Source organism: Populus trichocarpa, chromosome 18 (genome assembly GCF_000002775.5).
Source record: "Populus trichocarpa isolate Nisqually-1 chromosome 18, P.trichocarpa_v4.1, whole genome shotgun sequence".
Classification (NCBI taxonomy): domain Eukaryota; kingdom Viridiplantae; phylum Streptophyta; class Magnoliopsida; order Malpighiales; family Salicaceae; genus Populus; species Populus trichocarpa.
Genome location: NC_037302.2, coordinates 8,682,452 through 8,745,010, shown reverse-complemented (window position 1 = coordinate 8,745,010; position 62,559 = coordinate 8,682,452). Strand labels below are relative to the sequence as shown.

At 30.9% G+C, this 62,559-nt stretch overlaps 3 protein-coding genes across 3 annotated transcripts; 2 read left to right on the top strand and 1 right to left on the bottom strand.

Annotated features, from left to right (window-relative positions):
* Positions 1 to 2,039: 2,039 nt before the first annotated feature.
* On the top strand, positions 2,040 to 6,261 carry LOC18107643 (uncharacterized). The gene is made up of 6 exons (XM_024589648.2): positions 2,040 to 2,427; positions 2,530 to 2,615; positions 2,719 to 2,865; positions 4,878 to 5,001; positions 5,453 to 5,739; positions 5,864 to 6,261. Exons 1-6 carry the CDS (start codon positions 2,238 to 2,240, stop codon positions 5,954 to 5,956), a joined length of 927 nt encoding a protein of 308 aa, XP_024445416.2. The 5' UTR covers positions 2,040 to 2,237; the 3' UTR covers positions 5,957 to 6,261.
* Positions 6,262 to 8,518: 2,257 nt separating this feature from the next.
* LOC18107645 (potassium channel AKT1) lies at positions 8,519 to 14,684 on the bottom strand. Its single transcript, XM_006371877.3, has 11 exons — positions 14,344 to 14,684; positions 12,833 to 13,198; positions 12,633 to 12,690; positions 12,216 to 12,536; positions 11,857 to 12,102; positions 11,642 to 11,740; positions 11,437 to 11,469; positions 11,132 to 11,317; positions 10,696 to 10,890; positions 10,549 to 10,624; positions 8,519 to 9,697 (listed from the first exon to the last, which is right to left on the bottom strand). The coding sequence occupies exons 1-11, from the start codon at positions 14,532 to 14,534 to the stop codon at positions 8,835 to 8,837; spliced, it is 2,634 nt and encodes an 877-aa protein (XP_006371939.2). The 5' UTR covers positions 14,535 to 14,684; the 3' UTR covers positions 8,519 to 8,834.
* A 22,785-nt stretch (positions 14,685 to 37,469) lies between these two features.
* On the top strand, positions 37,470 to 41,770 carry LOC18107646 (protein arginine N-methyltransferase PRMT10). The gene is made up of 7 exons (XM_006371878.3): positions 37,470 to 37,838; positions 38,215 to 38,407; positions 38,551 to 38,656; positions 38,878 to 39,067; positions 39,587 to 39,772; positions 39,909 to 39,992; positions 41,383 to 41,770. Exons 1-7 carry the CDS (start codon positions 37,632 to 37,634, stop codon positions 41,557 to 41,559), a joined length of 1,143 nt encoding a protein of 380 aa, XP_006371940.1. The 5' UTR covers positions 37,470 to 37,631; the 3' UTR covers positions 41,560 to 41,770.
* Positions 41,771 to 62,559: the final 20,789 nt, after the last annotated feature.

Here is a 62,559-nt window from a genome sequence, read left to right as displayed (position 1 = left end):
TGACTGGGTGGCTAGAATTTATCACCACTAGTTATGATCATCATACGATGTTGTTTGATCCATATAATTGATATGTGTATGGCTTTGTATGAGGTACTAATATACCAATATGACTGTCTCTAGTTGGTGGTAATGACCCTATTGAAATTGATGAGAATATAATGCATTATATAGGGGCACTTTGGGTGTGTCCAAATGCAGTTTTGCATTATAGTGGTGAGTTAGACGATGAAAACCTATCTCTAAAAATGACTTTCATTGGTTGATCCACCAGAATCTAGGATGAGGATGGAAATTGGTATATCTTCATTACTTGTACTGACTATTTGTTTGGTATAGGATGAGTGAGTTTACTCTTATTTTTTTTAGAGATATATTTTAATGGCTTTTAAAATAAATTTGGAATCTTTATCCTATTGAGCATGTCAATATATTATGTAGCTAATTAAGTCTTAATTAGATTGAACTTATAACGAGGTGATAATTACCTCTAATAAAATGAAATGAAGACTTTAGACCTCTAAACTTTAGTAAAGACAATCTATTCTAAGATCACCTCTGTGTAAAGAAAAAATAGTTGTCTTAAAAGAGAAGGAGTTTGTAGGAATCTTAGAAGTAGGAAAAATAAATGAAGTTGTAAAGAAAGCAGTAAATAAAGTAAAAAAAGAAAAAAAAACCTTATGGAAGAAAAACAATTGCAGGAATTTGAATATATAGGGCTGACCATAATTTACATCACTATTTTACCTTATTTATATTGTTATAGAGTTTGAATCCTACTTACATAGATAATTATAATCCTATATACATATTGATATAAGATAGAAAGACTTATTCAATCTTAATGCAAGCTAAAATCATCTTTTATTGATACACTATTGAATCCTAGTTTAATCTCTTACTTTTGATTAGTTATTTTGTTGAGAACTCTTGCTCTAAATAAGACTATCTTTCTGATTATGCATGCATTTAAATTTGTTGATTGATCGTGACTTTTTGTTGCTTGGTCAACTGGTTGACTACTCCTTCAACACTCCTAGTCAATCAAAGACAATTCTAGCTCGGTCAATTCTTTTTATTCACGATTTCAAGTTTCTTCCTCTATTTGATATGAATAATCATTGTACTTTAGATGTATATTTAGTTTAGAGGTAAACATATGAACTAGACAACACACATTTTTTTTTGGAAAAAAAAGGAATGGACGAATCTTCATCCACTAAGGTAGATGATGTGTCATCTCTACAATAATTTCTAACTAACTCCGATGATCGAAAAATCAAGGTCAATGTTTGTGGACTTCAAAAACTCATATTTCAACATGTTTTCACTTAAAAACACAAAAGAAAACTCATCTTAATAACATTCATAACCTCGTTTTAACCTTAAAATACACTCTAATCAATTTAAAAATTCAAAATTAAATCAAATCAAAACAAACTTCTTAGATTATGTTTTACTTTTTTTAGCATGATTTAAAACACAAATCACCTTCAGTAAACTCTTTTTTTTAAGACAATCTATTTATCTCAAGCTCAACCTTTTTTTAGCTGAACTGCGACAAATCAAAAGCATTCTTTGTCTTCTTTCTTTTTTAGTGCTCTTTATTTTCTCTATTAACTTTCAGGGACTTAATTAGAGTAAAATAAAGTTTTGTGATTGGAATATAAACTTTAAAACATGTACTAAAACATATAATGATGTGACTCTTTAATAATAATAATAATAAAATGCAAGTGTTTGTGAGTATGTGAAGTTTACGTTAAAAGGCCTTGTTTGTTTTTGTATTTCAAAAGCGTTTTTATAAAATTTAAGTTTTTATTATTTTTTTTGTTTTAAATTAATATGTTTTTGGTGTTTTTAAATTATTTTAATATGTTAATATTAAAAATAATTTTTAAAAAATAATAAAAATATTATTTTAATATATTTTTTAAATAAAAATTATTTTAAAAAACAACGGAATTACATTTAGAACGTAAGCAGATTTCCTTTTACTTTTTAAACTTTTAATTTTAATAAAAGGAAAAGACGTAAAGAAAAGAATATTTTTTTTGTCGCCAGATTACCAGGTCTTCGTTGGGGTTCTGAAAACACCAAATAAGAAATAAGAAACTTTGTTTGAATAAATATAATTTCGTATATTTTATTTCGTCATTCCGATAGTTTCCATCGGCAAGTAGAGGATCTTGTTATTTTGTTTGGAAATTGTGAATTCTGTGTTAGGGTTTGAGTCAATGAAAGGGGTTGAAATGCAGCAGCAGCTAGAATTAGGGAGGAGCGGTGAGAGTCACAGTGATTCTGATCCTCTGCTACAGAATCAGGCTGATGCAAGTTCCACTCAAGAAATCACCGTCAACAATGATGATATTGAAAACGTTTCTGTTCCTTGTTGCCGTATTTGTCTCGAAACCGACTGCGAACCAGGCACGTTTCTTTCTTGTAAATTATTAATTATGAATTCATGACTTTTAAGAAAAGAAAAAAGGAAAAGGAATTCATGAATCATGTTTGTTTTTGATTTTATAGGTGATGAATTGATATCTCCATGCATGTGCAAAGGAACCCAGCAGTTTGTTCATCGTTCATGCCTTGATCATTGGCGCTCAGTTAAGGTCAAGTAATTCTGGTGCTATAACTACTACTCTTTTAATTTCTTTTTGGGGTTTTGGATTTAGTAGCTGATATATACTCGATGATGAATGACAATCTAAACAGGAAGGATTTGCTTTCTCTCATTGCACAACTTGTAAAGCTCAATTTCATCTTCGAGTTGCTTTGTCGGAGGACAACTCCTGGCGCAAAATGAAATTCAGACTTTTTGTTACAAGGGATATTGTCTTTGTATTCTTTGCTGTACAAATTGTGAGTGATCTTACTTCCCTCTTTACTTCCTTGTCATTCCTATTTATCTTCTGTATACTACTTTTATGCAATGGCAAGCCTATCTTCTTCATTCCTTTTGCTATTTTATGTTCGAAGCCCATGCATTTCCTAACCGGTAAATAATCCCAGTAGCCTCTTTTCGTCCATTTCATTAAGAAGAAAAGCGGCTGACCTTATTTTATTACAATTCCTGGATGATTATTTCCCTTGAGATAAACGGTGCGCACCGATTTTCAAGGGCCATTTCTTTCTGGTTGGCTCAAGCTTAACAATTTGATGTCCCATGTAAATAGACTTTGGACATTGCTGTACAGAAGCACTGATTACGTGTTTTTGGACTAACAAGTAACTTGAATTCTGTAATTGAACTATTTTATTTGCTACTCTTTATTTATTCCAACCCAGGAGTTGTAGAAAAGAAGAGCAAATAATGGAGTACCTCATAAACTTATTGATGCAGGACAAGTATAGGGGAAATTTGTAGTTGTATATTTATCAGGTTAGGTTGTAGAATCTGAAGTCTTGCGACTTTAATAATGAAAAAACAAATCTGAAAGCAAAGAAATTGAGGAAAAACAAAATAATCTTCTAGCCTCACGCTCAAAGGTTTAGGACTTGCTCCTAGATTGAGGGGCTCACTCTCTCCAAGAATTTAGCAAAAAGGTGCGCTTATTTATAGGTTTGGGTTATTCCTATTCCTAATCAGACTTGGATTCTTAAATAAGAAAAGAAAAATTTGCCTATTTGACTGGTAAAGAGAAACCTTGCAAGCTTCAAATTGTAGATTTTAGAATTTTGATTAGTTTGTAGCTTTTCCTACATTTTGCTCTAGTTTTTCTTGTTCTTGCACTGACCCACATAGTTGTTGATGTACCTTTGATGCTTGTAGGTTAGAGTCTTCTACTTGTTGAGTTGTTGTCTTTGCTTTTTTTGGATTTGGAACAAGTTGTAGGGGACAATTTGTAGGTTTTTTTGGACTTGCTGTTTACTCATATCAGGATGCATAATACTGTCTTTGTATCATTGCCTGTTGTTTTGATGGCTTCAGTGGCTGCCTCTCCTTTGCAGTGCAGAAATTTCCACATGAGTTGCTGGATCATCAATTAGCCATGCAATCTCACACAGTAACTCATCCTGCTTGTACCTGGTTAAGATTCTTCTATAGAATCTCATGTGAGAACATAGTGGAGTAACCAGCACCTGATGCCATTGATGTAGGGCAAGTCTAGGGGAATATTTGTAGTTGGTTGCTTATTAGGTTAGGTTGTAGAATATAAAGTTTTAAGGCTTTAAGAATTGAAAATAAAGAGATGGAAAATAATAATTTAAAAAAAAACATAAATAAACTTTGGGCCTCCCACTAAAGGGTTTAGGATTCCCTCCTGGATTGAAATCCTCATATACTTACATAATTTAGCAAAAACTTCACTTTATTCAACATAAATCTGTCATGCTGAAATCAAAACGCTTCAATTATATTTATATGCTTGATTTATTGCTGTTCCTAATTAGACTTGGATTCTTAAATAAGAAACACAAGTATTCCTATTTGACTAGTTAAGAGAAACCAAACTTTACAGTTTGGTAGAAAAATTTTCTAGGAAAGAAGAAAATGCATTTTCTAATTGAAAACTGTTTTCTTAAAAATGTGTGTTTTCTAATTCTCCAATTCTCTATAAAACTGGAAAGCATCAACATAAGTGTTATCCAAATCCTCCACTATAGAAACTAAGGGCCTTCTTTGGTTCACCTAGTTTTTTTATGGCCATTCCTTTTATTATTTTCAATTTAACCAAACAAGGCAAAGCAAACACTACCTAAATCTTCTAATTAAAGGTACACTGTATTCTTAGATAGCTAGCAAATATCCTCCTTGCAGGAAATTTCTTGAAATTACAAATCTGCCTTTCTCAATTTACTATGCTGCATCATCTAATTCACCAAATGAAACCTATATGTACGATTTTTATGTCAGAAAATCTTTCTTTCAGGTCATTGCTGCAATGGGTGGTTTTGCATACCTTATGGACAAAGATGGGACCTTTAGGAATTCGTTTAGTGATGGATGGGATCGTATACTGTCCAAGCATCCTATACCATTTTATTATTGCATAGGTAATGCTCGTGGTTTCACTGTTTTTTTCTTTTTCTTTTTCCTTTTGTTTTGCTATTTAACTTGTAATTAACTCCAACTACTTCAGGGGATGAAGTGTCATTCTGCTGACTTATTTCTAGGATCAAATTTTTAATCTGAATCTCCAGTGCTGACATGTGTTGATTTAAATGCTATTTAAGCAGCATCTTTCAATTTCAATAATTTTAAAGCATTTATATTTTATTTGATATCCAAGGTTATAAAAATGAAATATACATAGATTGCTGGGAGGACAGATTTTATGAGTAGAGATATACTCTTTAGTTAAGAATTCTGATTGCTCCTGCTGCTGAAGTTTGATTTTGGTTTTTTAAGTTTAGTGCTCTGAGTTTCATTTGCTGCATTGATATCCAGGGTATTGGCTCCTTCTAACGATTTTTGTCTGTGCTTTGTGTACATGAATTGTAACAGGAGTACTGGTCTTCTTTGTGCTTCTTGGGTTTTTTGGCCTCATATTACATTGTTCCTCCCTCAATAGTAATGATCCAAGGATGGCTGGCTGCCAGAACTGCTGTTATGGATGGGGAATTCTAGACTGTTTCCCTGCTTCCATGGAGGCATGCTTTGCATTGGTTGTGGTTTTTGTCATCCTCTTTGCCATTCTGGGAATCGCTTATGGCTTCCTTGCTGCCACAATGGCCATTCAAAAAATTTGGCAGAGGCATTACCACATCCTCATTAAGAGGGAGCTTACAAAGGTAAGCTCTGAATCCTTGCTGTTTGCTTCTGCTTCATTCCTGCCTGAATTGGTTGTCAGAATCAAGTGTGGTAAGATCTTAAAAGGGCTTAACTGTCTTCTTCAACTGCTCTAAAATTTTGTAGGAGTACATAGTGGAGGATCTACATGGCTCTTATTCTCCAGCGAAATTGGACTCTGAACATGAAGAACGTCTGAAAATGGTTAAGCTTTTATAATGACAAGGAGAGGAAATTTATAAAACATATGGAATGAATCTAATCAAACAGGAGTTACAAGCTACATTGTGTGTCTGGAAAGAAAAAAATAATAAAAAAGCTACCCTATAATATTTATTTGTTCCCTAAAACTTGAACAAAGCTAAGAAAGAGCATATAGTTGCAGCTCACTCCAAACGCTGAGAGTTGTGCAAAGCTGACTGGAGGTCACCCATCATTATATGCTTGTACATACATTTGTGCTTGTTCAGCCTTTGTCGAACAATTGAATGACATGAATTCCTCTTTTCTTTGTGTTATATAAATATGCATGGATTCCTGAAGGGATTAAACCCCTTTTCTTACTGAAATGACAGTTCTGTATATGTGGGTTCTGTGTGCTCGAACAAATGGCTGTGGTGGGGGGTTTGTCATCTTGAAGAAGTTATTACTTAATTCAGTGAACAGGCATGATCTGGATTCCCTATGGTTATCCGTCCGATGAGTGGAAAGTAATTAGAAAGAGATTTATTAGTATCGCAGGTTGGGATTCGCCGTAAACAACTACCCCAACGTTTTAGAATTTTTACCCCCGTCAGGACTAAACTCTGAAGGATTTTTGACAGAGTTGAAAGAGTACAAATTATGGGACAAAAGCAGAACAGAGCCGCTGGGCGGGCCGGAACTTTGAAATTGGCAAATCTGACGTGGTTGACGGAACTCCTTTTGAATTGGTTACCAGTACTGTCTGTTCCTACGACTATAATTTATACACAGCACAACAGCCATGTTTGTGAATACACGGAAATGCAAGGGTGTGTCCATGTGCAGTTCTATGGCGTAGTAGTGGTGAATTAGACAATGAAGACCTATCATGGTACACGTCTGCCATTGGTTGATATAAAACTTTGAATTTTATTTATACAAGTAATTCCAATCTTGTACATATATATTACATATATTGATATCAGTCTAAATATGTTTATTTGTTTATTAAATCATAATACAGGCTAGATTCATTTTTATTGATACAAGTAAATCCTAGGATAATCTTCAATTTATGATTAGGTATTTTATTGAAGACTCATGCTCCAAACAAGACTATACTATATGATGTGAACCTCGTGATCACGTGGTCATGCAACCCACAATCAAGATTGAGATCTGATCCAGGAAAGCCGAAAAAGGTCCAATAGGAGTGTGACACAATGTAAACCTGCCCCAAGACACCAATACTATTGGAATGAAGTAGAATGACGCCACGAAGTCAGTTAATCTTTGATAAGTCAGATTCAGTTCGTTTAAGAACTGAAGAATGCAAGAATCACTCACACGTTAAAATTGAAAAATTCAGAAGTAATATTCATCAATGGCTGCCGAAATTTTGGTTACACGAGTTTAAATAGTTCTTGAAAAATTAACCCTATTGGATCTATCCTTGTGGGCTGAATTGACCTACATACAAAACTGACTCAAAAACCCTCAACTGAAAAGCTCATAACTTGATCCAAACAAGTCTTGAATCTTAGCTCAAAAAAAGTTTTAATTAAGTCCAAATATGAAAGAAAATAATAAAAATAACTAATCTGTCATTAAATAGCATCAGCTCTTCTTTTCTTATGTAGCTAGGATGAATAAGGAATCCTTATAAGATAAGGATTCTAGAACATTAATGAATCGTTGCTACCCTTGAAAATCATGTTTCAGCTCATTAAAGATTCTTGTAGAACTAGGAAATTTCCAAAACAAGAAGCCACATCCTTTTAGAAAAATGATTCTTACCAAATAGGAAGTCCACAAGTCAAAAGGAAGTAAATAACAAAATTTGTACAGCCTGTTCTAACCTATAATGCAAGTCATTTCTGAACTCCGATTCACCTGAAAATTTACCCCTACATATACTAATACCTTCTGAATCTTATGGTAAAGTTTAAACTCGGTCCAACAGGTGGATTTGGAGTTATGCTCAATAGCGTAAAACTGAACAGTAAATAATTTTACGCCAAAATTTAAATCTGGTCTTGCTTTGATCGTATTACAAGACTGAATCATATCACTATATCATGGTTATACACAGGCTGATCAAATCATTTGTTTTGGATGATCATGACTTTTGGTCAACTACTCCTTCAAGTCGATTAGGGATTCTTTTAGCTTAATTGATTTTTTTTATACATGATTGATTTTAACTCTCTTTCCTTTTATTTTGTGGTGAATGATCAGTATTTTTTTTCACTTGAACATTTATTTCATTTGTGTTCAAATAACGTGGTTTTATTATAAAATTAAATTAAATTTAACAAACTATTTTGTGAAATTACTCATATAAAAGTGTTAATTATGAAATTTGGTAGGATAGATATATCACTGCAATCTTCCTCTTACAATAAAATGATTGATGTTGAAGAGTGCATTCTATTACAACATAACATATCAATTTAAATTACCGCATGTTGTTCGAAGTTTCATGATTATCTGAAAACTTACAATTACAATATAATCTGAAACTATTCGCAATGATTTTACAGAAAATGTATATATATTTGTAACAAATTATGAATAATAATGACATGGATCTTGAAATGATAGGATAAATTTTGCTATGCAGTGGATTAAAAAAAGACAAGAAATTTAAAGCACCCTCGATTCTTCGAAACATCCGGTTGAAACAAAGTCAACGAAGGTACTGATGCACGTACCTTGTACATAGACATAGCCTTTGATTCGGCTTTTGACAACGCAACTAACTATCTTTTGTTTTCTATCATTTCTCATGCTTAGTTTTCAGTCAAGAACAAGATCCATCTTTGGATCCACTGCAACTGCATGGGGTGCTGCTAAAATTTCCAGGAAAAAAAAAATAACGTGGAGAAGACACCTGCCGGTGCAAAAGTATACATTAGTTGCTAGTCTGTTGCCTTCCATCAGCGACAAACATAAGATGATCACCGTCTCTAATCAACTCAATGGCATCAATCTCAGCCCTATCCTTCCTCATTACTTTGGCAGGTGAGATCCTAAATTTCTTAGAACCCATCTCAAGCAATGCCCGAAAGCTATTTGGAAGTAGGACAAGCTTTCCTGCAACTTCCCCCTTTTCGGGGCAACTAATTGTCACTCTAGCATGACTAGTTCCATGATTATTATGACTGTTTTGGGACAGCAAGTCCTTCTCCCCCTTGTGGGCAGCTGACATCGTCCCAAAGAGGGAGTTGTGAAGATTATTAATTCTTCGCCTCGGACGGGTTTGGCTCAATGATCCATCTGTAGCTGGGAATGAACCTTCTTGGGACACTGGCCGAATTGCTGGCTCACTTGTAAGTCTCTCAAGAAATCGAGTTCCATGTGCCCGCTTCTCAGGAATGGCAACCAAGGTTTGCTTTTTGGCCTCTTTACGAGTTTGGAAAATCAATTTTATTTCTTCGTGCCCTTGTTGGTCAGCTAGATCCCTTGGAGTCCAACCATGGCCATCTGGTTTGTCAATATCAGCACCTTGATCCAAGAGGAATATGACTAATTCGGTGTTGTCTTCACTAACTGCTACGTGCAGTGCTGTGGTCCCATTGTCCCTGGGAATTGTCACATCTCCTCCATATTGAACAATTTCCTCGAGCAAGTTCAAGTTGTTTAGCTCTGCAGCAGTGCAAGCAAAATGGCCCACTTCTCCATGATGTATGCTGGCACCATTTTCTATCAGAAGTTTGGTCAGTGATTCATGACCTCCCAGCATTGCCTCCCACAATGGTACATTTCCTTCTGAGTCTGCATGCACCTCCAAATAATTACATCACTTGAAATTATTTGAATCAATCACTCTTCGATCACAAATCTTTCAGAGTGATTAACGTTTAATGAGGAATTCAAATTATGTAATAACAGATACCCTAATATAAACTTCTTTATTTGTCGGTCGTTTAATGCTCTGATGAGAAGATCCTTATCAGAAAGATAATGTTTTAGGAGTTATGTCAAAGTATTAAGCAAATTATTCGCCACATTCAAAAGGCAAGCTTCTGACATCAACTGAACAACTCCAACGACAGTTGACTAAAGAGGCCACGCTTAGAAAATTGCCCAGTTGTGTCTTAATTACATGGTAGTCGTCGACCCATGTAACGAGGTGACCTCATTTTGCAAGAAATTAATTTGAACAATATAACAAGAGAAGTCAACAAGTATACATGCACCACTAATTTATATCTTTTTTTTCCCCTTGAAAGAAGAATGAACAAGTCTGGATAATTGACTTGTTAACCTTCAATATATTTATCTACAACTAGCAGGCCGTCAGGTTTTTGCATTATTAATTTAAACTAAAGGAGAATGAGACGTCAACTAGCCAAATTCGGGCTTTGAGCTAAAAATGATTTATAAACAGTCGTGACAGGCGACTGGCAAGTGTGCCGTGTGCATGTGACTATGCGTCTACATGTATTGTTGCAAATTAACTAAACAACTATAAACAGGCATGGTGTCATAAACTACAGAGGATATAACTTCAATGTTTGCAGTTATAGATCAATAAAAATAGTCTACAAGTATAATGGTATGGCAAATGACTCCAACTAAAATTTCTCCAATCATGATGGTTACGGAAATAGAATAGACGATACCTCGGCAGTTAGGATCTACTCCATAATCCAGTAGAAGTAGCACACAGTTTTCACTTCCTTTGGACGCTGCTATATGCTAATGTACATAGATTAGAAGGAATAGCATCATTTGTGTTGTAGAGAGAAGCAAAGTTAAACTTTACATACCAGTGCTGACCTCCCATTGTGGTCTGCTTCGTTTGGATCCAGTCCCCGTTTCAACAACTGATGCAACAACAAATCATCTCCCCTTAGGGCTGCAATGCACAGACTGAGAGGTAGTTCCATTCTACCATGAGCTAGCATAGTGGTTGTTTCCACAAATACTCCCTCCATAACTGGGTCCTTCTGTTCTTTCAAATACTGCACCACAAAGAATAGAGAGCAACCTAATTATGCTTGATGTAAAATATTATTACAGATTTTATATTCAACACCTGGAAAAGATTTTGATTTTCTTGAAATCCTGTGTTGCAATTATGATAAAATTTTAAAATTTATAATTCAGGGAAAGTTTCTGATGCTAATACAAATTAATGCTACGGAGAGATCTATGTTGTGCAGATGTACAAACTGTCAGCAAGTTAAATGAGTTTACGCGAACCTGAAGGAAATTATTCATGATTATGGTCCCGTCTCCAACATTTGCCTGAACAATATTCAAGAATGAAGTACGGTTCATTCGTAGTAGTTGGCTCAATCTCTTGGTTCGCACTGTGAAGAGCTGTGGCCTGTAACAAAGTACTCCAATTTCACCGCAAATATCACCGGTTTTTGCCCCACCAACAACCTGAATCCATCCAGCATAATTTCAGCAATCATTTAATTGTATACCTAGAAAATTCTTGTCATGAGCATTTCGTTTTAAGTTACGCGTCATTCTATGTGTGTTTCAGGGATAAAACTTGCCTGTTCCCCTTCAGTTTTCATAGCAAGTACTTCCTGCAATAAAAATTAACTGAATTATTGAATCATATGTAGCAAATTTGACTGCATGAAAATGCTATTCGGTACATATGCTGATAAAATCAACAGACTGAGCCTCTTTTTAACTCCACAATCACAAACATAAAATATGGAACAATCCAGTCCAAGCAAAAGAGTTGATTTTTACCACAGCACCAGTAACAAGTATATAAAAGTCTGTTGGTGCTTCATTCTGCAAGATCACGTCTTCATTGGGAGGAAAATACTCTGCTTCCATCTCAGAGACCTTTAAAATTCAATGATAGAAACAAAAATCCTACATAAATATACAGATAAAGAAGAAAAGAAAGCAAATGGAGAAACAATCAAGAGTAAGAGGTTATGGATGCTATAGTGACTTACCAACTGGAAAAGCAAGTCATTTGAAACCCCCTGAAACAAGTAGACCTTTTCCACAAGAGAGTAGAATAGATAATGTGAAATGCTTGACCGAATGGCTTTTGGAAGGAAATCAAGAGTCTCTTGCTGCTGCAGTCCCTCTGAATCTGTCTTGAACTTCAAGCACAAATGTGCAAGCATCTGATCTTGTAGGCGAGGAGGCAGCTTGTTCCTCTGAGCAAAACTTGAAGCAGATTGTACGGTATCTCTCTGGGAGTTTGAATTTACAAGGTCGGTCGTGATTATAAATAATAAAAAGTCAGAATTTTTATATGTAAATCCATTACACTATTGAACTAAATCAACAAGTAATAATTACTCACAAATCTTCTAGTTCGACTAGTCCCATGCACAACCAAGTTCGTCATGTTTCCAATCAAATATGCTGTCAATCCAAGGTTGAAGAGCATGTAGAAGATGTCAAATATCATCTCCCTTGTGTTCACAGGATGCAAATCACCATAGCCCACAGTTGTTAGAGTAGTGATAGACCAGTAAATGGAAGTCACGTATCTTCTCCATATACCCTGCTCTAGGAAATTGTCTCCTAGGGCTGCTCCAATCCAGGTGTTATGTGGATCATGATAGCGTGCAGCAATAAGATAATAGAAGCATCCAGCAGAGTGTACTGCAAAAAGAGTGACCTACAGGGAGAATAGAAATCCTGATAAATCATAGCATTTTCTAGAAAGAATACATTTTCATTCATATCAATCTTAATCTTATCTTGGAACACTTACACATAAAAGTTTAGCACATCGAACCCCAAAATAGTTATAGTTCCTATCTTTCTCCAATCTATTGAAAGAAACATTTAAGGGAGTCATCAAAACAAACCGGACGTTTCATAGAGGAGCTAAATAAAAATATTGAGCCAAAAATATGATTTGTTTTCCTTTTTTTATTTATAAGGCTATTTAGCTGAGGAAAAACTATTTACCTAGAAAATAGGGCACTAACTCTTCGGAGACGCCAAAGGCGAAGCATGTTGAAGAAGCCATAGGACTGTAATGGTTTGGGGGAGATCTTCCGTGCTAGTTCCGTTGGGATTGTGGATATGATATCCAAAGCCAACCAAGAAGATGCATACTTCCAAGCAATCTTCTTGTGATCATCAATGAGTAGGTAGGTGGCTTTGTCAAGGTAAGCCACAAAGAAGGTTAGAACAATATCCACAGCAAAGAATCCATTGACAACGTTATCACAGATGGAGAGTGGGCTCTGTGGTTGTTTGAGAAAGCCAAATTCGAAAGGCGATACCCAAGCTGTATAGATGACCAGAAGAACGAGAAATGTCTCCCAAATTCTGCAAGATCAACCATTTTAAAGCTTAGGCTGATTGTTTAGCAATCAAATGAGTTGTTTTCTTTTTTTCTTTCTGCTGTTTGTAATGCTTTCTCAACATATATACTACTACCCCATACAACAACAACAACCGAGCCTCATCCCCAAACTAGTTGGGGTGAGCTATATGGATCCATTTGCGCCATTTTGCACGATCAATTGACAAATCCGCTTCAATATCAAGAGATTTAAACAAACTAAAAGGTCAAGTAACAAACCAAAACCTGGCAGCAAATTGTTGACTGTCTGTAGAGCTGAATACATTTAAAATGATAAGAAGTTTCTGATTTTCCTCTAACAATGGTGAATGCATTTAAATTAGCTTTCAAAATCCTCCTTCCATTTCCAGACATGAAAATGTAGAAGAATTCAAAGAACTTGAAAATTGGGTAAAGCAAAAAGTGGTTGCGAATGCTGTTCACTATACAAGTCAAACACTAAGATTTCCAAGGCCAGAACACCTTTAATTTAGTCTGACAATTCAACAGAAGAATTCTAATCTAATGCTATTTAATAGGATCTGCCACTTTTGGAATACAATTCCAAACCCAGGTCACCAATATCACAAAATCAACAACTAAAATGGAAGGGTGATCTTCTGTTTCCATACAGAACCAAGGGCAAGAAGGATACTTGGCCGCCAGGAACCTAAGCAAGAAACAGGCCCAAAAGCCTGGACTCGAGATTCTAAACAACAAGTTGTGGTAATTGGTAAAACAACAACATACATGAAAAGAAAATTAATTTACCGAAAAAAGTAGGAGTAAGAAAGGGAAACAAAAAAAAGAAGGCAAGAAAAGTCCCAAGAGGCCTGGGAGGAAGCGGGGAAGAAATCATTATAAAAAAGAGTGACAAACAAAAGCAAAAGAAACTTTAATTAAACCACTCCTCCCTAGCAGCAGTAGCCATTCACAAAATGTTACCAGACCAATCAACGGCGTTGTTTTCCACATCTCCTTGTATAAAAACAAATAAACTAGCAAGTTGGAGTAAAAACCAACCAAACATCATTGAAGTATATACATGGTTAACAAGAAGGAAGAAGAAAAAAACCAATCAAAGTCTTGGGACCAAGAAAGAAAACAAGATTTCAGGAGACATGATCACCTGTAACGACGGTCATAAGGCGATATAATGAACCTATTGAGCTTAACTCTTCGGTTACTCCTTGCACCGAGTGAAGGCAAAATCCCTGTCGAGAGACTGTAATGGCTACCGTCTCTTGACAGCTGCTCTAACTCCTCTTGCCCACATACTGAAACCCTGAAGACACCTCTGTTACGCAGCAGAGTGTCCATTCTTTGCTGCTACGATGCTGCACTCGTGAGAGAAAGAAAGAAAGAAGAAGAGAGAGAGAGATCTTTCTTTTTCTTGGTTTATGAAATTATTACGACATGTTGCGCTTTCCTCCTCCGTGAGCCTTCTTTCTTTATAACGCCCTTTGCCACCGTTAGTAATTTCTTCCTATTATCTTATTTTATGACGGATGGATTTGCATAGCAAGTTTATTAGTCAACTTTGTATTTTAAATCATTTGGATTTTTTTTTATTACCAAAGGTGAAATACTTCTTGTATTTTAACGTCAAAAGTAGCACTAAGAAACTCTCTCTCTCTCTCTCTCTCTCTCTCTCTGTATATATATATATATATATAGTATGGAATAGTATGTTTTTTTATACATTTATATTTAGGAAGGGCAAGATTTAAGAATAATTCCATCTCCACTTCACTAATCTACAGAATTCTAACAAAAAAACTCACTCTACACGAAACATCTTTTATAGTATATGTCGACCAACCCCTTGAAAAGCCAGCCATGGCGACGAAGAAAACCGTCTAATACTTCATCATTCTTCCGTTTTCGACAGTAGCCTCATTCCATTAACGCCATTTAGAGCATTGCTGGATAATTAGCCCGCGGATCTAATACTCTAATTTTCTGTAGCAGACTCATCATATATACTTCCCCACTTCACATGGAAGACTGGGAAATGACAGCACTAAGCGCAAGCAAGGTTAATCACAAGCTAGCCGTTGGGTTTCAAATCAAGAGCAAAAGCAACGAAAGAGCACGGCTGGCATTTCTTTGAACTACTCAAAAAATTTTGCCTTGCAAAGTTAAACTTTCTGGGTTGAATATTGTACAGAGACTGCAGTAAGAACAAAAGAAGGTCTAAGAAAACATTAAGTATTAATAAAGAAATCATGTTTTTACTCTAATACTTAAGTAAGCATGGCCTCAATATAGTCCCACTGAGGACAAAATTAAACACAGTACTAGACAATACTGTGAAACATACAGGATTTTAAGAAGATAGAAATTGAAGGTAACAATATTAGAGCTACACTTGTTCTCAGTTGAAAGACAGCATTACAGTTGTTATAGATCAATGATGGGGCATCCCTGTATAAAGATGTTAGGAACTCACGATGAAAGGTTCATTGATTTTCCAACTTAGAAGGTTCTACTCAGAAAACATTATGTTAGGCATTTTCATGGTGGAGGATGATTTTTGAATGAGAAAGTTCTACTCCAAGAACAATTTTAAACTCGAGTACGAGTTCCAAATCACCATCACACCCATTTCTGCCATGATTAACTTCATCAGTACCGGAAGAAAGGAGAGTTTTAAAAAATGAATAATTAGAGGTATTACCAGATGCCTTATCTTGTAAATTTGTCAAAGCCCAAACCGATTGAGCAAAAAGGCTTTCAAATAAAACATACATCAAAGTTTTAGACTAAAACCAGAGCGACCACAGGCCTTAGAAATGCCTCTGCGAGCAAAAGTTTTTCTACTGGCCAGAACGTTATGCATGACTTTTACGTAGGAAATGGCGCACGTTCGGAGGAACTTGAAGATACCCAATCTAGTTCCATGAAGTCAACTCTCGATCTCGAACCCCACTTGGTCAAAGAATATATGCAATCTGGATTTTCAAAGCCATGTGATAAGTACTACGAACAGTGAATTTCCCCGATTTAGAATAATGTCAAATAAGTTGATCTGAAGCATGTCTAAAGTTCCAAGGGATTTGAAGAATTTGTCGAGCTTCAAAAGGCTGAAAAATGGACTGAATAAGGGAAGAATTCCAGCCATTTCCATGAGGAAGTGAAAGAGAATCAACCGTAGCTGTATCTGGGAGTAATTCGGCGGCGTACATGCTTTGAAGCCATTCTGCTTTAGCAACAGGTTGTACTTACATGTATTAATTGATTTATCATCTCCAAATCGTCATCTGCATCCTTTCTCCAGCAAAGATCATCCTTGAAGAACACTTTTCCAGGTGTAGCTGACATTCCCAAGGTAATACTTAGCTTTCCGTAAGCTATAAATCAAAGATTTATTTCGAATGACCAGCTAACCTTGTTTTGCCAGCATTACAAGATAAAAACAATGGAAGTCTCTAAACCCCATACTCCAATCCGCTATGCTTGACATAATCTAAACCAGTTCATCCAGTTCATCCAAAGCAAATAGCTAGCAATGACAGCTTCAATTTCATGGAATAGAGGTTTTCAAACAGAAAACAACTCATTATGTATGTCTAAATGGATTGAGCCATCTCCTTGATCAAAATTTCATTTCCATCGATCGTGTCTTCTCTTTCCATCCTTTAACTTCTTGCAAACTTTATCCCGAATTGAAGGAGAAGACAAGCTTTTTTAACTAGCCAATAATAGCAGGAAGACCTAGTTACTTATTCTGACGCTTCACTACCTTAGCATCATCCTTCCTTAGATACAAGGAATTTTTTGTATGGGCAGGGAAATATTTTTCCTCCTTTTCTTCTTCTCTCCCTTGCTGGGTTTGGTTAGGTTATATGCCGGGTCTGGTTGGGCCATTTTCATATTTCTTTCCTTTTCTTATTTTATACTCCCCCTTATTGGGTTAGGCTAGGCCGGATATAATTTAAGAGTTATGAAGAATTATAAACTAGAATGGAAATTGAGGGAAAAAATATCTAAACATGGATGCCAACGAGCTCTAATGGTATCCTTTTTTGATGTTGTTGTAATTATCTTGACAAATTCTTTTTGATGATATGGAACGTGTACATAATGAAGTCACGGTGGTATTTTGGTGGCCTGTTTTTTTCTTTTTCTCTTTCCTTTTCTTTTCTTTCTCATCTCCTTGATTTCCGCATCTAAATTTCTTTCTCCCTTCTTGCATGCGCCAACCTTCTCTTCTCCTCTCTTTCCTTTTTTTTGGGCACAGTTGGGCCAAGAAATGGGCTTGGTTGAGCTTTTATATAGGCTCGGGTGAGCTTTTTTTAGGTTTGGTTGGGTTGTTTTTTTTGTTTTCCCCTTCTCTTCCTCTCATTCTTTATTTTGGGCCCAATTAGGCTTCCTTTATTAGTTGAACCATCGATATTTGAAAATGCTTGCATTTCAAAAACTCTTTGCCCATGAAGAATATTTTTAATAGAGATTTTTTACAAAGGTCATTTCTATGGAGAATTTTAAGGACAAAATGTTATGATGAATATAGTTTCGGGGAGATCATTGAATGAAGATGTGTAGATTTTGTATTGAGAATTCATAGATTTTTTTTGAAGGTTTGTAGATAAGTATTACCATGGTGAAGATCATATGGACAATAAAAATGATAATGTTGTTTTTTTCATTGAAAAAATCAAAAGATTTTCTTATGTAAATGGAGTTACAGTTCCCGTAAATTATATGATCTTGGGTAACGCATTGTGGGGTGTGATAACCTCTTTCCTTTTCTACTCAAGTTGTGTTTACTTCCTTAACTATTAGAGTTAATCCTTAGTTATTAATCTTTCTATCTTATTTTTTAAGGCATAACAATTCTCAGTATCATGCTTGTTATTGTGATGAATGAGACAAAATTCATTAAGATTTCATGTGTTCACATTGGTTTTCAAAAGAAAAGATATTACACAAATTCTTTTCCCTTGATGGAAGTCAATACCTCATTATGAGTGGTGGTTATGAGCACAAGAAATATTAGTCAATCGCTAATGGATCCTTTTGGGTTCCTTTTAGATGCTCTATGGTTGTAAGAGACTGATGGCATTAATAAGATTTTTCTCTCTATTATTTGAACTGTGAGTGTCATTGTCTGGCCATGCTTGTGTTTTTTACTTGAATGTAATTTTTCATTACTTGTTTCACTTTAAGAAGAGTTTGGTCAAGAAAATTATACAATCATTCCCATAGGCAATTGTTGTAAATCCCACTAATCAGGGTTTTAATAGCAATGAGATTATCTTTAGATATTTTTCATGGAGAATTGGAAAAGAAAAGGATTATTGCCAATTATAGAAACTTTGCACTTATCTTTTAGATTCCAAATCATGATTATGGTCCATATGAAATCCTTACCATTAAAATATCTTTTAATCCAAAGTCTCCCTATAAGGCATAATAATAAAATTTTCTTTTCTAAGTTTTTCGAGCCTTGAATGACCAACTCATCTCCATCTTAGCTAAACATCAATTGACTACTTGTCTATAATTTGATATCCATACTTTGCGTAAGAAGCCATCTTTTATGACAATAACAACCATATGAGATGAAACCACTTGGAAAGCCAATTTAGACATTTGATAACAAGACATAAATAAGCTGTAAAATATTACAAAAACCGTTTATTTCCCATGATGGTTCATCTTCCCCTTCCTCCAACCTCTTCTCCTTCTTACTCCAACCCACTTTCCCAGATCTAATTATCCCTTACCACCAAATTTTAACCTTTTCTTTTGTCCACTTGTCCCACTCTCATTTTACTTTGAGAGGTTTCCCCACAACTAGAAGACTTTTAACCTAAAAAGAGTGAAAAATAATTAGCAAAAAGCACCAAAATAATGTTTATTTAGAGAAACCTTTGGGGTTGTCTTTTTCCCTTATGTGGAAGAGTAATTGATAGAAAAAGTAGGGAAAATCACACCAAAACATCAAAAGCCTGAATTGTGAGGAAGAGAGAAATTTTGTTTTTTAGGTCACCAAACTAGTTCATTTCGACCAAAGAATTCCATAGGGTATATAGGAGCAAGAGAAGAAGAAAATGAAGAAGAAAGTATAGAAAAAGAGGCACTAACCAAGGAGAAAGAAGTAACCTTATTCTAGAGAGAAAAAACCATCATCATCCTCTCCTCTACTACTCATTCACCATAGGAGCCACCAGAAGCCTCCACAACACCTCAAACCATTCTTAAGGTAAGTCATTATCCTTTTTCCTTTTTTTTTTTGTTTGAGGTTTATGTTAAAAATAGTGTAAAATAGTGCTTTTTTATTTTAAAATCCATGAACACAAGTTAAAAATGGTGTTTTTATGCTTAGTTAGCCTTAATCTAGATATTGTATGATTTTTGTAATAGATATTAAAAGAAAAAAAATATGATGGTTAATTATGTGAAAAATGAATGCATAGAATTTAAAGGATGATATATTTTCAATAAGTGATGATCAGATCCTAATCAATTTAATCTATGTGCAAGAGGGGTCTGATCCATTAACAACATGGGCCTAATTATTTTTCAATGGTGAGTTAATTAATTTCAGAATTAGAGACAGTTTTGGGCTTGTTTTTCCTAACACACAGTTTACTCTAACAAACATAATTTGTTATTTAACCTTGGATCGAGCTGAAATTTTATCAAATATTTCTAAAGGTCTTCTTCTATATTGGTTTAAAATTTCAGGACAATCAGACTTTGAAAATGCCTTCTGATAAGGTTAGAAGCTACTATGAGGGAATCATATAATTAGTTTTCTAATTGATTTATATTTTTTTTTCTATTTTATTTAGAACTCATTTATTATTTTTTCAGTTTTTTTTACAAATTTTTACCTATTATAAATAGTGATATTTAATTTTTTTTTATAGACTTTGATTTCAAAAATTATTATTGTGTGTGAGGTTTTGCTCATGCTTTTTGTTTTTTCATTGAACTACTCTGACTTATGCAAAATGGAGTGAGATTAATAATGCTTATTTTTCTTACATGAATACGATTTTACTTATGTATAATAGGGTATATTTTTAACACTAATAACCTTGTTCATTGTTTTTCTAGTTTGTGTGTTTCTTTATTATAGGATTTTAAAGACATCTTTTCTAATGACATTCCTGGTAGGTTGCCACCTATTTAGGGAATTAAGCACCACATTAATCTTGTACCTAAAGAATTTATACTTAATCGGCTAGCCTATAAAAGTGATCCTGATGAGATAAAGAAACTTCAAAGGCAAGTGGGAGAATTAAATGATAAAAGGGTACATAAAAGAAAGCATGAATCCATGTGCAATTCCAATATTATTAGTACGAAAAAAGGATAAGACTTGGAGGACGTTATTGATTGGCGTGCTATCAATAATATTTAGGTAAAGTATAGACACTCAATTCCTATAATTGATGATATGTTAGATGAATTGCATGGATCTTGTATATTTTCTAATATTGATTTGAAAAGTGGATATCATTAAATAAGAATGAAAGAGAGAGATGAATGAAAAACTATCTTTAAAACCAAATATGGTTTGTATGAGTGGTTAGTTATGTTTTTTGGACTTATTAATGCACCTAGTACTTTCATGAGATTAATGAACCATGTTTTGTGTAATTTTATAAGTAAGCTTGTTGTGATTTATTTTGATGATATTTTAATTTTTAGAAAGAATTTAGAGGAACATGTTGAACATTCAAGGAATGTATTAGTTGTTTTGTGAAAAAAATATTTATATATTAATATGAAAAAGGTGTGATTTTTTCATGGAAAAAGATTGTATTTCTTGGATATGTTATTAGTGCAAAAAGTATTAAGATGGATGAGAAAAATATTAGGGTTATCCAAGAATAGCGTACACCTAAGCCAATCACTGAGGTAAGAAGCTTTCACGGTTTAGCTAGTTTTTGTAGGAGATTTGTTAAGGATTTTAGTACTCTAGACGCATCTTTAACCGAGATAATTGAAATCTTTGAGTTTTAAATGAACCAAAGAACAAGAGTATACTTTTAATTTATTGAAGGAAAAATTAATTTTGGCTCCATTGTTATCATTACCTGTTTTTACTAAAGCTTTTGAGATTGAATGTGATACCTCAGATATATGTATTGTAACTGTTTTAATGTAGGAAAAAAGACTAATAACTTATTTTAGCAAAAAGCTTAATGGTAAAATATTGAATTATTCTATTTATGTTAAAGAGCTTTACACTTTAATAAGAACTTTGAAGACTTGACAACATTACTTGTAGCTTATGAAGTTTAAGATACAAATCAATCATGAGTCATTAAAACATTTTAATTATTATATTTATAATTAAAAAACACTTTATACTTTGATAAAAACTTGGAGAATTCGTTATAACACTTGTAGCCTAGAGAGTTTGTTAAGTTATTGAAACATTTATTAAATTGTTACATTGTTACATTTATTACTTGTAACAAAATTATTAAAATTCACTTTTCTTATAAAACAAATGAATTTATTAAAATTCACCTCATCACGTGACATAATATGCTAGGTAAATGTTTGTTTCTTCACATAATATATTCTATCAATTGGGTTTTATGTGATGCAAAAGAGGGATGGATCTTATGGAATTTGATGATTTTATATAGGAAAGATAAATCATAGACTATTTAACATTTCTATTAATTTAAACTGACTAAAGAATTTGATTGGGAAAAAAATAGAAACTTTCATTTATTCCAACACCAAGTTTAACTCACATCATGTCACTGAAAGTGGTGAGAGTTTTGTTTTCTAGTTTTTTTAGATGGGATGGTGGCCGAGAGGTCAAATAAACATTGATAAGGGTAATTTAGGTATTTACAAAAATTCAGTGTGTGGCTATTACTTGACAGTGTGCCGATAGCATCACCTTTTATACATTTTTACAAGTATGCAAGCAGATCCTCCTTTTACAACCAAATAATAATAATAATAATAATAATAATAATAATGTACTTAATTCCCTAAGGTTAATGCTCCTCCTAGCTAAATAAACTAACCTTGAAGGTGACTATAGGAACTAAATGTGGTAGTGTATTTTGTAGGTATTAATGAAATAATCTTGGCTTCAAAAGCTATTGTTTATAGATTTTTTTTTTTTGTTTAAATTCTAGTATCTAAAAGTTTATTGAATTCTAACTAATTCAGTCGAGTCGAGTCGGTCCAGTAAGAAGTAAATTTTCTTCAATAATAATATATTTTATTCATAAAACTTAAATTTAAAATTTTATTTTAAAAAACAAGTATCGAATAGCTCGAACCAACATCAATTATTAGGCCCCGTTTGTTTGCTGAAAAGTAGTTTCCTTTTGAAAAGTGAATTCCGAGAAAGTGAATTCCGGGAAAGTATTTTTCGATATTTGGTAGTGTAATGAAAAATAAGTTGGAAAACACTTTCCAGTGTTTGGTTATGTCATGGAAAATGAGCTGGAAAATAACTTATTAATGTTTTATTTTTCTCAAGTTTATTAAATTAATGAGGAACAAATCTTACAAATTAAAAAGTTGAATGAGAATGAAATTGAAAAAAATATAATTTCATAAATTATCTCAAATAAAATAAATAATAATCAAAATAATAGAGATCAAATCTAAAAAATTAAAAAAAATGAAAGATGAAGAAATTAAAATAATAATAATAAACATTTCATAAATTATTTCAAATAAAATAAGTAACAATCAAAAGAATGAGGACCAAAATTGATAGATAAAAAATTTCAATAAAAAAACAATAAGGAAAAAGCAAATAGAAATTATAAAAATAAAGACCAAAATTAATATAAAAATTAAATTTTAAGAGATGAAATTGAAAAATAAATATTCAAAATAAATTATATATAGCAATCAAAAGTTTGAGGATCAAATTTGATATAATCAGCAAATAATGACATTTCTAAATTTTTCACAACTTCCGGAAAGTATTTTCCGCCCAAATTTTCCAGGAAAACACTTTCCTGAAAACCAAGCCAAATTTTCCTTTGACTGGAAAGTGTTTTCCGTTGACCAACTTTTCTAATAGCAAATAAACACATGAAAGTTTGGAAAGTGGTTTTCCGGAAACCACTTTCAGGAAAACAAACACAGCAAAAAAGAAAAACATTTTCCTGGAAACCAAACCAAATTTTATTCTTTGACTGGAAAGTGTTTTTCGTTGATCGGAAAGTATTTTCGTTGACTGGAAAGTGTTTTTCGTTGACCAATTTTTCTAATAACAAATAAATATAAAAAAATTTAAAAAATAATTTTTTAAAAACTACTTTACAAGAAATAAACATGTACTTATTGTTGATAGATGAACGGCTTGATTTTACATCAAAGGAAAAGCATGTACAGCAGGGTTGATTATGGCCTTTTCCATCTCTTTCTGTCTCCCTTTTTTTCAAAAAGCAACTCTAGTTTAACAAAATAAGTCTACATTAACTTTTTGTACCGATGGTTCAACTGGGGGAGGCTGAGCCGCAAATTACCCTTCTGTCCTTCCATTTACCTAGCCACAAGATAATCAGACTGCCCAGTGGATCTAGGGCTAGCTAGGCTTGTGCCCACTGCATGAGGTCCTTCCTGTAGTATTAAATGTGAGTGAAGACATGAGGCCAATAATTGTGATTTATATCGACCTCAATCACGGGTTTAAAGTATCCATTAAAAAAAATATAAGGACGCCATGTTTACACGCAAGTGCCCGCCTTTGATTCCACGAGAGTTTATTATGAACCTCGCGATACAAGGTTTACGGGGAAAAGCGCTGTAAATCATATTTTTTAAAATTTTAAATTTTAAATTTTTTTTGTTTGAAATGATTTTTTTATGTTTTTATATTATTTTAATATGTTGATATCAAAAATAATTTTTAAAAAATAAAAAATTTTATTTTGATGCATTTTTAAACAAAACATATTTGAATCACCACCGTTACCACAATCACAAACACATTCTAGTCGTGTTGTCAAAAGATTTATACGGTTTATTTTTTAAGTTTATTTTCTAAAATATATTATTTTTTTATTTTTTAAAATTATTTTTAATATTTGCACATTAAACCGATCTAAAATAATAAAAATATTAATTTCAAATAAAAAATTTAAATTTTAATTAAACACCATTTGTAAGTGTGTTACAAATATAACCTAAATATATATATTTATTTTTATGATTGAGATTGAGTTTTGTTTATAGAATTTACCTATAAAACTAAAACAAGAAAACCTAGATTTTAAAGTTGAGTTTTTTGCATAAATATTTCCCATGGCTGCATGCGGGGTTGTGGTCGGCAAGGCGTATTCAATGCATGTAAGATCATGCCAAAAAACAATTTTCTTTGTTTTGAGAATAATTGGCTTTTCACTGTAATGCCAACAATGCGCAAACAAAAGTTCAATTTTGTTTCTCTTGTGCTTTCCACTTTTTACATTTCAAAGCAATCATTTCATGCGCTCTTACCCCCTCGATGCCAATAAAACAAAAGCTTTGTCTTTGAGGAATCAGCTACCTCACGCGGAATATTTTAGTCAATATGATTGTGCTGGTGGCGCCACTTGTAACAAGTCAAGGAAGCAGCCAAGAGAGTTCCGCACAGAACTTCGTAAAATAGGATGGTCCAAGACTCCCAGGTGACTGTGACCACCGCCGGGGAGTGAAGGAGTTCCAGGGAATATCTTCTGCGTATCATTGTCGGAATGAAAGTTCATGTTATTTCCTGGAAACAGGACACATCTGAAACCTGGAAAATCGGTTTGAAGCTTTCTTTCTGTCTTTGTTACAAAGGAACACCGATGTGTGTTAGTAGAAGAGTTGGCAACGATGATTTTTAAGATGTTTGCAATCTACATTCCATCACAGAGGAATAGATATGACCTATGATTTAGTTTCTTCATTTTGCTGAATATGCTAATGCCTGACATCTGCCTACAGGTCATTTTTTTATTGAACCCTTGAGCCTTCGAAAACAACAAAAATTAAAAAAAACAGAATTATGTGGAATAGGGTATTACCATATAAAACATAGTCTACACTTCTAAAATGTTTACTATTCCTTAAATAAACTTCAAAAAAAAAAAAATCTAATCAAGATAGAAAACTAAGATTCATGATCAGAAAGAAAAAAAAAACATTAAAAGTTCTAAAAAACTAGAAAATCTAACAATAAGAAGAAAAATGATGGTGAATATGTCATATAGTCAATCAGTCTGTTACATGTAGCACTGATTTTATTCATGTAAAATATATTTATTATTAATAAAAGTTTTTTTATTTATAATAATTATTTATATTTAATTAATGAATCTAGAGTAATGAATCTAGAGTAAGGATAAAATTCATGGGACAAAAATATTTTGCAAAAAAAATATAAAGTTGTTATAATTATGAGCTTCATATTACATCAAAGCATTGTTCAAACACAAAAAAAAAAATCAGCACTTAAAGGTATAACAATCTCTCCATCCTAAAAAGGTTCAGGAGATTTCTCACTAGTAGTTCATGTGGATTACCAATAAAAGTCGGACACTTGGATGGCTTGTGGTTTATAACAACCTAGCCTTGAAGTAATTATTCAAAGTCAAAAGAACATTTGATCTTCAGGTAATCTTTATATAAATCTTAAACATTCTAGATCTGTCTAATAAGATTCTTGAAACTCCTATAAATTTAATATTTATTGTTTATACTGTATATATATATTTTGAGTAACTCGATAATGATATCAAAGTCATTATTGATTGCATGTTTTAGTTATTATTGATGTTAATTGTAAATTAAAATTATGTACAAAATTATTTTCTAAAAAAATATTATTATTGTTTTTTAATCTTGGTTATTATCCCGACCACCACATCTGGCCATATTTTTCAGTCTAGTCAGAATTTTAAAAAAAATTTAAGTGGCTACGCCTCCACTAACGGCGACCCCAGACTCTGGTGCAAGGCAATAGGGTTGATACCCTACCAGGAGCAACACCTAGTGCTGCTGCTAGCATCCATGCGCGAGGCAGCTGCCTCACATAAGGGATGATGCAGGGCAAGAGAGCAGCCCCATGCTTTTATGCGCGGCATTAGCGCAGTAGCAGCCAAGGCTACCATTGCTAGGCACGCTGGTAGTGATGGGTATTGTGCCCACTATTGGCAACTACTAGGAGAAGAAGAAGGGACATAATTATGATGCTGCCCTTAAGCTTTGTTTAGAGTTTTTTTTGGGGTAGAATTATGATTCTATTCTTACAACTTATACTTAATAACGTCTAGGATATATTTGGGGTAGAATTATGATCTTGCTCCTCTATATAAAATACTAATTTTATATTTTAAAATTAAAACTCTAAGTTCAATTAATAGTAGAAATAATTTTTCTAATAAGATTAGGATTGAATTAAAATGTTTAATTCAAATTTTTTTAGTTTTGTAATATTAGGATTAGAATTTAATTACATTTTTTAATTAAATAATTTATAGAAAAATGATTTTTTTTTCTAAAATAAAGATAGTTTTTAAGTTGGAAATTTTAATTTAATTAATTCTAAAATAGTTTAGGATATTAATAAGAATTTTCATATTATTAAGTTTCTTATTAAATTTTGGGGAAAAAATCAAATAAAAATATGTATTAAATAAAATTTATTAAGTTTGAAAAAAATAGCAAATTGGAATGATTTAATATTTCTAAATGTTAGAAATATAATTTTTTGAAATACACATAAAATCAATAATTAGAACTAAAGCATGCAATATATTTATTTATGTATATTAATATGCTATTATGCATGATGGATGATTACGGAAATTTAAAGACCAACGTAATTGTATTTTTTATGGTTGAATAATTGTAATATTAAATAGGCCATGTGTGTTCTTTCTTTTTTCTATTTTTATTCTAGGGTTGTAAAATTATTTTCTCATCTAATTCCACTTGAATGCAACTCAAGGTTTCTTATTAAATTATATAAATGTTATGTAATTTAAAAATATAAGAATTTAGATAGAAAAATTACCAATATGAAGAAAGTATGGCAGTGAAGGATACAACTATAGTGCTCGCAAAGGACTTATGAAGATTTGTAGCGGCTACCTAGGTTTTGTCCAACTAATTTCCTTCAATGACTTGAGAGAATTAATTTAGATATTTTCATAATCATCCAATTAGAAAGGCATGCTAGGAGTATGTTAATATATAATTGTTATGTATTATATATCAATTATGTCATGAAATGATACCTAATTAAAAATTGATAATAAATCCCTTATTAATATATTAAGTACACATTAAGAACATGAATTGTTGTCTTCTAATTTTATATACATCAAACCAGAGTTCTAATCATGGATAACTTGTTGAGATACTCAAAGTTATCATTAATCGAATATGTTTAATGCTATAAAATTGAATTATATTTAAATAACTTATATGATTTGGATGAGTTACTTGTGATCATATAAGATATATGATATGTTTAGATAAAGATTTATTACCTAACTAATTTAAAAGTCATATAAAGATGTGATTGATAAGCTATGCTATCTATCTAATTTAATTGATTTTGATTTGTTGAGTTTCTTAAGATCATATAAATTAAAAGGGATCCTGATTCACTAAGAGAGCTATGTGAGATTTCCTGAATTAAAAAGAAGAGCTATTAATTTGTAAGAAAATAGTTGGGACCAAATTAAAATTACAGAACCTATCTAGATTTAGTTATATATATATATATATATATATATATATATATATATATATATATATATATATATATATATATATCCAGGAGATATGGAGATATTTGTTACAAGCTCCGGATATCAGTTACAGGCTTTGGATAGTGTTTACAATGTAATATAAGCTGATACAGTGTTTGGATACAGAGGAATGAAATATGAAATTCTTCTGCAGAGAAACTTGTTGCTTAGGAATAAGTTCTGCCTTTGACAAGGAAGAGGGTCTGCTTTTATAGACTAAGGCAGGCTGGAGAGCTTTGAACTTTGCACCGAAAGTTGTTTGTCCGTTTGTATGAGTGGATTCTGAGTGGATTCTAAGCAGAAAGACTCTGTCATACTACAACATCTCCTATCCAAAATTGAAAACCAGTCAGACACCGAATCGGAACCAGAAGACCCAACACTTGAGTCTCATTCATTACCTCATGCACTTACAAACATTGAACATATTTCTGATGATTTCTTAAATGTATTAACTCAAATATCTTCCAAAATATATCTGATTCGAATTACATTAGTTTTTTCAGAAGATATATATATATATATATATATATATATATATATATATATATATATATATATACACACACATACATGAAACCAATAACTCATTATTTTAAATGAATTGGTTGATAAATCACAATGAGTGACAATATATCAGGATATAGCATACTTGATGCTAACAAAATGACTAGATCAAACTTCCTGGACTAGTACCAAATGTGAGAATTGTTCTCAAATCTTATTTTTTATTGTTTATATATAAACATCAAACTAAGCACACAAATCCTACAAAAAACAATCAAAACAGTTCCACACATGTGTAAAACTTTGAGATAGAGCCTGATATAACAATCTATATAATTTACATTAAATAATTAAATAAAAACATAGAAAGTTGAACCCTAAACTTGCTAAAACAAACATGGCTAAACATTACTAAGGTGATAACATAGAATTGCAATTTAGGCATAAAAATAATTGTGAATAACCAACAACTTATATCTAAAGCCCAATCATAGTAAGAAAAGAACTATGACAGTCTTATGTATTTATTTTTCAAAACATAACAAAAAGAAAACCAATAACCCTTATTGTTTTCAACACATCCTTTTAACCTCTCATATTTGTAAAACAAAACAAAAAATATACTTAAATGGGCAAAATCATCATATGACCTCTAGGAAGGGACACAATTTATGCAACATTTTCTTTTCCTTCCATGACAACATTGCCATCAATCTAGGTAGCATCAATGTAAGCATCATAACTTTCATTCAAGAGCTCACCACCAGCAGCAACAAAAACACCACCACTAACAACCTCTTTTTTTTTTGGATGAGTCATTCAAGACAACAACATGAACTCCAACACCAACCACGTTCAATAACAGTTACGTCTCCTTCCTCACTACAACTTCTTTAATAGCAGCAATGTAAATCCCGAGATAATCAAGGCTGGATTAAATTAAAGAAAATAAACTAAACTAAAAAGAAGTGGGGGCAAAACGAATACATTTAAAGAAAATGGGGTCTAAATCCAAATAAAAATAATTATAAAACATAAACACTACTCTTCTTACCAAAAACAGATCTGCAACTATCGTGAAGAAAGAAGAGAGGGAGTTTTGGTATCTATTTTTACAGATCAAGAGAGACATCAAATTTCAAGAACCCATCCAAGATTAAGGGTTATAGGAAAAAATAAACACTAGTAGGCAAGGGATTAACAATAAAAAAATTGAACAAGAAGAGAAGAGGGGAGGGTCAGCTGTCATTAGAAAGAAAAGGAGGGATCGAGACCTTGATTCGTATCGGGTAAGATATTCTAAATATGGTCTTATGAGTTGTTTTAAAGTCGATTATAAATTGATGCCTGGATTTTAAATTATATATTTGAGTTCTATAACTCCAGATATAGTTAAAAATCTGAGGAGAGGTCAGACAATAACAGTTCAAAAACGGACAGTAACAGTCCAAATGTTTGTTGATGAATAATTTTGACTATCTTAGAGGCAGAACTGGGTTCTCCTTAAATCATAGAACTTGTAGCCTCATGTCTTAGCTTTCCAACGACATAAATTTTGCTTGAATTGGAGTTCTATAACTCCAGATATAGTTAAAAATCTGAGGAGAGGTCAGACAGTAACAATTCAAAAACGAACAGTAACAGTCCAAGTGTTTGTTGATGAGCGATTTTGACTATCTTAGAGGCAGAACTGGGTTCTCCTTAAATATAGAACTTGTAGCCTCATGTCTTAGCTTTCCAACGACATAAATTACGCTTAAATCGGAGTTCTATAACTCCAGATATAGTTAAAAATCTGAGGAGAGGTCAGACAGTAACAGTTCAAAAACGGACAGTAACAGTTGGACAGTAACAGTCCAAGTGTTTGTTGATGAGCGATTTTGACTATCTTAGAGGCAGAACTGGGTTCTCCTTAAATTATAGAACTTGTAGCCTCATGTCTTAGCTTACCAACGACATAAATTTCGCTTGAATCGGAGTTCTATAACTCTAGATATAGTTAAAAATTTGAGGAGAGGTCAGACAGTAACAGTTTAAAAAACGGACAGTAACAATTGGACAGTAACAGTCCAAGTATTTGTTGATAAGCGATTTTGACTATCTTAGAGGCAGAACTGGGTTCTCCTTAAATCATAGAACTTGTAGCCTCATGTCTTAGCTTTCCAACGACATAAATTTTGCTTGAATTGGAGTTCTATAACTCCAGATATAGTTAAAAATCTGAGGAGAGGTCAGACAGTAACAGTTAAAAAACGAACAGTAACAGTCCAAGTGTTTGTTGATGAGCGATTTTGGCTATCTTAGAGGCAGAACTGGGTTCTCCTTAAACATAAAACCTGTAGCCTCATGCCTTAGCTTTCCAACGACATAAATTTCGCTTGAATTGGAGTTCTATAACTCCAGATATAGTTAAAAATCTGAGAAGAGGTCAGAAAGTAATAGTTCAAAAATGAGGCAGTAACAGTTGGACAATGACAGTCCAAATATAAAGAAATGAATGATAACTAGGATTGGACAAAGAACGACAATAATAATGAGTGAAATGAGAAAAACATAAAGTACTAAGAAATGACTGAAAGAAAGACTTATTGGTTGTTGATATGATTATTATAAAACATATCCTTAAGTAAGGAAAATTTATGAGATAAACCTGTGATTTGCAGGAGGGACCACAAGCGTGGTGCTACAACAGCAGTAGGGGAGCACGAGTAGAGCTTCTATTGCAGGCAGGTGAATCACACCTTTACCTTCTACGTAAATTCCATGTTTTAATATATATTACTGACGTGAAATGTGAATTACTGAATGTATGTGTATTCAAGGGGAAAAGTTGTTGTGTGAATTGCTAAGTGATGAAATTATCACTGACAAATGAAATATGAGAAGTGTGATTTGAGGTGTAAACTAGCATACATTCAGTGTATGTTAGGATCCCGGGTAAGGGGATCGCCATGTTTCGACTAGCATACATTCAGTGTATGTTAGGATCCCGGGTAAGGGGATCACCTTGCATCGACTCCTATGGGATGATGATGATGATACCAGTGAAAGGGGTATCGGTAATGGGTTAAACGAAGATAATCATGTTTGATCTTATAAAGTCTGGAATGGAGGTTAATAGTAAAAAAGGGAACGGTTATTAATAGTTTGAATAAGAAAGAGATTCTAATGAAAACCAGAAAGAAGAAGTGAACAAAATATGAATGCATGTTACCCTTTTAAAATTGTTTGATATTCGTGTTGTTATTTTTTTAATGTGATAATCACCTTTCAATAATATGTATTTTGTTTTAGGAACATCACATGCACGACAGGAGTAGATCCTAGCTTATGTTTCCTTTCTTGTAATTTAGGCTATAGGGGGTATACCCTTATATTTTGTAAACATGAAAATGTTTATATAACTTAATTTGTATAATTAATGTTTAAACTTAATTGAATGAACTTAATCTCTGTAGTTCATGTAACCATTTTTCATGTCTAAGTATTTACTTTTATTTTCATCCATAATGATATTTTGTTATATAATGTATATCATGAACATCGTGGGTAATAGGTGTGAGAATATTGTGGAAATTGAAACCCAAGATGATTGGGTCGGGATTAAGTTATGAAATGCGAGTTATTATAAGTGTAAACATGTTACATATCAATAACTTGGGACCTTCCGGTATAGGGGGGACTCCGTCAAAATTTCAGTAAATTTTAATATGAAAACCATGAATATATATGTATATATATAAAAAAGAAAAAAAAATTACTCTGTTTTCAGTTGACATGAGAGTGTTGTTTTTTTATCTCTAAGTGGGGGATCTGACAAGCAACCTTTACCGTGAACTCCACCAACAAACCACCACACCACGTCTGAGGCTCCACCAGCTAGCCAACATCCCCATCCAACCTAGGTAAGCCTCACCCTGCTATTTATCATCTTAGAATGCATGCTAAATCATGCCAGTAACGCGAGTAAATAATTCACATTACTGGCATTTTCTAACCACTGTTGGGTCAGGCCAATGGTGGCTAAATATAGGTTGGATCTTTGTCTCAACCCAGCATGTATGGTTGGGTCGAGTCCAGCCCACATAAAAAAAAAACAAGTTGGTTTGTTTGTTGTCCCAACAAACCAGATTGGGCTAGGCTTGAGCTCAGCCCGTATACGTAGGCTTAGGCCTCGGCACCAATAGGGCTAGCCTAGCCCAAAACTTAAAGGCACATTTGGCTTGCCCAAATTTTAATATGGAAATAAGACCTTGTTTGGATCTTTAGGGCATACTTGCCAAACTTGCCCTTAAGATATTTTTAATGCCTCTGACCTTAGGCTAAGAGCATGTTTGGCAAACACGCCCTAAGTCTTTTCCTTTTAGTTTTATTTTGTCTTTATTTGTGTGTCTAGCCGAACAAACCTTTAAAAACTTCAAAAAAAATCTAAAAGATTTCAGGGACTATTTTAAAAATATTTGTGGATCCCTCGTATATTTTTCTAACAATTTTGTTTAATATTTGGCCATAAACTTACATTGTAAGATACGGACTCGGTATTAAAAATACTCAATTTTCCCCAAAATAATTTCAAAAAAATCCTAAAAATTAAAAAAGAAATCCTTTTAACCATTTTGCTCAGTAGCCTCCACTCATATGGTCAGCTTATCAACTTTTGATCAGTAGCCTTCACTCATATGGCTTGTTTATCGATTTCTTTTGTATTTCTTTGAGAGTTCTCATTTTTTTTAGATACAACACACTTATAAAAGTTTAAAAATAACTTTGTTTTAAATAAAGACAAGGTGGAAAACACCTACCTTCTCTTCCTAATGGTCTAGCTCCTCCTATCGAGGATCTAGTTATTGGTCTCTCTCCTAATAAAAAAAGGGAGATGCTAACATCAATTTCTAATTTCAAAAAATTTTAAATTTGTGTTCATGTTACCCTTATTCAATTCACAATAAGACATCTTATATCACATTCTATTTTACTTCAATTTTCAGGTTCTTTAATTAATTCATTTCTTATTTCTATTACATTTCTATTTAAATATTTTGTTTTATAATTATAAACAATACCCTTTTAATTTTTCCTTACATTAAGGTTTCCAATTAACTTTGGTTTATAACCTTTATATTGATATACTTACATAACAACATTAACTAGCTTTTTTGTTTTCTTCTTTTAGTTAGAGTATTATTTGTTCCATTTTAAACCATTCAGAACCTTGTAACTTAGTCCTATTTTTAATTTTTCCTTTAGACCAATACTTTCCATATTGTCTACACAATTTTTTTAATACTCTACTTGCCATAATATCTTTTCTAATCTTATTTTCACATAAGATATTCAAACCATTTAATTATATAATATCTTAACTAGTTTTTCAACTTTTCAAAATTCACAACTAATCATTAAGTTAGGATAAACTTTCTTGAGATTTCTAAACTTTCTTGACACTTTAGTTAACATAATATCATAACAATTAGCCTTGCACACATACATCCACACAATCTTATTTAGTGCATATGCATAGCATTTATTTTATCTTCATGTCATCCATATATGCCATAAAATTCCTATACCAATGAAAAGTAAAAATTAGTACATTTATAATAATCTATTCATGATTTTCCATTATTCCTACTTTATGTTTCAATACTAAGATTATAAACTTCACACAAATACTTTCCAACACCTCACCCCATACTTACATCCATCAATTTCCTACTTCATCCTTTCTCATTAAATTTAGCACATTTATAATAATCTATTCATGATTTTACATTACAATGTTTTGTTTTTCTATGTACCATTTATTCACCATTTTCCTATTTTACTTTCCTACTTCGTATTAATCAATTGATTCCCAAATTACACCCAACATAAATATCAATAATCTTACAATTTAAATAATTAACAAATCAACCACTTCGTAAATTTTCATAATATTTGCATAACTTGACCAATATATTTAACAATTCTCATTTTATGCATTATTTCATGGGCGCGTGCGCGCCCACACATGCCCACACGCCCACACACACACACACACACACACACACATATATATATATATATATATATATATATATATATATATATATAATTTAGTAATTACACCACACAATTTAAAATCTTTCTTTCACTTTCATATTATAAAACCATGTTTCTCAACAAATCTAATAGCGTAACTCACGTAATCAACCCTAACATCAATCTCATGACCTAGTGCTCGGATAATTTTATCAACTAACAAATAATTACATCAATTCCATTCACTTATTCCATTTCCCTTACTTTACTCATGGCGGACCTTAAGCCTAGTAACCATTCTATAATCATTCTTCAATTTTTAATCCAATTCTACTTAATTTAACTCCTATTCCACATAATTTCATAAATTTCACAACTCAAAACCTTTTCCATTAACTTCCATAACACACAACTTATGTTCCCTTCATGGTCATATAACACCCATTATATTTTCAAATTAAATACTTATCTCAAATCATATATCTCATACATATACATCAAAATAAAATAAAATAAAATAAAAACAATTTCACACATCATTAGCTTAATTCTTCCTTTCCCAAAATCCCCTCTCATTGCCGTTCCTAGATTTAGGGATATCAATGAATTTCCTTCAATTTGTTCTCATTATCATACTCTATCTAGTAATTTAATCCTTGTCGATTCTAGCACTTATCATCAAAACACCTATTTCCTCAAATTACTAAAAACCACCAACATTGAAAAATTGTGTATTTCTTCTCCCCAAGCACATGACACAAATTAACAAGAAATTGGATTGTTAGAACACTTTACACAATGGTTTGGAAAAAAAAATAAGGAATTCCCTGCAACTTTCCTTCTCCTTTCCTCTTCAAGTTTCTTGTTTTTCTATCTCTAAAAATATGATCTCTTGATTCCCCCACCTTCCAAGCATTTTTTGTCTGATTTCCCTTACGATTCTTCATTTAATTTACTCCCTTAATCATAATCATTATTTGTAAGAAATTAAATAATTTAAATTCTATACAAAAATGTAATTTTTGTTGTTGAAATTTCCTTCTCTTATCCATGCATTTCTTATTTTTCTTGTCATAAATATGTCTTTTTTTTTTCAGCAACATGATTTTTTAAATAAAAACTTAACGCAATTCAATAATTTAAATTAAGAAAAAATCTTAGTCAGACCTCCTTTCCTTATTCATGTATGTTTTACAAAAACATGCATTTTTTTATATATAAAAAGCATTATATTTTAAATAAAAATTATCATCTAAACAGTAAAATTAAATAAAAAACAAAAAAACTCACGTGGTGATAAATTTTACACAATTGTATGAAAAAATAACAAAATAATTAATTTGATAAAATTATATAAAAAATTTTCATTATGAACAATTATTGCTTTTTTTAGAATAGCATATTAGATTTATAAATAATTTTACATGAAGTAAATGCTAATATTACTATAAAACACTTTAATCTTATTGAAAAGTATGATATAATCAGATGATTTTCTAAATAACATTGTAATAATTTTATTTTAAAATAATTCGATTTTAAGATATTAAAAAAAATAAAATAAAAAGAGTGTTGGGTCAAAACTCAAAAGAATCAAGCTTAGAAGCGCATGAGCTTGAAAAGACAGCTGAAGAGTTCTTAGGCCTGGAATGCCATACCCACGTGTCTGGTCTTTTCACGGTAAAAAGACTCTCTCTCTTCTCCATTTTAGATGGTTTTCTATCTCCTGTCTTAACTTTAATGTTCGAATATGATATAAATAAAGGTACATAGCCGAATCATAAATGCTGTAAAATACAAGGATTAAAGTGAAAAATATGCAAAAAATGACAAAAATAATAGTATTTTGTGAGTATGTTTATAATAACAAACCATGCGTAGTGATGAGATTAATTGAGGTGCGCGCAAACTAGCTCGAATAACCACGTTAAACTAAAAAAAAAACAATACGTAGTGAAAAGCAACATGCTTGTTGTTAATGTTTGCGTTAATGATATATATACACACACCACCTGCCACATAGCCAACTATAATGAAAGACATTGAAACTTAACAGAGTATCATTATATTAGCCTCCTTAGTAGCTGTTTTTTTTTTTTAAAGTATATTTTTTAAAAAATTAATTTTTTTATTTAAATTAATATTTTTTTTAATTTTTATAGATTATTTTAATATGTTAATGTCAAAAATAATTTTTTTAAAATAAAAAAAATATTATTTTAATATATTTTTGAACGAAAAACATTTTGAAAAGCAACTACTACCATACTCCCAAACATTATCTAAATGAACGATGAAACTACTCTTTATTTTTTTATTTTATTTTTTTAATAATTATCCAAGTTATTTTTTAATAGACCAAGTTGATTAAGTTATATCGAGTAAATTTTTACTCAGTTTAATTTTAAATTTAGGCTAAGTAAGGAGTTAGATTGAAAGATTTTAAAGTTGACTCGGCAAACCATGTTTAATAATAATATCAAATAATTTTCTATGACCTATATATTTTTTATTATGGTAAAAAAAATTTAATCCGACTCGTAAATGTTGTAAAGTAGGCAACCTTTGGGTGTTTTTGCAAAAATATTTTTCATTGAAAGTACATCAAAACAATATTTTTTTTATTTTTAATAATAATATATTAGAATTATAAAATATATAAAAATACATCATTTTAATATTTTTTTCAATTACAAAACAACTTAAAAGAATTTAAAAAATGATTAATCGGCCAAAATAAATGATTGTTTGGAAATGTGATAAAAATTGAGTTTTAAAATATTTTTCATTTAAAAAATATATCAAAATAATACTTTTTATTTTTTAAAATTTATTTTTAATATTAACACATTCAAATAATAAAAAAAATATAAAAAATTATTTATATATATAAATTAATTTAAAATAAAAAATAACAAAATAACAGTTCAACTGCGACGCAAAAAAAAACCCTAAACCCGCCTAGAAGCCTTTACCAAGACAGCAACTAGGCAACCTTAAGTCCTGAACCACTGTTTCTTTTTTCCTTAAAAAAATTAGGAGGCACAAGAAGACCTAGAACGCAGTAGCGAGGCCTCCTCTTGTATAACGACGTTGCCCTAAATATACACTCCCTAAAAAACGGTGTGCACCTAGCGAGAAGAATATCAATTTTATGGGGAGCCACCAGAAGGGAGAGCGTGGAGGCAGCAGCAATGGAAGCGGAGGAGGAGCTGTGGCGGTGGACAAGGGTGTCGATTTCGCACAATATTTCTGCACCTACGCGTTTCTTTATCACCAGAAAGAAATGCTCTCTGATAGAGTACGTATGGACGCTTACTTCAACGCTATTTTCGAGAACAAGCACCATTTCAAGGGAAAGGTACCTTCTTTATTTCTCTGTTTTTTTCTTTAAATTTTATTTTCAAGCATATTTTGTATGCAAGTAACTTTAGCTAAATACATTGGAATTTGGGTTCTTAAATGTTTAGAAGAGGAACAATAACTAAAACTACGTTTGAGTCAAAATCACTGAGTTTATTGTAAGTTACTTTCTCTTCAGATCTTCTAAGATTAAGCGGACTTCAAGTCTAAATCAATAATGAAAAGTTGCCCCAATTTATTTATTTATTTATTCTTTTTCTCAAAGCATAATGTCAATTTAAATCTCTAAGTAATTTATTGTTTAAGTCAATATATAATCTTTCAACCCAACAAGTTCTTAAGTGACATGTGGTCTGGTGAACCTTTTTGCATAGACGGTTTTGGATGTGGGAACAGGGAGTGGCATTCTTGCAATGTGGTCAGCACAAGCAGGTGCTCGAAAGGTCTATGCAGTTGAGGCTACTACGATGTCAGGACATGCGCAGGCTCTAGTCAAAGCGAATAATCTTCAAGATGTAGTTGAAGTACTTGAGGGTTCCATGGAGGATGTCACCCTGCCAGAGCAAGGTTTGCAACTTGTTTTCTGATTTTAGTTCCTTTTTTGCTTTTACTGGTTTAAGTACAAACTTTCTTTTGCCATTGATATACCTATATAGGTTAAGGTGTTTGTTTTGTTGATTTTGAACTTGGGTTTTGATGGATGTTGGCAGTTGATGTAATTATCTCAGAGTGGATGGGGTACTTCCTTCTTCGTGAATCCATGTTTGATTCAGTGATATGTGCTCGTGACCGCTGGTTGAAGCCCGGTGGAGTCATGTAAGCAATTCACGTTACTATGTTATATTGTATGGTTGCATTAGATTTTCATTTCATTTACTTTTCTCAGTCTAGTTGCTGCTAGTTTGGCTGCTCCTGTTATGCCTTTTCTGCTTGCAAATGCTAATGCTGTAATTGGTTTATGTGTTAACTATTTTCATTCAGAGCCCCATTTTAGTCTAAAAATTATGACCACACATCTAATTCTTGTAATTTTGCAGGTATCCAAGTCATGCTCGCATGTGGATGGCACCAATCAGGTCAGGATTGGGAGATCAAAAAAAGAGTGATTATGATGGATCGATGAATGATTGGCATGCTTTTATGGAAGACACTAAAGAATACTATGGTGTTGATATGAGTGTTTTAACAAAGCCTTTCTCAGAGGAGCAAATGAAATATTATCTCCAGGTTAGTTCTGGATTTTAGTCATGTATTGTGTTAATATTTTTGAATTTATTGATTACAGCCTGCCTACTCTTTCTCTTTTCTTTTTTCTTAATGCCAGTGCTGTTTCATATATTTGTTATGGATAAACTCATGCAATCATTAATTGCTAATTCAGTGACGCTTCAATGAGGCTCTGCTGATTATGTTACTGTTATTTCTTTGTACAAAAAATTTGGCTGCTCACAAGGATATATTCAGGTTGCACCGCGTTTCATACATAATCTGGATAACAATGTGTGTAATGGAATTTATAATTCAGCATGGAGCATGTGAGAATCATCTATTGAACACCAAATCATGAGTCACATATTACCATGAATGCTTAAATTATTATGTATTGGTATATTTCATCTGAGCTGTCAATTGTACAGGAAATAGAGAAAGCTATCTAATTCTTTGGTCTCCATTCTATATGAAAAATAGCCATTTTTCTTCACCATTCTCTGCAGTTTTAAAGAACATACTAAGTAATTTCTGCAGACATCATTGTGGCAAAACCTTCATCCACATCAAGTCATTGGGACAGCTGCCATTATAAAGGAGATTGATTGTTTAACTGCCACGGTGAATGACATTCTCAAAGTCAAGTCAGACTTCCTATCGTCAATCACTTTAGAAAACACAAGGCTCTGCGGATTTGGTGGATGGTTTGATGTCCATTTTCGAGTAAGTGGATCATCACTATCCTTTTTTAGTCTTTCATTCCAGTTCTCTACAGTGTGTATCATATACACTTCTTTTCCCAATCTTCCATATAACGTTTTTGTTTATTTTTTTTGTTTTTTTGATATTGGATCACTAGGGAAGCAAGGTTAATCCGGCACAGCAGGAGATTGAGTTGACAACAGCTCCTAGTGTAGATAATAGCACGCATTGGGGTCAGCAGGTCTGTATCACCAAAAACATCATGATATTGTGCAATTTAGTAGAAACATATAGGGGTTGTTTAGAGGGGAAAAATGTATTTCATTTTACATCTCCAATTTTATATTCCATTTCCAGTTTTCTTTGGAAAATCAGAAAACATGTTCTAATTAGTTGTTTTCTATCTACAACACAGGGACTATATTGAACACGGTTGAAACTTTAAGGACTAAACTGTACATATGCCATCTTCAACCTCCATCAGCTTGCGCTAACCCTGTTCCTTACTGTAAAATTTTTGGGTCATTTTAGCCCCACTTGGTAACCTGAAATTGACCTCCATTTTAATCATGGCTTCATTAATTTCTCATACAATAAAATTAATAAAATGGGAATCATATTAATAATAAATTAAAACATGCAAGGAAAGTATTGTAGCAATGAACCATTCTTTCCCCACTTTGGCCCTACAAAAACATCCACTAACCTGACAATTGAAGGGTAATTCAGTCTTTTTATAGGGGGATATTAGCCAATGAAAAATTGATTAGTGACAAACTTGACTTTTAACTTCTATTATGAATAGGCAAATGACTTAATTAGCCTTACATGTAAAAACATTAACCTACATCAAGGAGCCATATAGATATTTTTATTTTGTACAATTAAATTACTAAATTGCCCTAGAAATAAACAAAAATAAAGCTTCTTTCCATGATGCTTTTTCATCTTTAACCTTTTTTTTTGTTATAATCAAGTTAGGTTAGGGGTAAATTGGTCTTTTACAAATATAAAATATTAATAGAAAGAAAAATAGTTGGTTAAAGGATGGGAGTGACCTACCTCTTATATTTCATATGCAATTTAGTTTTTATTTTTTTTAATTGCTATTTATTTAATTTTTTATCTTTTTTTTAATTGATTGTATTTTCAATTTTATCCCAAATCTTTAGGTTTCATTTTATTTTTATATCAAATTTGGTTTTATTTTTTTGATATTTTTAAATCCTTCAACCAATTAAATTTTATTTCAATTTCATTCTTTATCATTTGATTTTAATTTTTTTTCTTTTTGAATTTGAAGTTCATTCTTTTTACCGATGTTTATTTTGTTTTGGATCTTTATTTTATTGCAAACAGCATCACTAGTTTTTATGTGTTTCTTAGTGGTTAATGTGCTGCATTAAAATTGTATGGAGAAGAAAAATGAATGCCAGAAGTTATGAGCTTCAAACTAATTCGAGGTTATTTATCATCATGGAACTTTTCTGAAGAGTGCATGAGACATGGATGTCTGCCCTGATCATTTGATTCATTGTGATGTTCTTGTGTTAATCTTTTTGGTGTACTAGCAACAGATCACTTCTCTAGTTGCATTATCATTCTAATTTTTTGTCGGTGCTTATGGTCAGGTTTTCCTCTTGCATCCTCCTGTACATGTCAGTGAAGGGGATGCTATAAGTGTATCCTTCACCATGGATCGTTCAAAGGAAAATCACAGATTAATGGAGGTTGAGCTTGGCTGTGAGATCAAACAGTCCTCTGGCAAACAGCCTCCTCCTTCCAGAAACAAGTTCTACATAGAGTGAGGAAGGAAATAGCGGCTATCATGGAAGTCTTAATATCATGAAAATGGTATTTCTTATAGCTTCCAAATTGTCAAAACTAATTTTACCAAGACCCGAAAGGCACATATTGGTATAATTTTGTTTAAATATGGTTTTGCGTGCTCTTATTACCTCTTAGTTTTGATCCTTGTTTCAGAAAGGGTTGCAAGGAAATTTTCTTACATTCATGCAACTAGAACTCTTGATCCTTTTTGCGTGCTCTTATTACCTCTTAGTTTTGATCCTTGTTTCAGAAAGGGTTGCAAGGAAATTTTCTTACATTCATGCAACTAGAACTCTTGACGGCGAGCTCTGTTCGGTGTTTTCATGCTCTCTTGTCTTTTTAGTTTACTTGGAAGTTGCTTAACATTCTATTTTATTCGGAAAACATCTCAAAATGATAGGATTTCTGGTTGTTGGCTGCTAGCATTCTGCCATATGAAGCTGGGAGTTTAATTAGATGGTTCAGAATTGGTAATCGTCCTGAAGCTTCATTCGATAAATAAGCTATTAGCTTTTAGCACTGTGCTCATCTTTTGAAGACAAGTATTGATATCACAAGCCACAAAGCAAGCGACTGAGCTTGTTCACCATTTGTCTTTACCTGGTAAAATGTCCCAAAACATGCAAATTTATTAGCGATTTCTTTTTGAAACGAGGAAGAGGTGTGTATTTTCAGCTACTGGTTTCTGTGCAGAAGTCACATGGACGAGGGAAGAGGTGTGTATTAGCGAGCCGGGAGAGATTAGGTCCGTCTGTCTTTGTTATGCCTACAAGGAAAGCATAACAATAATTAAAAATTAAAGTAAAATAATTAGAAAAAAAAACTACGTCTAATTTGTAATAGTGTAATTACTAATTTGTTTTTGGAAAAAAAAAAAACAATCAACCAAGCTTTGAGGATTATATTATCTTCTTACCATGTATAAATGTATTTAACTTATTGCACAAGGTTACATTTTTTATTTTCTTTTTTAATGCACAATATAATTATAAATTTAGCCGTAGAATAAATAATTCGAAAGTTTTTGATTCCGGGGTGTTTTTGTCTTTTTATTTTTTTTGAAAAAGACAATTACTTTGACATCCTTGGAGACAAAAACAATACAACTTTCTCATAAGGAGTTTTTGGTCATTTTACATTGGTTTTGTTGTAGATTTGGAGGTTACTTGGGGTATTATTGTAATAGTCATATATTAAATATTATTTAAAAAAACTTGTTGTAATGTGCTTTGCACGCGCTAGCGTGTGGACGACCCCTGCATCGTTCAAGCAATGCATGTGGGGTCGTCTAGCCACCAACCATTGCCTTTTAGGACGGCGTTTGGTAGATCACGGTGTCCTGAACATGATGGTGCAACACGTGTACCTAACGCGCCGCTAATTTAGCGCTAAAGGTTGTTTCCTTTTTCTCCTTCTCCTCTCTCTTATTCTTGAATTTTTGCGCCAGCTTAAGCAAAATTTCATAACAACCCTTGCAATTGTTTTTTGCTTCACATTATTAATAAGCTATAAATTATATTATAAATGCTTTCTAATTTGACCTCCATACTATTTTTTAATCTATAAATAATCTTTTTAAATTATAAATGTTTTTTGATTTCACACATCTCTCATTTTTAAATATATTAATAATATATCAAATTAAAAATGTTTTTCAATTTCACCACCTGTGATTTGTTTAATATTTCAAATTTGATCATTATTCTTTTCATTGCTACTTATTTTGTTTGACATCATTTTTAAAATGGTTTTTTTTTTAAATTTCATCCATTTTGGGTTTTTTTCAATCAAATTTCATCCTCATTGTTTTTGTTAATATATTTTTTTGCTTTTGCAAGTTTTTTCATTAATAATTTTTTCATCGACTTTATCCTTCTAAATTATGTTGGTTGAGAATTGAGCTTCTTGATAAGCATGGGTCCAAGATTTCACGAATTATGAGTTTTAGAAGTTACCATTGTTTTTTAATTTCACCACCTGTCATTTTTTAATCCCTGAATGATCCATGGAATTACATTTTTTTTTCAATTTTACCACTATCATTTTTTTTATCTTTCAAATTTTATTCTTATTCTTTTAATTTCTATTTTTTTTGTTCATTTCTAAATTTTTTTTTCAAAATTCATTCTCCTTGGTTTTTTTTCCCTTTAAAATCTTATCCCTATTTGTTTTTTTGTTTTTGCAAGCTTTTTTTAATAAAATTTTTCATCAATTTCATCACTCAAAATTAAATTAGTTGGTAATTGAGCTTCTTGATATAATGCAGGTCCAAGATTTCACAAGTTGTGATTTTTAGAGATTAAACAAGGTTTATAAGGTTTGTCTGGGTTTGTTTGTTTTTTTTTAAGATGATATTTTCTTATTTTTATCCTTCTTTGTTTTGAGTCTTGTTTTGTTGTTTTTTTTGTTTGCCTTTTGTTGAGTTGCCCCCTTATGATTTTTTTCAATTTAACCCCCTGCCAATTTTTTTATCTATGAATAGTTTATCAAATTGTAAATATTTTTCAATTTCACCCATATGATGTTTTAATCTTTCAAATCTGGTTCTCATTCTATTAATTGCTATTTATTTTATCTATGATTTTTTTTTTCAAATTTCATCCTCTATGTTTTTTCCTGTTAAATTTTATCCCTATTTTTTTATGCTGTTTTTTTTTTCTTTTGCAAGTTTTTCTTATTGATATTTTTTCACCGATTTCACTCTTTAAAATTAAATTTGCTGAGAATTGAGCTTCTTGATTGAGATTGAGTTTGAGTCCAAAATTTCATGGGTTGTGAGTTTTAGAGATTAAACTAGGTTTAGAAGGTTCATCCAGGTTTGTATGTTTTTTTTTTTATTTTTAAGTTGGTGTTTTCTAATTTTTTGCCTTTTGTTTTCTTATTTTTTTGTGATTTTATTCAATGGGGTTAGCCCTCAACAATTTTTTTTTCAATCTCACTCCTTACCATTTCTTAATCTATAAATAACCTATCAAATTACAAATATTTCTCAATTTTACCCATATGATTTTTTAATCTTTCAAATATGGTTCTCGTTCTGTTAATTACTATTTATTTTGTTTGTAATCATTTTATTATTTTTTTTAAATTTCATCCTCTTAGCGCTTTTTTTTTGTTAAATTTTATCCTTATTTTTTTGTTTTTTTTCTTTAGCAAGTTTATTTATTAATTTTTTTTTCACAATTTTATAATTCAAAATTAATTTTGTTGATAATTGAGCTTTTGGATTGAACTCGGGTCCAAGATTTCACGGGTTGTGAGTTTTAGATATTAGATTAGGTTTAGAAGGTTTGTCTAGGTTTGCTTGGTTTTTTTTTTTCTTTTTTTGAGCAGATTTTTTCTATTTTCTATCCATTTTGGGGGGTTTTCTTCTTATATTTTGCGATTTTATTCTATTGGGTTAGCCCTTTACAATTGTTTTTTAATTTCACCCCTTCTATTTTTTAATCTATAAATAATCTATTAAATTACAAATGTTTTTCAATTTCAACCTCAATGATTTCTTAATCTTTTAAATTTGGTATTCATTCTCTCAATTTCTATTTATTTTGTTTGGGATCAATTGTTTTTTTCAAATCTCATCCTCCTTAGGTTTTTTTTTTTCTCGAGTTTTATCCTCATTCTTTTTGTTGTTGTTTTTTTGGCCTTTTCAAGTTTTTCTTATTAATATATTCTCAACAATATCATCTTTCAAAATTATATTGGTTGAGAGTTAAGCTTCTTTATTGAACCCGAATCTATGATTTAATGAGTTGTATATTTTAAAGATTAGACTAGATTTATGAGGTTTTTTTAGGTTTGCTTGGTTTTTTTCTATTTTTTAAGCTGATTTTTGTGGGAGTTTTGCTTCTTTATTTTTTGGTGCTATTTACCTTCTATTATATTAATATTGAATTATTTGATAATCTAGATAGACTCAAAGTCTGATTTTTTTACACTAATATTGTTTTATGCTGAGAGTTTTTTTTGCTCGGCCGGGGCAATGCACAAGCAACAAATCTAGTATTTAACTATTAAAATTATATATATATATATATATATATATATATATATATATATATATATATATATATAATACTAATTGTGAATTAAAAAAACAATTTAAAGCGAGAAATAAAATCTAAATATGATCTTAAAAAAAAAACAAATGGTCAAGTCTAAAAGCTAAGTATTTTAGGATCTTTGAAAGAATTTCACGGAATCGATAATAGTATGTTCGTGTTTGGTATAATAGAGTTTATATTAGAATATAATATGTTTTTTTTTTTATTGAGATAACAAGATAAATAAAATGAGACAAAATCTCTAAATTTATCCCTATATATATAACAATTACTCATTTCGAACCTTGTGTTCTTTATTTGCTCAATTAACCATTATATTCTTTAAATTTATTCAATTATCTTTGTTTTCTAGATTGTTTTTCAATTTATTTAAATAATCCTCTTAGAAAATATATTAAAAATAGGTAGATAGTATTAGTTGTAATTTATACATGTCAAAAATTAAATAAATCTGAAAGAACAACACCTAATGCTAATACAAGATTTAACTAAACATATTAAAAAAAAGAATAAAAGTAAATAACTAAAGTATATTATTTCAACATAGTGACCAGTAAAAAGGGTTAACAAAAGGGTGTTGGGACTTCTATTTTTATGAATTGTAAATTCTGTTAAATAATGGCCATTAAGTTATTTAAAACTATGTTTGTTTCCATCTACAAGCCTTTACTTTCCTACCATGTCTCGCTTGGAAACCAAAAAACAGAGTTGGAGACGGCAACCTCAGCAATCTCCAGCCAGTTATTCTGCAGGTTCAATCCACTGGTTTACTCAAAGCGGCCATGGCCGCCTGCGATTTCCTCCTATCAAATGTCATCACGAACTTGATAAGATTTGGGAACGCCAACAGTTATTCATTTGGGTTACATACACACCATTCTATGGGCCAGAACCCAGCCAAACCATGCTTGATAAGATTTGGGAACGCCGACAGTTATTCATTTGGGTTACATACACCACCAGCCCCTTCTTTTGTTCTCCACGGCTCTTGAAGAAGTCGCATGAGAATTCAAGACAACGCCAACAGTTAGTCCACTTTACTGCTATCGCCATCACATGGAAGGCTGAGTGGTTTACTGCGAGACTAGACCATCTATCTCTTCTTTATGCTGCTTTGAATCCAGTGCTGATTATCCTTGCCCTGTAAATTTGTTATGTGTCTGGCCTTGTGGGATTCTTAGAATATATATACATATATATATATATAACACTTTCCCGGAATCTATATTTTCCTCATTTTTTTTTTATGTTTGGTAAACTCATGAAAGTTATTTAAAGAAAAAGTTAAACCTTTATGTCAGGAAAGTGTTTTCCTTTTCTTATCCTTGAAAAAACTTTCTTTTCTTTACAAAATATATATCATGTATTTTTACTCCACAAAACACTTTTTTGTGGCTGATGCAAATCCCTTTCCCTCTCTCTCAAATCTATTTACCAGGAACAGAATAATCATAATTTATGTTTTTTTTTTTTCTCTGTTATCTGCAACCAAGGGTGGAGCCAGAATTTTTTTTCACCCTAGGCTTAACAATAAAATCTTAATCTAAATATATTATTTAAAATATTAAAAAATAAATTTAAAAGTATATAAAATTAAAGTGAAAGTAAAAATAAATTCATTATTGAAATTACACCCTTCGATGTTTTGTGAAATAAAATTCATATATAATCGAATCTGAATCAATATTTTCAGCAAGCTCTCGTTCAATGTAAATCATCATAAAATATGTTAAGAACTTTTCTTTCATTTTATTGTGAAACATATTTTTAACATGCTTCATAGATAAAAAATTCTCATTCTTTGGTGACAGTGAAAGTATGCAAAGTCAAAATAAAATGATTCAACCTGTTAATCAAATGATTGTGTTGCGACTTATTTGTTTCGATTAATCCTCGACATAATTTGAAATTGGTAAACATGTTCTGAAAGCTCTCATGATAAATCACATCAATATGATAATGCTCTAACTAAGATCTTAAATAATGTATCTTTTATTTATTGAAATCTTCAGAATAAAAATTATCAACAAGCTTGCAAATAGCATCAATTTTAAATGATTTAAAGTTGTCCTTAGGTTCTAAAGCAAAGCTAAGTACAATAAGTTTCATTGTCCTATCATTGAATCTATAATTCAATTCTTCAAACTGAAAATTTATTGCTGAGTTAAATATATTATAATGATAGCATTAGTAAACTGTTATCAATCCTTGTTGCTGACATGAACGACCTATAGCTTTTTATATGAAGCATTTATACGAGGTGCGTTAATCTCTTATTGTGTGTAAACAAATTGCACATATGCAAGGAGAATATCAAATCTAGCATCTTTTAAAGTTTGAAGCAATGCTTTAGTAGTTGAGATAAAATTGAGTTGAATTTGTGTGATGGATAGTACCATACAATGAATGGAAAAAAGGAAAGGTGTGTTGTTTTTGTTAAATTTTGTGAGTTGAATATGTAGAGAAACAAAAAGTAATCTAGTAAGAGGAGGGATATGATTTTCAACTTTGGCTCTCTAATTAAAAAAGATAGAGATTTTAATTAAAAAAAAGAGTAGCTAATTTTATGGACAAAACATGTTTTTCTTGAGTTAATTTAATTAAGTATAACTTAGAATGATTTAATATTAGTGCAAAAAAAAAATTGATAAAATCTTGACCTGGGCTATAGCCTACCCAAGTCTTCAATATACCTCCGCCCTTGTCTGCAACAATCTCCATTGAAGCATATTGAATCCTCTTATTTCAGGTAACCCTTTTTCCTCAAATGTCTCTTTATTATTTGCCTTATGTTTTCCTCTTCTTTGTTTGGATTTACAGTTATGATTATGACATAAATCTTGTGATCTTGTTAATTTGTTGTGTTTTTCATGTTTTGTTTGGTTTCTGGGAAAAAAAACATAGCAATCCCATGCTGTGTTTTGTTTAGGATTATATGATTGGTTATGAGAATTGGTTTAAGTTTTTCAAACCATTTTCAATTCCAGTTGATCTCCCCACTCCCCCTACATTATGTCCCAATGATCTCCCTCTCTAGCATGTTCGTGTTCTTGCCTTTTCCACAATCTGTGTCTCTCGCCAAGTACTCTCTCTGCTCCTGTGTCTTACCTTGCTTTGGCTTAACAATTATAGTGTCGTTCGTGGAAGGAAGATGTTAGGGAGTTTGAAAAAATGTTTGTTTTTAATGGATTTTGGCTTTTTTTTCCCTTTTTTGCTTTACTTTCTCTCATCAACTTTCCTTGAGACTTTTTGCTTTACCCAACAACAAAGCTCTTCTTTTTCATGTTCATTTATATTTATCATCGAGAATTAAAAAAAAGGGGTCTCCTCCTTTCTTTCCATCTTTTCTGAGGCATCTTCTCTTTTTGACACCGCGCTGTTTCTCATTTTTGTTCCAGCAAAATGAAGGCTCTTAACTGTGTAAGCTTACTCTTTCTCTCACACGCATAGTCTGGTGGGTTTTGGGATGATTTCTGTGATCCTTTTCCTTTTCTTTTTTGTTTAAATTATTGAGCTTTAGTGGTTGTGAACTTGACTTGTTGCATTTTTGCTATCTCTCTCTCTCTCTCTCTCTCTCTCTAAATATATCCTTTTATACGTTTATGTTTGTTTAAACGGGAAAATATGAGTTTTTCATGTCTTTTCTTTCAATCCATGTTCTGTTTTTCTTTAAATTTTCTTTCAGATCTGCTTTCAATTCCACTCTATCTCTTCCTCTTCCTCTTCCTCTCATTCTTCTTCAATCACTTCTCTTCCAGTAGAACCTGACCCACCTGATGATCTCTCCTCGCATCACATTCTCTCCATCCTCTCCCATCCTAAATGGCAAAAACACCTTTCTTTCCAGAAGCTAATCCAAAATCTGTCCCCTTCCCATGTTTCCTCCCTCTTTAACAACCACCCTGATCTTAACCCCAATATTACCCTCCAATTCTTCAACTCCTTACCCCTTATAAAACCCGGCTTTAAACACACTATCAAATCCTATTATTTTCTTTTAAAAAATTTTATTCCCAATAATTTATTTGGTGTTGGTGAGAAAATTCACATTTTCATGATTAAAGCTTACATTTTTGTTGATGATATTCATTTTCTATTAGGTTTTTTTAGGCAAATGAATAGAGATGACAACGATATTAAGTTTAAGTTGAGTGTTAGAAGCTATAATGAGTTGTTAATGATGTTGGCGAGGTTTTTGATGATTGATTAAATGAAGAGGGTTTATACTGAAATGTTGAATGATATGATCTTGCCCAATATTTATTCATTGAATACAATGGTTAATGCGTATTCCGAGATGGGTAATATAGTTTAGGCTAATTTGTATGTGAGTAAGATTTTCCAGGCGGGTTTGAGCCTAGATAATTTTAATTATACTTTGTTGATATTGGGGTATTGTAGGTTAAAAATACTAAATTTGAAACCCTTACTAATAGTTGCTTACAACTGCTTCGACTTTAATTGAATCCTGATAAAAAAAAAAAAAAGATGTTTGAAATGGTTTGGTAGTCATAAAGGGATTGAATGAAGTTCGTGAGAAAATTATATTTTTAGACCATGAAACATAAGGATTGAGAATTTATAAACTAATCTACTTTAAGGTCTCGTTTGTTTAGGGGATCGGATATTATTGCCATAACTATGATACATTGTCAACTCCTCTTATTTCTAACTTTTTAATTTATAATGTGTTAGTTTGAGCATAATTTTTTATGTTGATTATGTAAGTATTTGATATGTTTTTTTAATGTTTATTTCCCTAAATTTATAGGTTATGTTATCAGAAAACTTCACTTTCTTGTTATGGATTGTAAGATTATTCATGCAACATATATGAGAGCCGCTGTAACTGTTATAGCTGCAGGGATAACTATTATTGAACAAGAAAGAAATATAATTTATATACCAAGGAACCACGTATAAATACAATTACTCAACGAGAATTCTATATTGATAGTATTTTGAATCGAGGTGATACATTACATTGAACAAATCCGTATGAAACCAGTTGTATTATATAATTTGTGTGATGTTCTCACAAGTCGTGACCTATTACAATCAACTTAAAATGTGTCTATTAGGGAGCAAGTAATTGTGTTTTTATAAATTATAGGCTGAAACCAAAGATTTTGTTTTATTAGTGATATATACTATAAGTCTATTGAAACTATCCATCGTTACTTTAGAATTATATTAAAAATAGTTCTTAAGCTATACAAACATCTTATTATAGACCTAGGGGAATACAGTTCCCACAGAGATAATGAATAATAACAGATTCTATCCTTATTTTAAGATATGAGAACAATAACAATATTTTTATACATTAATTAAATACATCTAGAAGAAAAGGTTATAAATTATTTTTTCATGTTTATATATGATTGTGTAGGAGCAATTTATGGTATCCATGTTCTTGTTGAAATTCAAGGAAAGTTTCGAGGTCGAAAAGAAGGAACAACACAAAATATTTTAGCAACTATAACTTTTGATTTTAAGTTTATATATGTTTTAGCTGGCTGGGAAGGAAGTGCACACGATTCACAGGTTTTAGGTGATGCACTATCAATACCTAATGGTCTAAAAATTCCAGAAGATATATAATAAAGTATTTATTATACACAATAAACATATAAAATCTCTAATTAGATAAAGATAGTAATAGGTTTTTTTTATTTATTTGTAGGGAAATATTATCTTGGTGATGCTAGTTACGGTATTCGAAAATAAATCATTTCTTTTTTTCATGGAGTTTGATATTACTTGAATGAGTTTACAAAACATTCACCAGAAAATAAAAAAAGGAGTTATTTAATCTTCGACACCTTCATTGAGAACCGCTATTGAGTGAGGGTTTGGTATTTTGAAGAATCAGTTTAGATCAATTGATAAAAAAATCTTTTTGGTCTTATGAAACACAAGTAGATGTTGTGCTTGCATGTTGTATTATTCATAATCACATAATGAGAGTTGATCCTTATGACTTATGGAAAAAATATGTTCGGAAAGTGAACCAATTAGACAAACAATTAAATTAAGTCAACGGGAGGAGAGGGAAGAGAATAGGGAGTGGATAACAAAAAGAAAAATGATTGCATCAACCATGTGGAATAATTATAACACTCAACGAAACTAGTAATTGAGTGTTAATTATATGTGTTTGTTTATATTATGTCTTTCTTGAGTTTGTATTATATTTGTTATTTGGATTGCTTGTTGACTTTATTATAATTTATTATGTATTTTATATATTTTATTTTAAATATTAATTGTAGTTTTTGTATAAAATTAATTAAATCTAAATATTGTATGATTTTATTTTGTATAAATTTGTAATTTTTTTTTTTTGTAGAAATGAGTACCACTCTGAATGAAAAATGCAAGTGTAAGCACTTCACATGGTCTAAGCCTATATCTCACATGCTACTTGAGATATTAGTCCAGGAGGCACTTAAAGGAAACAAGTCTTCTTCCACCTTCAAAAGCATGATCTTTTGTTAAGGTGGCTACATAAATTAGTCAAAAGTTCAACGTGCAATGCAAGCCTAAGTATGTGGACAATCATCTCAAAACCGTAAAAAAAGAATGGGGAATAATAACCAAACTTAAAAATAAAAGTGGTTTTGGTTGGGATGATTGTTTGAAAATGATTACGGTTTCGAAAGAAGTATATGATGAAGAAGTAAATGTATGATAAATAGTATACTCTTTGTAATTTTACATTTACTTTTGTTTCTAAAATTTTATACAAGGAACTAAAAAATTGCATATTCTAAACTTTATGAACATGCACATCCCAATCATGACAAGTATCTCAACAAAAAAACTTGATATGTATGAGGCAATGACAATTGTTGTTGAAAAAGACATAGCAACCAAAAATTATGTCAAATCATATGCTGATATCAACTTGGAAAAGAACACTGAAGTGCAATCGATTTCAATTGAAAATAAAGGGGAATATGAAGAACTTCAAAAAGGAAAAAAGACATCTTCCTCTAGTGCACAAAAGAGACAACATAGGAAAATAAATCGCATGTATGAAGATGATGGTGTTGAAAAGTTATCTAAAAAGATTGGAGATGTAGCGTTTGCAATTCAAAGCCTAAGTAAAAATCAACTTGATGTTAATGAGTTATATATAGAAATGATGAAAATTGAAGGTTTTGATGAGATCACTCTTGGCGATGCATTTGATCACTTGGTCCAAAACAAAATGTTTGCAAAACAATTTATGGCAAAAAATGCTAATTTGAGGAAAATTTGGGTTCAAAATTTTGTGAACCAACACTACTATAGGCATGTTGCTAAGATGATTTTACTATGATAAAAAAGTTTATGTTTGTTATTTGACAAGTATGTGTACTTGTTTAATTTGATCTAGTATGTTTATGTTTGTTAATTTGAACTAATATATGTGTATGACATCAAAACTTAATACTTATGCATGGCTATGTTTTATGTAAGATATTTATATTTATTTCCTAATGCTTATTTGATATATATTAAAGGGATAATTGCCCATACCCTTTAAAAAAACAATCTTTTTCCAAAAAAACTCATCAAAATATTTTTGTATCTATTTATCTTTTAAAAAACTCTTCATACGAAAAAAACCCAAATATCTAACTCTTACTGAATACCATTAACTAATTTGGCTTTCTTAATATGAAAAAGAATATATTTTAAGCTTTTAAAATTGAAAAAAAAATATTAATAGGTTTTACTTAAGAAATATTTCACAAGGTTATACATCTATAATATTATATGACATTTATAGTTATATTTTATAAAATAAGCTATACTAGTGGGGGGTAGCCCGCGCTACGCCTTAGGCTAATTTTTTTTTTTCGCATAAAAAATATCAAAAAACGCTAATATCCAAGAGCATTAGGTCTATCTGCAAAGCTAGACTTAAAAGCCTTGGGTCTGACTGCAACGTCTGACCCAAGAGTAATATTTATAATACAAATAATAATATTTTTAATATTAATAATAATATTAAACTTATTTGACCCAAGTTCTTATAGTTTTTAATTTTACCCTTCAAATCAAATCTATGGTTGTTTTTCAATATTAATAATATTTTCTTCAAATTTATCAATTATTATATTAGCAATATTCATTATAATAAAAATAATAATATTTATAATAAAAAAATAATATTTTTAATATTAATAATAATATTAAACTTCCATGACTCAAGTTTAAGTGAATCAGACTGTAACGCCAGGTACAAGAGCCTTGGGTCTGGCTGCACCACCAGACCCAAGAGCCTTAGATGTGGGTCGAGCTGCAAGGCTGTGTCATGAAAGTGTTATAACTAAATAGAAAAAAATTTAATATTAAATAATGAAATTAAAAAAAAAAAGATTAATTGAAAAGGAAAAAAAAGAAAAAAAAAACAAAGCAAAGCAAAGCACTGTTCCAATGAATAGTGCTTTGCGAGGAGGGGTACAGTAAAATCCTCTCATGAGATCATGATAATCTAAGGAAAAGTAAACAAAACAAATCATAAAGTTTAATTCTCAATTAAATCGATATTAAAAGATGAAATTGAAAGAAAAAAAACTAATTAAGAAAAAGAAAAAAATCTGAATCAACTGGGTTAACTTGCCAAACCAGGTTAATCTCGTCAAACCTAAGATCCATATCATGAGAGTATTATTATTAAATAGAAAAAAATTAATATTAACGAACTAAATCAAACAAAAGAAAAGATTAATTAAAAAGAAAAAAGCAAAAAAAAAGAGCTATAACTAATAATATTTTTTTTTCAAATGTATTAACTATTATATTAGTAATATTCATTATAATAAAAATAATAATATTAAACTTGCATGACCCAAGTTTAAGTGAATCTGTCTGCAACGCCAGATCCAAGAGCCTTGGGTCTAGTTGCAACACCATACCCAGGAGCCTTGAATGTGGGTCTGGCTGTATGGCCGTGTCATGAAAGTGTGATAACTAAATAGAAAAAAATTTAATATTAAAGAATGAAATTAAACAAAAAATACAGCAATGAATAATGTTTTGTGAGGAGGGGTACAGTAAAATCCTCTCATAAGATCACGATAATCTAATGAAATGTAAACAAACAAATCATGAAATTTAATTCTCAATCAAATCGATATTAAAAGATGAAATTGAAAGAAAAAAACAATTGAAATTTGTTTTTGAATCAACTGGGTTAACTCGCTAAATCAGGTCAACTCGTCAAACCTGAGATCTGTGTCATGAGAGTGTGATAACTAAATAGAATTTTTTTTTAATATTAACGAACTAAATCAAACAAAAAAAAAAGATTAATTAAAAACAAAAAAACAAAAAAAAACCTATAACTAAAAGGCATTCACCTTTCATTGTGGATTTGCACAGTGCAATTCACAGTGAAAAAAAAAAAAAAACTATAACTAATAATATGTTTTTCAAATTTATTAATTATTATATTAGCAATATTCATTATAATAATAATAATAATAATTTTTTTAATATAAATAACAAATTTTTTTAATGTTAATAATAATATTAAACTTGCATGACCCAAGTTTAAGTAGGTCTGACTGCAACATCAAGCCCAAAAGCCTTAGGTCTGACTGCAACACCAGATCCAAGAGCCTTGAATATGAGTTTAGCTGTAAGGCCGTGTCATAAAAGTGTTATAACTAAATATAAAATATTTAATATTAAAGAATAAAATTAAAAAAAAAGATTAATTGAAAAGGAAAAAACAAAGAAAAAAAAAACAAAGCAAAACCCTATTCCAATGAATAGTGCTTTGCAATGAGGGGTACAGTAAAATCCCCTCATGAGATCATGATAATATAATGAAAAGTAAATAAAACAAATCATGAAGTTTAATTCTCAATCAAATCGATATTAAAAGAAAAAATTGAAAGAAAAAAACTAATTAAGAATAAAAAAAGAAATCTGAATCAATTGAGTTAACCAGTCAAACCTGGGATTTATGTTATGAGAGTGTGATAACTAAATAGAAAAAATTTAATATTAACGAACTAAATAAAAAAACAAAAAAACCCCTATAACTAAAAACATTAACCTTTTCATTGTGGATTGTACAGTGCAATCCACAGTAAAAGACTGATCTCCTTTATACCCTGTTTGTTTGCTGGAAAGTATTTTCTTTTTGGAAAGTGAATTCTGGGGAAGTGAATTCCGGGAAAATCAATTATTTTCCGATGTTTGGTATTGTAATGAAAAATAAGTTGGAAAACAATTTCCAGTATTTGGTTATGTCATGAAAAATGAGCTGAAAAATAACTTATTAATGTTTTATTTTTTCAAGTTTATTAAAATAATAAGGAACAAATCTTACAAATTAAAAAGTTGAATGAGAATGAAATTGACAAAAAAAAATATAATTTCATAAATTATCTCAAGTAAAATAAATAATAATCAAAATAATAGAGATCAAATTTAAAAAATAAAAAAATTGAAAGATGAAGAAATTAAATTAATAATAATTAATATTTCATAAATTATTTCAAATAAAATAAGTAACAATCAAAAGAATGAGAACCAAATTTGATAGATAAAAAATTTCAATTAAAAAATAATAAGGGAAAAGCAAATAACAATTATAAAATTGAGGACCAAAATTAATATAAAAATTAAATTCTAAGGGATGAAATTGAAAAACAAATATTCGAAACAAAATATATATAGCAATCAAAAGTTTGAGGACTAAATTTGATACAATCAGCAAATAATATGACATTTCTAAAATTTTCACAACTTCTGGAAAGTGTTTTCCGCCTAAAATAAAAGGAAAACACTTTCCTGTAAACCAAGCTAAATTTTTCTTTGACTGGAAAGTGTTTTCCGTTGACCAGAAGGTGTTTTCTGTTTACCAACTTTCCTAAAGACAAACAAACACAAGAAAGTTTAGAAAATGGTTTCCCGGAAACTACTTTCCAGGAAACAAACATGGCCTTAGTAATAATTAATATTAATATATGATATAATAAAAAAAAAACTATCATTACACTTTTTAGTGATTAAATAGTCTATATATATTAGATAAATTTGAAAAAAAAATTAAAACATTAATAAATTATTTTCCAGTTTATTTTTTATGATATACCCAAATACTGAAAAATGTTTTTCAACTTACTTTTTATGATACTATTAAATATAAAAAAATAATTTATTTTTTAGAAATCTAATTTCCAATAAACTCTAGTAACTCTCTTTTTCTATAAAATTCAGAATTTTGGTTTCAATTCATCGAAAAGCTTTCCAAGCTGAGTAAAAAGCAATGCAAGGTGGTTTTTAAACTTGATGCTGACAATTGTTGTTTGATGCGTTGGGGCCCAATCATAAATATCATGTCCGAATTTTAAGCTAAGCCATCATCATCCTGCGTAGTCCTTAGAAGACAGTATCCTAATTGCAGAGGCAGACTTAAACAGGCCACGGTTTCCATAATCTGAAAAGAAAAATAAAAAAAAAATCATGCCATAAATTGAACATAAAAATACAAAAACTTGGAAGTTGCATCTGTTGGGAGTGTGGTTGTGATTGTTTTTCAAATAACTTTTTATGTCAAAATGCATCAAAATAATTTTTTTTATTTTTTAAAAATTATTTTTGACATCAGCACATTAAAATAATTTGAAAACACTAAAAAACATATTAATTTGAAATAAATAAAAAAATAAAAAAATTTTAAATTTTTTCAAAAGTGCTTTTGAAATACAGAAACAAACATAGCTAGCCAGACATGTTCTCGCTTCGCTGTAGAGCCGAAGTATTTTTTTAATATAAAAAATAATGTATAGATACTGTAAACACATTTTGAGAAAGAAAAATAAATCTCCCAAGAAAAATAAATCTCCCACACAGGCCATATACCTAATTACATCAATTAAATTTATTTTATTTTAATTAGACAATAAAAAATAAGTAACAATAATAAATCGATCAATTCTTTTTTAAACAATAATCACTGTAACTAACACAAAAAATAATTTTTTTAAAAAAAATCAAAGATGTAGCTTAATTCACAGCTCACAAGTACAACAAGATGAAATTGGATAAAAAAAACCTAAATAAATCAGTCCTGGTTAACCTGAGTTAGCATGGCAAACCTGTAATCCTGGTAATCAGAGTCGAGCCAACCCGGGAATCCCCCCAAACCCGATGCCCAAATCACGAGATCGAAAAACCCAATAGAAAGAAAGTAAAGAAAATTATAAAGCCCATTTTTTTAAAAAGAAAACTTTCAATCCATGTTAACTTTTCAAACTCGTAACCCGATTCATTAAACCCGAAACACGTTATCTGAAAAAATCATGAAGCACAATTCTCAATCAATCAAATTTTGAATGAAATTGGAATTTTTTTCAATTATACAAAAGGATTCAAAGCAAAAAATAGCAATTAAAAGAATGAGAATTCAAATTGAAATACAAAATAAATTTTATATTTGATTGAAGGGTGAAATTGAAAAGAAAAATAACTTTAATAAAAGAAAAAAATAAAAAGAATGAGGAACAAATTGGTAAAAATAATATACCATAAACTTGGATTAAAAGATGAAATTGAAAACAAATAAAACTTTTATAAAAGGGTCAAGAAAAAAAATTAAAAATCAAAACAATGAGGATCAAATTGAAAAAAATAATATTATAAATTTGGATTGAAGGATGACATTGAAAACCAATGAAACTTTTTAAAAGGGTCAAGAAAAAAATAAATAGAAATCAAAAGAATAAAAACTGAAGTTTAAATATAAACAACAAAGAGGGCCAACCTGTAATTTTCAGGGAGGAGAGATAAAATTGCTTTTAAATGTATTTTGATTATTTCACAGTGCTTTTGATTTTATTTTTTTATATTTGGTCAAATATCAAATTATCCCTCATCTGAAATGATAATAACAGAAATAATATCATTATAAAAATATCAAATTACCTCTTGATGTTAGTTTTAGATTTCTTGCTTTTAAGAGGTCATTTTAATATGCTTTTGAAATGTAAAGAAATTATTTCTACTTCTAATTAATTTGATAATAATTAATAGAATTTACGATAGAAACTTAATGTTCCGGATAGCTACTTTAAAGATTTCTAGTATGGAAAGTAAGATTATTATTATATTATTCCAATAAATGATGTCGAGATGAACAATATTTTTTTTATGGTGTTTTAGCTTTGGTTAAAGTGGTGGTTTAGTTTAATGGTATGTGTCAATACCTATTTTATTGTCGATCTATTTGGAGCATAGCATAAAATACTTAGCATGCACATGGGCACTCCTCTCCCTCTAGAAGAGTGCAAAACATCACACATGTAGCCTAGCCTAGCCTAGCCTAGCCTAGCCTAGCAGGTTCTTGTATCATTTCGAAGCTGTTATCCTTCCAACATTATTCCCCAACAAACAAAATACAAACGAGGAACGGTAGGGTGACGTGGCAATGTCACTAAAATTACCGGCATAGTGCTGAGGTGTCATTCTCATTCCTTGCTCGGTGAGTGAATGCTTGCTTTCCTGCATTTCTTTTATATTCTTTTTTATGAAACATTGCCCACTATAAATATTATAAATGTTTCTCCTTTTTCGAGATTTCTCCATTAGTTTCTTTCTGATTGGCAGCCTACAATTTGAGCTGACAATTTAAGTGGCTCCACCTGCCACTGTCTCATTTGCTCCTCTTCTTCGTTTTAATAGAAAGTTTAAATTAATATTGTAGATTCTGTTTTATTTTTTTTTAATTAAAATGAAAAATTTTAGTTTTCACGGGTAGTTTTGAGGTTGAATTGTTAGTATATATATAATTCAATAAACATAATTTAAATTTAAAATAAATTAATTATAAATTATACAATACAAACACAATGCCAAACAAATATAATTTTAAAATTTTAAATATTTATAAATAGTCAAGATTAAATAGAACTTTAACTTAAAGTAATTCAACTTCAACGAAATAATAATTTGATTTAATGACTTTTCAAACCTGGAACGGAATATGTGAAATGAAACCGGAACATTCTAGCTGAAATTTATCCGAAAAATTCAGAATGAACCGAGATTTAAAATGAGATAAAATTATTCTTTTTTTGAATTGGTATGAAATATTTCGGCTATTCTAGATGAAATGGAATGAAATTAACAATCTTGGTTTAAATTAAACTTTAATTTATTTTTTTAAATTTAATTTTTTTTTATTTTAAAGTATTTTTTTAATATTTTTAGATAATTTTAATACGTTGATCTTAGAAAATTTTAAAATAAAAAAAATATTATTTTAATATATTTTTAAATAAAAATTAATTTAAAAAACAATGAATATATAATAATTTTAATATCATACTCTTAGGCGCCGAATAAATTTAGAGATTTTGCAATGTATAGACTAGGACCCACCAAAATTGTCTCTCACGGACTTCAACTTTCATGTAAATTGATTAGATATATGATTGATGACTCACGCTAGCCAAAGTGTTTTTATTTTTAAATACTTTTAAATATTTCTTTTATTATTTTTACAAACAAAACATCAATATTTTTAAAAATATGAGAAAACATCAATTTAATATTTTTTATATAAATATAAAAACATATATTGTATTTGACGATTAACTAAACAAATGCTATTAATTTTGTTATTATTTAATATATATATATATATATATATATATATATATATATATATATATATATATAATCCTTCCTTTTCATGATTTATTGGACTTTCTTTATTCTAACACTTATAGTCTTTTTTCTTGTTTTTTATTTTCTATGTTTAGGTTTTATAAAACTGTATATTTGATGGCTAATATTTTATTAGTTTCATGTTTAAATGTTTCAAATTCAATTCAATTTATTAAGTTAGTAAATTTTATTTTTTTTATTTCAATACTTCTCATTATCTCTGACATGTGACAAAACTGAGTTTCAATAAAGATTATATATAAAAAAAGAAAATTACATATTTGATATCTAACTTTTGTTTTTTTTATTTTTCATATCTATTTATTATAAAATATATAATATAAATCATATCTTGAGACCTCACCTAACAGTTTAAGCTATTGGATTGAGATGATTTTTTGACATGGTATCAAAGCCTTGATGACCAAACTGTCACGAGTTCAAATCTCACCATCTCTATTTATTTGATAAAAATTAAGCATAAGATAATGTAAATCTGTTCAAATTTTAAGTTTAAAAGGTTTTCACTCGAGAGAATATATTAAAGAATATATTTAAGTTATTAGAATAAAAAATAGTGATTATAAAAGAGATGATGCTCAAGGATAACCCGATATCAAGAAGATATTATTTAACATTAACAGTTTTTTATTACAAAAAAGAAAATAAAAACTTTATAAAAGAATCTCTAAAACATCCATAGAAGGAGGAGAATTAAATTGAATCTCGAGAAACCTCAAAAAAAATCCGGTGGGCCATTGTAAAAAAAGAGATTAAAATGCTCCATCAACACTTCACCGGAAAGGAACAGCAAAGAGTCCCTGAATGGGAAACACATTCTTAAAGAAAGAGTCCCTTTGACGCCACAAAATTGCTCTCTCCATTGTCCTTTTCTTGACCCTCTCTCTCATTAATAATATTATTATTATTACTGTTGCTGCTGTTATCCGACAGGCCTGGTCGGTCACTGGTCCTATTGTCGGAGAAGCAGCTCCATGTCAAGATTTGATTTGGTGCTTGAAGGCGATGGCGTGGATACCTCCTCTTCTTGCCAATTGAAGGCGTTCATTCGTTAATAATGCAAGAGAGTCGTCCTCCTAGCTAGCTCCCCTTTCTACGAAACATGTTACCGAAAGAGCGAGTTTTTGTTTTTTATTTATTTATTTATTTCTTTATTATTATTTGCTCCGAAAGCTATCTCATGTGATTTCTTACAGCTTGGATGTGGATTTTATGATGCCAGAGATCAATAATGAATGAATCATTATAAAATCAGAAATAATACCTTACACTAGCCCTAATCTCTAACACTATTTACATGTAAGATCGTCGTCGTCGTTGTCCGAAGGGCTAAGCATAACTAATTGGGATAATATTAATTTATGCTACTGCATGCTCCACAAAACTAAAGATGTCTTACCAAATGTTAGAGACGACTTAATGAAGATTTTTTTTTGGATTTAAGGAAATCTCATCTCTTGAAAAACGTACTTTGTGGGCTCAGGTAAGTGAGTAAAACCCCGACTGTCCCAGGCTCTTAAAAAAGATGCACGTCCTGACTCGAACTCGAGACTTGCTGTACAGATCTCAAGTCTTTTGCTATCACGTCACGCCTCTTGGGACCCACTTAACGAAGAAGCTAACATGAAAACACTCCTTACCGTCAAATAAAATAAAATCATCATCCAAATAGCCAAATATATACCATACCAGCTGAGTGATCTGCAAGCAATTATATGGCAGGAGGTAAGAATAATCTGAGATCTGGGCCAGAGAGGAGGAGCTAGAGAGGGAGAAGTGGCATGTTCATGACCCATGGAAATTGCCAATCATGCAAGAGACAGCAATTGCATTAATTTGGGATGGAACAGCTTCGACACTTGCCCATCAATTAAGGGTGTGAGGAAGCCAGCTCAATATTCATTGTAAGCGCACAAAACTAGGAGGCATGTGGGAAGAATGTAGTTACTCGTATGTTATTCATGGAATTGAATTTGTTTATATAAATATATTTAATTTATTAATAAAAATATATTTATTTTTAATATTCATTAAGTATTTTATTAATAAATCTTATATTTTATTAATGAATCTAGACTAAAGATAAAGTTATTAAGACGAAATGTTTCACAAAAGAAATATTATAATTATAATATTACTATTGCATCAAAGCATTCTTCTTAAAATGTTTATGATCAATATTATATTAAAACTGTATATTAATTAAAGCTGTTG

Excerpts from the sequence above, each read along its gene's own strand:
- LOC18107643 (XM_024589648.2), top strand. The coding sequence starts at position 2,238 with ATGAAAGGGGTTGAAATGCAGCAGCAGCTAGAATTAGGGAGGAGCGGT. Across the intron at positions 5,002-5,452 it reads ACCATTTTATTATTGCATAG|GAGTACTGGTCTTCTTTGTG; the intron begins GTAATGCTCGTG and ends GAATTGTAACAG. Across the intron at positions 5,740-5,863 it reads TTAAGAGGGAGCTTACAAAG|GAGTACATAGTGGAGGATCT; the intron begins GTAAGCTCTGAA and ends AAAATTTTGTAG.
- LOC18107645 (XM_006371877.3), bottom strand. The coding sequence starts at position 14,534 with ATGGACACTCTGCTGCGTAACAGAGGTGTCTTCAGGGTTTCAGTATGT. Across the intron at positions 11,470-11,641 it reads TACTTGTTACTGGTGCTGTG|GAAGTACTTGCTATGAAAAC; the intron begins GTAAAAATCAAC and ends TTTTTATTGCAG. Across the intron at positions 10,625-10,695 it reads ACAATGGGAGGTCAGCACTG|CATATAGCAGCGTCCAAAGG; the intron begins GTATGTAAAGTT and ends TATGTACATTAG.
- LOC18107646 (XM_006371878.3), top strand. The coding sequence starts at position 37,632 with ATGGGGAGCCACCAGAAGGGAGAGCGTGGAGGCAGCAGCAATGGAAGC. Across the intron at positions 37,839-38,214 it reads AGCACCATTTCAAGGGAAAG|ACGGTTTTGGATGTGGGAAC; the intron begins GTACCTTCTTTA and ends CTTTTTGCATAG. Across the intron at positions 39,993-41,382 it reads GCACGCATTGGGGTCAGCAG|GTTTTCCTCTTGCATCCTCC; the intron begins GTCTGTATCACC and ends GCTTATGGTCAG.